Source organism: Anoplopoma fimbria, chromosome 11, assembly GCF_027596085.1.
Source record: "Anoplopoma fimbria isolate UVic2021 breed Golden Eagle Sablefish chromosome 11, Afim_UVic_2022, whole genome shotgun sequence".
NCBI classification, from domain to species: Eukaryota; Metazoa; Chordata; class Actinopteri; order Perciformes; family Anoplopomatidae; genus Anoplopoma; species Anoplopoma fimbria.
Genome location: NC_072459.1, coordinates 23543150 through 23612713, shown reverse-complemented (window position 1 = coordinate 23612713; position 69564 = coordinate 23543150). Strand labels below are relative to the sequence as shown.

At 40.6% G+C, this 69564-nt stretch overlaps 7 protein-coding genes across 17 annotated transcripts in view; 5 read left to right on the top strand and 2 right to left on the bottom strand.

Annotated features, from left to right (window-relative positions):
* zc3h7ba (zinc finger CCCH-type containing 7Ba) overlaps positions 1–4699 on the top strand; it is a 15374-nt gene extending 10675 nt beyond the window's left edge. For 2 of the 4 annotated variants that reach the window (XM_054606735.1, XM_054606737.1), the window contains exons 14-23: positions 785–999; positions 1392–1492; positions 1635–1816; positions 1985–2067; positions 2166–2326; positions 2599–2704; positions 2955–3063; positions 3425–3561; positions 3700–3869; positions 3947–4699. In XM_054606735.1, the coding sequence (XP_054462710.1) occupies positions 785–999; positions 1392–1492; positions 1635–1816; positions 1985–2067; positions 2166–2326; positions 2599–2704; positions 2955–3063; positions 3425–3561; positions 3700–3869; positions 3947–4127 (1445 nt within the window). In that variant the 3' untranslated portion in view covers positions 4128–4699. The remainder of the gene's footprint in view (positions 1–784; positions 1000–1391; positions 1493–1634; positions 1817–1984; positions 2068–2165; positions 2327–2598; positions 2705–2954; positions 3064–3424; positions 3562–3699; positions 3870–3946) is intronic. The other 2 variants (XM_054606738.1, XM_054606736.1) reach the window with 2 other exon arrangements.
* A 95-nt stretch (positions 4700–4794) lies between these two features.
* Positions 4795–15255, top strand: tefb (TEF transcription factor, PAR bZIP family member b). 2 transcript variants are annotated; one of them, XM_054606740.1, is made up of 4 exons: positions 4795–5363; positions 9748–10323; positions 10931–11133; positions 11587–15255. In XM_054606740.1, the coding sequence occupies exons 1-4, from the start codon at positions 5258–5260 to the stop codon at positions 11800–11802; spliced, it is 1101 nt and encodes a 366-aa protein (XP_054462715.1). In that variant the 5' UTR covers positions 4795–5257; the 3' UTR covers positions 11803–15255. The 2 variants fall into 2 exon arrangements, with proteins under 2 accessions (XP_054462715.1, XP_054462714.1); XM_054606739.1 differs by lacking the exon at positions 4795–5363 and adding an exon at positions 8824–9169.
* Positions 15256–16480: 1225 nt separating this feature from the next.
* On the bottom strand, positions 16481–24680 carry LOC129098838 (protein Tob2). 3 transcript variants are annotated; one of them, XM_054607955.1, is made up of 3 exons: positions 24397–24680; positions 21482–21569; positions 16481–21376 (listed from the first exon to the last, which is right to left on the bottom strand). In XM_054607955.1, the coding sequence occupies exon 3, from the start codon at positions 21351–21353 to the stop codon at positions 20157–20159; it is 1197 nt and encodes a 398-aa protein (XP_054463930.1). In that variant the 5' UTR covers positions 21354–21376; positions 21482–21569; positions 24397–24680; the 3' UTR covers positions 16481–20156. The 3 variants fall into 3 exon arrangements, with proteins under 3 accessions (XP_054463930.1, XP_054463929.1, XP_054463928.1); XM_054607954.1 differs by having other exon boundaries at positions 21496–21569; positions 24405–24680; XM_054607953.1 differs by having other exon boundaries at positions 16481–21569.
* Positions 24681–27304: 2624 nt separating this feature from the next.
* Positions 27305–42581, top strand: LOC129098762 (aconitate hydratase, mitochondrial-like). The gene is made up of 18 exons (XM_054607863.1): positions 27305–27376; positions 30462–30604; positions 31097–31355; positions 32089–32181; positions 32396–32554; positions 32701–32851; positions 32968–33072; positions 33162–33253; positions 34233–34338; positions 34726–34883; positions 35040–35113; positions 35844–35955; positions 36146–36328; positions 36616–36711; positions 37149–37340; positions 37599–37731; positions 38679–38800; positions 38918–42581. Exons 1-18 carry the CDS (start codon positions 27305–27307, stop codon positions 39047–39049), a joined length of 2382 nt encoding a protein of 793 aa, XP_054463838.1. The 3' UTR covers positions 39050–42581.
* Positions 42582–43384: 803 nt separating this feature from the next.
* Positions 43385–47504, top strand: polr3h (polymerase (RNA) III (DNA directed) polypeptide H). Its single transcript, XM_054607886.1, has 6 exons — positions 43385–43774; positions 44431–44527; positions 44968–45054; positions 45600–45663; positions 45827–46061; positions 46822–47504. Exons 1-6 carry the CDS (start codon positions 43664–43666, stop codon positions 46870–46872), a joined length of 645 nt encoding a protein of 214 aa, XP_054463861.1. The 5' UTR covers positions 43385–43663; the 3' UTR covers positions 46873–47504.
* Positions 47505–48149: 645 nt separating this feature from the next.
* Positions 48150–53955, top strand: csdc2b (cold shock domain containing C2, RNA binding b). Of its 3 annotated transcripts, none has more exons than XM_054607857.1 (4): positions 48150–48240; positions 50087–50497; positions 51832–51954; positions 52692–53955. In XM_054607857.1, exons 2-4 carry the CDS (start codon positions 50316–50318, stop codon positions 52852–52854), a joined length of 468 nt encoding a protein of 155 aa, XP_054463832.1. In that variant the 5' UTR covers positions 48150–48240; positions 50087–50315; the 3' UTR covers positions 52855–53955. The 3 variants fall into 3 exon arrangements, with proteins under 3 accessions (XP_054463832.1, XP_054463831.1, XP_054463833.1); XM_054607856.1 differs by lacking the exon at positions 48150–48240 and adding an exon at positions 48960–49129; XM_054607858.1 differs by lacking the exon at positions 48150–48240 and adding an exon at positions 49175–49242.
* A 1526-nt stretch (positions 53956–55481) lies between these two features.
* On the bottom strand, positions 55482–66387 carry LOC129098436 (phosphomannomutase 1). 3 transcript variants are annotated; one of them, XR_008531594.1, is made up of 10 exons: positions 66095–66387; positions 63506–63623; positions 61947–62023; positions 61431–61522; positions 61029–61128; positions 60413–60488; positions 57384–57499; positions 56988–57040; positions 56788–56889; positions 56605–56694 (listed from the first exon to the last, which is right to left on the bottom strand). XR_008531594.1 is itself a non-coding variant. In XM_054607441.1 (8 exons), exons 1-8 carry the CDS (start codon positions 66176–66178, stop codon positions 56572–56574), a joined length of 786 nt encoding a protein of 261 aa, XP_054463416.1. In that variant the 5' UTR covers positions 66179–66387; the 3' UTR covers positions 55482–56571. The 3 variants fall into 3 exon arrangements, 1 of the variants encoding a protein (XP_054463416.1); XR_008531593.1 differs by having other exon boundaries at positions 56788–57040; XM_054607441.1 differs by lacking the exons at positions 56788–56889; positions 56988–57040 and having other exon boundaries at positions 55482–56694.
* Between the last annotated feature and the right edge of the window lie 3177 nt (positions 66388–69564).

Sequence of the window (69564 nt, the reverse complement as noted above, 5' to 3'; positions counted from 1 at the left end):
TGGATACTAATGACTTTGGAGAACCTCTAACTTTTCATTTAATGCCACCAGCAGGTCAAAGTTTTTATTTATTCTGTGAAATTTATTAACTTTGTCTCCTACAAAACTAATGATGTTCCCCTCAGCTTTACTTTGTTTTTGACCATATTAACAAATGTTAGCATGCTAGAATGCTAAACTAAGATGGTGAACATGTTAAACATTATACCTGCTAAACATCAGCATGTTAGCATTGTCATTGTGTATTATATTATCATGCTGATTTTAGCATTTAGCTCACAGCAGCATAGAGCTGTATGTGTTTGACTGAGCAGACCACATCATGACATGTTGGGGGTAGTAGCAGTTCAGGGCCCATCCTGTCGTAAATTGAACTATAAATTGCCACTCCCTTTTACCATTAGTTCTCTCTTTTAGTCTTTGCAGAGCTGTTTCCTGACTCTGATATCAGGGGTCAGATCACAATGTCAAATTGTTGTCACCTACACTGTTTTCTTCCTTTAACCAGGTGACCATCTCTTTGAGATTCATCATACTTTGCAGTTGTGTCAGGGAAGGCAGTTTGGATTCATAGGATAAGACTTGGTAGTTTTGGGGAAGGCACCCTATGTGAACAAGGCAACCGTCCTCTCCAACTTGATTGGTCAGAAACGGACCAGACATGGAACTGTTGATGAGGCATGAATTCGGTGGAACGGTTGAAGGGGGAACTTCTTAAAAAGGGTTTATGTCACACATGACCGTAGATGTGACAGAATGACCTTCCTACTTTCTTTCATGTCAGAGCTGCTGAAGTCCGGTGATTTGGGCCTCTGCAAGTACGGGGAGCAATGCACGTTTGCCTACAACCAGCTGGAGATAGACGTTTGGACGGAGGAGCGGAAAGGGACGCTGGACAGAAACCTGCTGTTTGACACATCAGGTTTAAAACTGGACCCCGTCAACAGCATCATCCGCCTTCTGCAGGAAAACAAGGGCATCTTCATATTCCTCTGTCAGGTCGCTGCTCTTATACACTTTTCTAATAATAACAACAATAATAATAATTATTATACAAACATGGTTTCATATCTTGAGTCATGTTTGTTTTACTTAATTACATATACCTATTATTACCAATTTATACCATTTTTTTTCTGTCTTTAACTCTTGTAACTGAGCACAAAATACAGTCCCAGTTGTATTGTGTATTAAAAACACTATGTATTATCACTATCTATGTTTTTAACCTTCATATGCCTATGTGTGTTGAACATTCACACAGTTTTTTATTGTACCATAGTACATGTATTCATTAATATTCATTTATGTTGCGTCAAGACAGTCTTCTCATAATATCCAAATGTACTGTCTTCTTTTGTTCCATCCTTTCCTGTATTTCTTGTCTCTAGGAATGCTATGACGGTAAACCTAGAATCATCAGTAAGCGCAGTAGAGACGATCACACCATCTGCTCTAACCTGAAAGCTCGCCACACGTTCGATGCCAATAAGTGAGCATGTTTACAACAAATGTGCCACTAAGAGTCCTCATCCTCGTTCCCTCGCTCATTTCACTCATATGCCAACTCTTTACTTCTTGTGTCTTTCTCTCCATCTTAAACACAATTGGATTTCTCCGTCTTTGCATGTCAGGTGCTTGGCGTTTGTGGTGCGGACCCACAGCGTGAACTACAAAAAGGTCCGACCGCTGAGCGTCCTGTGCCACTTGGATTTGTGCCGTCAAGCCATCCGGTACGGCTGCCTGAAAGAGGACAGCTGTCATTATGCCCACTCCGTCATAGAGCTCAAAACCTGGAGGGTGCAGAGCGACACAGGTGCAGTCTATCAGACACATATACATATATCTATATATAAAAATAACAAAATCAAGAGAATTAAAATTGTATTTGTCCACTTGAATAGGTATATTCAAACACTGATGAACGCTAGTAATAGTATGTGCTGTTTCTCATAACATTTGCATATGCTTGTGTTATTTTCAGGTATCAGCCCTGATGAGATTGTGAAAGTATCCACAAAATATATTGAAAAGCAGGAGCAAAACTCAAGCAAACAAGGAAATAGAGTAAGAAACCAATTTGATCATTTCGTAGTTAATTTTAGCTGATGAAACTTGAAAAATGAAGAGGAAATGTTGTATCTGTATTGTGATATCATTTTAAGCAGCTGTCTTCCGGAGGTGATGGGAGCAAACCAAGAGGAGGAGGAGTTGGGAAGAGCCCGAACATGAGGATGAAGTTTGCCTGTGCTCAGTGCATGCGGGACGGACTTATCAGTGAACCAGACAAAGCCCTGAAGCACTGCAATGCAAAAGCCAAGCACACGTGAGTAAAAATAATGAGCTCACTTCCTATGCAAGTTTGGAAAAGTGTATTCAATTATTTATCTATTGTATAAATACACCTGAGATTTTATCAGAAATCTTATATATAAATCAGCCAGATATTTTTAAGCCTGCTTGAAAAAAAGATGAAAGGTTGGATGTTGTCAATGTATACACCTGGTAAATCACAGACATTCACAATGATCCATCAGCTTTCCAGCTCCATATCTGTCAATGTCAGCGTCTGTCCTCTTCTTGTGTTGTCACCTTCAGGTGGACTAAAGAGAGATGGGTACTGCTGGTCAAGTCCATGGAGAAAAGTAAATGGGTTCAGGTCCGACCGCTGCCACATGCCAAGAACTTCCCTGTGCAGTATGATGTAGGTGTGCCTCCTCTAGGCTTATGCACTTTAATACAACAAGTTTCAACCAAGGGTAATGATCCATCAAAGACATTCCCACATTGATTAGAAGGGGTATTCCCCAATCTTTCTTGCATTTCCTGTCTTCTGTGTTTATCATATTTTGTATAGCTGGTGCTTTTTAGAAATGAAGTGTGTAAGTTTGCCTGTTTTTGTGGTGTCTGTTGAAAGTTTGTATTGCAATTTAACTTAAGTTCTCTCCTGGCAGATATGCAACCAGATTTTGAAGAAAAGGAAGTGTAACTACTCAGGGAACTGCACCTTTGCTCACAGCCAAGAGGAGAGGGAGATGTGGATGTATATGAAGAATAATGACTGTGAGTTATTAAACTAGTGCTTTCAACAGAGTATGCAACTGATTTAGCATTGCACGAATAGAACATTGTCGGATTCACAGTACAGAAAAAATCTAATATGATGCTGAATCAAAGATATCGTCTTTTTTTATTACACGTGTTCCTCCTCCTTGTCCAAACAGGAACATACATTACCCACAATGCAACTAAATCACTGAGATCTCAGTCAGAGCTGTGTTATGCTAGTAGCCGTTAATTAAAGCTTGAGCTGCTAGCAGAGAGCAGAGGGCTACAGATACAGCCTCGAAATGTTGCTAAAATGGCCAGAAATCTAGATGGAAATCTTTAACTTTATATGACAGATTTGTATTTGTGTATGTAGTGCGGGAAATGCAGCAGATATATGACATGTGGCTGTCATTAACCACCCACAACCGGCAAGCAGATGGAGCCATGCTCACCCAGCCGGTCCCAGAAGAAAAATGTATCGTCATGCCCACTGACTATGCTGAACCAATGGTGGGTACAGTTTGTTTACCAGTGCAGTAAAGTCAAAGACCAGAAACACCTGCACCAAAAAGCAAAAAACATTCACATTGTGTTTCCTGCCAATGCATAAGAAGAAGATGATGATGACTCTTTTTTATTTTTTTTAAGAATGGTTTCCACTGTCGTCTGTGTGGTAAGCACAGTAACGGTGAGCGGCAGTGGCAGCAGCACATCTCCACTGAGAAACACAAGGACCGGGTGTTCAGCTGTGAGGGAGAGGACGAGGCTCTGACGTGGAACTACCGTTTCCCTGGACCATGCATTGAACTCTGCCCCAAGTAAGACCATATCAACTTATAAAGGATATGTCATGTGTTTACAGCTTGGTTTTTTAAAAGATGCTAATGTGTGACAGGTTTGATGGCGGCTGTCCTGACGGTGTGAGCTGCGACTACGCCCACAGCTTAGAGGAGCTGCAGGAGTGGACTGAGAGACGAGATTTCCTGAGACAGAAGCTGAAAAAAGCCAGGGAGGACATGCTCATCATGCCTGACGAGTTTGACTTTGGGAAGTTCAACTTTCTACTTCAGGGCTGAGAATATATATATTTTTCAACATTCTAAGCCATTAACTGCCAAACTAGCCTTTCAGTTTATGAAGAGTTTTCAAATCATGACCAAAATAAAAAAGGTGATGTGATCAGCTGTTTATACAATTTGCCTGCCAAAAGAGGGCTTGACATAATTCATGAAACACATGTATTTGCATTCTCAAACATGCCAAATACTCCTTACTCTAAATATTTAAATTTCCTCTTACTGTTCGGAAAATCAGAGCCACTTTTTGCTGTTAAGCTTAAACATCAGTAGAAAAAGTACTCGTCATTGTGAAGGTAAGGCTCACGTTGATGCCACTTTTAAAAACACAGCAGATACAAAGACACACTGCTCATCACAATATTCATCAAAGATTCATGTTTAATCATACATGCAGCCGTTTAGATTTAGAATTGTTTTGTTCTTTTCCCTTCTGTTTGTGTTCTGTTTTAACAGGTATAATACGAGTATTATTGACATAGCTTTCATTCTACAATTCACTCTGAGAGAGGATGTTCAAGGCCTTGACTGGGCATTAAAATACTCCCAAAAAAAATATTTTTCTTAATAAAAAGTCTTAATAAAAATTGTCAAGTTCACTTCTGACTTGTACTTTAGCAAAGACATATTTGTTTTTGGTGTTATGCTTTGACTTTCTGTAATTTATGTGGAGCATAGGTATATTATTCTGGTTAATAATATTTTCATCACAGACTGATGTTGCTACATTGGTCAGATCATTATCATGAGACTTAATAGTTTTGCTCATAATTTAAATGAAGACTGCTTTCTAGTTAAACCTGTGAACCAGCCACCACCTTATTAGCGCAGTACCCAGGCATGCCACTAGATGGCCACGGAGCCTCCTCTGTGGAACAGGTTTGTTGTTGTGCTCGGGTTAGAGCCCGCCCCTCGCTCTCTCATAGGCTGTGAACTGTGTCTGACGGGCAGGTCTCTGAACGAATCAACATGCTCCGGGGCGGGGGGGCGTGGCTACCTTTGCCAATTATAATACCACTTGTTCGGTCAGACGCTTGCGTCCCCGTGATGTGAGTTACTGCAAAGTTTGAGCGTCTCTTACTCAGTTAAACTCGTCTTTCATACGTAGATACTTTAGCAGGCAGTGCATCATGTCGACAGCCAACCAGACCATCTTTGGAGACGGGAACGACGTCCCTGATCTCCTCAGGTCCTTGGCTGACTATCCGTTTTCCTTCCCTGGCTTTGATGACACCGGTAAGAATATTTTCAGGTGTTGAAAACGGTCAAAGCTTTGCACATGTTATCAAAATGTAAAGTATTGTAAGTGCAATGTGAATGTATTTATAATATTATATTATTGAGTCACCATTTACTCTGTATTTCTGTGACTAAACATAGTGTGGATTTTACCTAATTGTAGCTTATATTTGCTTTAGCTCCAGTGGCCATTCTAGTTCCTAATAAGAAATGTAACTGTTGAGGCTCTAAGTTGTTTTGCTGCTATAAGTACTATAGTAAAATTTACAATTCAAGACTAGAATTTTTACATGTAGTTATTGCCACCATATTTAAATAAAATATCTAATCCTTCTTCCACCATTGATGAGAAAGTATAAGAACTAGTAGACAACTTAAATAATGTTGTGTGAGCGATTGTAAAACTTTAAAACTCTTATTACATTGGGATTAAATATGAACTGTTCCCCTCCCTCATGCATACCTCACTGCTGCTGCAATGAGCAGCTCATCTCATATTGATTACTACTGTTCAGTCATCAGTGTGGTGTAGTGTAGGTAGCAGGTTCTCATGCAGTCACATTACAGCATCCTGCAACTGATGCAACAACACTGAAACAGTCCTCCTTCACGGTTTCATCACATCATTAGTTTATTTGTGCACTTGGTTATTCTTGAATACTTTCTCGCTTTTAAAAATAATATTTTCCAGCCTGTTTATTCAGTAGTTGACAGAGACAGAGAGGTATCACAAGGTGAGCGTGGGGGTGGATGACATGCAACACAATGCCCTCAGCTGCAGTTGAACCTGATACGATCCCATGTCATGGTACTGTAACCACTAAGCCTCAGGAATGCCCCTTTCTTACTTACTTTAAGTGTTTTTCCCCTTCGCTGTTCTGCACGTGTCGAAAAAGCACTCCAGCAGATGGTGAGGACTGTGTATGATCAGACTTCCAAATAAAAGTGAAACTGACCCTTTGTCACACTGAAAAATAACTTTACTTTGCTATTATGCTCTTTTACTATGCTGAAAACATATTCTATCATAAAATTATAAAAATATGTTGCATTCGCTGACTAAATTTGACTAGAAACTCATGGAATGCAAATTAGGGGTCTACAGGGATTTAAATTCAGCATGTAAAAAGACACTTAAGAATGAACTGACATCATATTTTTTGTACTATATTAATTGTTCACATGTGTATCATTGGAACGTAGGCAAACATAATTACAAATAGCATAATTCTTTGAATTTTCATTATCTTGTGCTGCCAGCATTGACACATATTGCTGCCATATTTGCTTCTTGCGCTGACACATTAATGAATAAATAAGGCAGCCATGTGGTGAGTTTTTTCAGTAAATCTCACAACATAATACAACTTCGAGCAGATGCAATTTACCTGCATGTCGAGCCTGATTTCTCTTTCTCTCTTTCTCCTTGTGTATTTCTTGTCTTTAAGCAGAATTATTGGTGCAGATCCATGCTATAATGCAGAAAAATAAGGAATATTCCCTCTTTTTTTGCTACATTTCATAATTTATTTTAATATTTAGACCAAAATTAAGATCAATAAATCAATTATAGGTCTGTAAACAGCACCAGCACACTGATTATTCTTTGTTGAGCACATTGCATTTTTTTTGCCATGCTACATGCTCATACTGTAGTTTGTTTGTAAAAGCCCCTCCTGCTTTGGTGAGGACACTGATAATACTCTCAACCTTTCTTTTTATTCACCTTCTAACAAAATGTTTTTTAGCTTATTTGTCCCAAAACAAAAGCTGGACCACAAGGCCACCTATTTGACCTGCTTCATGGACAGTCAAGGTCACAAAGAACAGTTTATTCTAAGAATTGTTATTCTAGGCTATAAGATGTTTGCATGTTGCCGAAAAACAACTCCTTGGGCCTAAGGCTTTTTTTCAAGAAGCTCTGCAGGATATTTAGCAAGTAACAAGAAATAGCAACTCTGTATCCTGAAATACTCTTAATAATGACTTTTTGCACAAGCACAGGCGAGGTACTACACATCATTAAATGATTGTTTGTGGTTAATGTGCCACACACTAGCGTTGGATGTGGAAGATTGGAGAAAAAAAAAAGAGAAAAAAAGCATAAAAATGTACTTAGTGTACCCAAAATGTTCCCAACATAATAAGCGAATACCATAAAACTACCTACAGCTTATCTAAAGAAATAAACAAACAATGGATACAAAACTAAATATATAAACAAACGAGTTGTGGTGAATTATAATAATAATAATAATAATAATAATAACTTGGAGCTGGCTGGTGAGGAGAGAGTACTCTGTGATAAACGAGTTGTGGTGAATTATAATAATAATAATAACTTGGAGCTGGCTGGTGAGGAGCTGTTCTCTGTGAACTTTAGCTCTTCCAACCCACACGTGGTAAACATCTGAAGCCACGCCCCCTGACAGACTGTACTTTCACGTGAGGACGGTGGGGGGGGCACGTGTTTTGCCACGAGTGTCCTTGGGTTAGACTATGAAGTCTGTGCACGAGCACACTGTGTTCTCTGTAGTAATGATGGAGGTGTGCAGATGTGTCATTTAGTGACACTTTCCATTCAAAAGATATGTTGGCTTGTTACACGAGACTGTATGTTGTTACTGTATGTTGTTATTGTCCCATAGACTGTATGTTGTTATTGTCTGTGTGTTGTTACTGTCCCATAGACTGTATGTTGTTATTGTCCCATAGACTGTATGTTGTTATTGTCCCATAGACTGTATGTTGTTACTGTATGTTGTTATTGTCCCATAGACTGTATGTTGTTACTGTGTGTTGTTATTGTCCCATAGACTGTATGTTGTTATTGTCCCATAGACTGTATGTTGTTATTGTCCCATAGACTGTATGTTGTTATTGTCCCATAGACTGTATGTTGTTACTGTGTGTTGTTATTGTCCCATAGACTGTATGTTGTTACTGTGTGTTGTTATTGTCCCATAGACTGTATGTTGTTATTGTCCCATAGACTGTATGTTGTTACTGTGTGTTGTTATTGTCCCATAGACTGTATGTTGTTACTGTGTGTTGTTATTGTCCCATAGACTGTATGTTGTTATTGTCCCATAGACTGTATGTTGTTATTGTCCCATAGACTGTATGTTGTTACTGTCCCATAGACTGTATGTTGTTACTGTGTGTTGTTATTGTCCTATAGACTGTGTGTTGTTATTGTCCTATAGACTGTTATTGTCCCATAGACTGTATGTTGTTACTGTCCCATAGACTGTATGTTGTTATTGTCCCATAGACTGTATTGTTATTGTCCCATAGACTGTATGTTGTTATTGTCCCATAGACTGTATGTTGTTACTGTCCCATAGACTGTATGTTGTTACTGTCTGTATGTTGTTATTGTCCCATAGACTGTATGTAATAAGGGACTTTACGGTCTTTGTATATAATTGATCTTCATGTGGACTATTTACGGCCAACGAGAAGTCCTTGAACCAAAACACAGACACTGTGTGCATTTACATCCACACATTAACTAACAGCACTGACAGCCAATCACATGCTACTATTCTAGGAGTGGGCGGGGCGCTCTGCTCATGAATATCCAATGAGCGCTCGGTTGTGTTGTTTTGGTGTCCAACGCGTTGGTAGCAGCCTGAACGCAGCATCAGTGTGCTGCCGTCGCCTCCCGGTGAAGCAGGCAGGAACCATGTCTGGTGAAGCGGTGACAGCCGCTACCACGGCCCCGCAGAAGTGCTTTCCTTTTGTTTTAAAGAAGATCATGGACATCCCTCCTCCTAACATCCTGGAGGAAGGCGACGACGGTAAGATGAGGAGGCGGAACAGGAGCGCTTGTTTCTGTCATGTTACCGACACTGTGCGGAGACGTTATTCAGCCATATGCGCCAAAATACTCAATTCTACTTTGATGAGACGATGACCGTCCATCAGTCTGGATGGTGACGGACACGCCGTGTGCTGCTCGCAGCCCGTCTCATCCGAGGCTGCGAGCAGACGAGAAAAGAACACAAAGTTCCAGCTCCTCTCTGCTGCTCTCCCAGCAGCTCCCATCACAGGCTGGGAGAGGACAGAAACACAAACATGTCTGACTGTCATTGAACGCACCGGTCCAGTGTCTTTACCTTCCTTTCTGGTTCCATCTTGGTATCAAGCATCTCACTTTCCAACTTATTGACAGACCTTGTTTTAGTCCCTCTGTTTTGTCAGATGTGACATTATCACTACCACACCCCCTCTCTCTATCTGCTGATTAGCCTTTCTTGTGTGTGCAGCCTACTGAGACTCTCTGAAAGGACCCCTGTTGTCGTTTTGTGTGCACAGGAAAAATATTTCATTTATTTAACCACTGTCTTTTATGTCTGGTCTCTCGTCTATCATGCAGAAATAGAGAAAGAGAAGCTGTGCTCCTCTGAGGATGTGGAGGGGGGCGGGGCCGGAGCAGCCAGTACTGGTGCAGGCTCTAGAGGCGGAGGAGGCGGAGGGGGGGTATCAGCCTCCCTAACCCCAGCCATTTGGGACAAGACCATTCCCTACGATGGGGAGACCTTCCACTTGGAGTACATGGACCTGGATGAGTTCCTCCTGGAGAACGGGATCCCTGTGACCCTGGAGGAGGAGGAGCTGCAGAAGACTTTGGCCTCAGTGGGATTCAAAGGTAAATTTGTCCCTAGGGTTATTCCAACAGCTACTACTACTACTACTACTACTACTTCTACTGCATCTGCCCCTGACCCCGCCTCGGCAACAACCCCGTCTATCTCTGCCACCTCTACGGTCACCTCTGAGCCAGATGAACCAGTGACAGTGACTACGTTACTACCAGCTAAGATAGAGGAAGAAGAAGAGGAAGAAGAAGAAGAAGAAGAAGAAGAAGAAGAAGAAGAAGAAGAAGAAGAGGAAGAAGAGGAGGAATCTTTGTCTGGGGAGGCAACATCAGAAGTGGAAGTGAAGAAGACAGGTGAGACATAGATTTATTATATTATTTTGGATGTGTTTTTTAATATACTGTTCCTATTTATGAGATTTAAGATAACGCATACTGTTTATTGTTATTATTTTCTGTTCCTTTTTAAATCCCCCATTACAAATAGACTGACTACTGGACACTGAAGTATGCTATTTGTTTCAACTGAAGTTGTATAGTTCTAGATGTAGTGTGAACTCTTAGTTGCCCCAGTAGACGCTGTGGTAACTAATATTGCATATGTAAACACACAGACAAAACCTGACCTTTGAGCCCATGCTATAGTATAAATATGTTTGGCAGATGGCCAAAACAACACGAAAAACATGCAGCTCTGTTGAGAATCTTTACATTACCAAAATATCTATAATCAGAATGTATATAACTTATGAGAAGGATAATCAACTCTCACAATCACAATTTGCGTATGAACACAAAGCTCACACAGAAGCCAAAACATGCAGCTGCTGCATTTACATAAAAAATGTAACATCCTTAGGAAAGACATTTCCTTGTGTTGTCTGAGGAGTGTAGTTAGTTCTGTTGAATTGGAGTGGCCTCCCTTGTACCCAAACTTACTCTTGTCCCTCCATACCTGCAGATCGTAACACTCCCTCCCCCATCGATCCAGAAGCCATCGAGGTGGACATTAACTTCCAGCCGGATCCCACAGACCTGGTCCTGTCCAGTGTGCCGGGGGGTGAGCTGTTCAACCCGCGCAAACACAAGTTCTCCGACGAGGAGCTGAAACCGCAGCCTATGATCAAGAAGGCCAAGAAGGTGTTCGTTCCTGATGAGCAGAAGGTAGGCGAATCTAACTGTCTGGATTGGACACCAAAGAAACACAGCTGTTTGTTCCAAAGCTGATAGATAGTGGTCATAAATGACATAGTGGCTGTACAATTAGTATTTATTTTCCAAAAAATCAAACACACACTAGACATTTCTGATTTAACAATAGTAAAGGGAAAAATATTTAAGGTGCTTAAATCCAAAAGAGAGCATATCTAGAGAACTTTTAATTGTAAAAAAAACCTGTTGACATTATTAAAAGCGATGACACAGTGCGGTTGCAGTTGGACTGGGTGTCCAACTGCCACAAACAGAGTGGCGGCTTTAGAGATCAAAGATGGGGGTGGGTGTGTTCACAACACAGATGTTCGTTCGTTTCAAATCCCTTGCCAATGTTGTTTATGTTCATCTCTACCTCTCCCATTCTGTCTTTTTCATTCACTTTCCACATTCTCGTTCCCCCAGGATGACAAATACTGGTGCAGGAGAAAGAAGAACAACGTGGCAGCGAAGCGTTCCCGTGACGCGCGGCGGCTGAAGGAGAACCAGATCACGGTGCGCGCCTCCTTCCTGGAGCGGGAGAACGCGGCGCTGCGCCAGCAAGTGGCAGAGATGCGGAAGGACTGCGGCCGCTGCAAGAACATCCTGTCCCGATACGAGGCGAAGTACGGGTCGCTGTAAGGGAACTCAGATCAAACCCCCCAAAATAAAAGTATCAATGAGACATAAAAGCAGAACTCCCTTCCCCGCAGAATTCAACACAGACACAAACCACCAAGGGAATCTAAATTTGTACTGTTGTCTTTACTGACCTCCAGTCACTGTGTCGAACTCCAGCTGCTGTTTTTCTAACATGATGCTGGAGTTTTTGGATACACACTGGCAGGCAGTGAGGCATGATGGGAGTGGTGGTCACAGGTAGGCCTGTGGAGAGCGCCTGGCTCCTACACTCAAGAGAGGAAGGGGGCGATTGTGGACACTCCCGCGGTCAAACACACATCTGGTCAGTCACGAGACGGCTTCAAGAACGTCAGGAAATATGAAAAGTGCAGACTGGTCTAAAAGAATCACAGGATTTTAACCACCACACAAATCAGTTTTCATCACTGCACAGCACTTCTTCTTCTTAGGGGACCAAAGCATGAGTCAGTTAGAAGTCCTGTATTTAGAAACAGTGCACACTGGCCCCGCCCCTCACATTTCCTTATGTTTGTGTCTGTACTTCCTTTTAAAGTCGTCGAAGGGAGTTGGTTAACTCACGGCAGGGTAGGAGAGGAACTGATGAATGCATGATAAAGGAGCAGGAGACACATTCACAGTGGTACTTCTAGCCCCAGAGAAAGGAAGACAAAGACCTCAGGTCGGCAGAGGAGAGAAGGACGAGAGTCGGTTAGCGGTGAGGTTCGGTCGCGGTTCTTCCGTCTTGTAACCCTCATACACGCCTCTGCGCGCACACGAAAACCGTTTGTACATATAGCCATCTTCCTGCACCACAGAGATACAGAGTGTATCAGCGTGTTATCCACTTTATCTACAAAAACAGTAAAGATTACAGTGGTGGCAGATATCTTCTTTATTTACCAGCACCATGGGAGACAGAGTAGCTCCTATTAAGGAACAAAACCATGCATGACCTTCAATTTAAAGCTACTATGATCTAGTTTCCTATTCTACTAACCTCAGATCAGCTTCCAGAGCCTCACATAAGATATTTTTTACAGGAGAAGAGACTTTGGTTTTCTTTAGAAGATGATGATATTTTACAAATGAAAACAGAGTTGTAGTTTTTTTCCCCGTAGGTTGCTTTGGAAGGCATATGTCTGATGATCTCCAGGGCCCTCACCGGTGGAGGGGTATGTTAATGCGTAGGGATGTTTATTTTACTGCACATTGCAGGTGGAGGTCGTTAGAAACACTGCCTGCCTGCTTATGGTGTAGTGACGCCTGGATTGATTTAAAAGAAAAAAAAAAGCCAGTCCCGTAGTTGACTGCTTCTAAACCTTGTAAATAAATGATTGTCTCATGGTCTTTATTTCCCAAGGCAGGAATTCTGACTGTGTCTTTACTAACCCAATACTATTCCTCATATTTGCCAAATAGTCAATGAGTGCTGTATTTATTCTGATGGTAATAATGCATCTGTTGATTGTGATGTACAACAATATGTTGGATAAATATTTTCCATTGAGGATCAATTCTTCTTATGAAACCAATGCAGGGAAATCAAAGGGTAAACTGTGCTTTTGGATGTTTGTTTTAAAAACAGATTTATATAGTTTTATGGGATTTTGATCCGCTCTATATACATACAGCATGTGTTTGAACACACAAAGGACAGGGCACACTCTTGTTTACCTCATCCAGCACTTCCTATTTTAAATGGTGAAAAGTTATGCAGGGCTACAAAGTGGTGGTAGTTGAAGCAGAAAGCACATAAAAAGCAGCTTAGTTCCTTTTGACAAAAAAAAATATACTCTGACTTGATAAATTGAGTTATTTTTGCTAAACTGACTCTGTGTCAGAATTAGTAAATAAATGACAGACTTTTATGGGACTCTGTATCTCAAGTGTCTTTGCCTGATGCACATTTTGTCATCGGTTGGCTTGTGCTCATAATCGCCGTAATCTCTGAAAGAAAATAAGTGTGGCAATAATACTCTGTTATGTAATGCTCGTTTTATTACATTGATGATGTTGTAATTGTTCTGATGTTCTAAATAGAAATGCCCCAAAGTCATTTGTGCTTCCAGTTCAGATCCTCTGTAGTCTAGGATCCTAATGCATGAAACCCAGTAAACTTGTCCATTTTGTTTTTCTTGAATATTTAACACCAAGTGTACTTATGTCTGTAAACCATCACTGAAAACTAGACATGTTTTTGGATGGGTAGGTTGATGGTCTCTTGTACAGCTCTGTCAAAAGAAAAAGCATAGCATCTTTGCTATAATGTTATGTGTTTATGACTTAATAGCATAATAGCGCCACCCTTCCTTGTGCAGCCAGTGCTTGACCTTGGGACAAACATCAACTGAAAACAGCATCTTTTGATCACTGTGTGGATTGTTGTCTATTTACTGAAGATTGATCTATTTCTAGATGACACTGGATCAGTTTGTGATTTTGTGTTTTTCTCGATAGATCCTGTGTTTGTTCCAGTTTTCCTGGGAAACATTTCTTAGCAATGTGTTTTATGTTGCAATGACATTGAAACTTGGCTTTGGCTACATAATGCTGTTTATACATCAATGTAGTACTTTTATTTTATTTTTATTTTTTTTACTTAATTAAAATGTACTGCATCGGGCTGACTAAACATACTGGTCAACAGAGTCTTTTAGAAGACAACTCATTCATAGTACTGCACACAGTATGTAGCAATTTCTTCTTTCTTGTTTTGATGCAACGCACCTCATGGAACCGGCTGTAACTCTCAAACCTGCTCATTGTCATTTAGCAGGGTGTAAATTCTCCAGTTCAATACGTGACAAACTGTGCTACAAATATGAAAGGAAGATAATAGCAACAGATCTGCAGCTGTCTGTCCCCACCTACAGACAAAGATAGTAATAGCTGCTGCACTATTAGAACCACTATGCGCCACCTGCAGGCATAAACGTAACGGCAGCATGTTTCACCTTTTATAGGAACTCATTTTTTTAAACCTTATTTTAAAGGTTTGCTAAAAAAGAAAGTAGCGATACAACAGTAAGTATTAAATATTACCAAAGCATATGAAAAACTGCAGTTGTAGTACTTTGCCAGCAGGTGGCACCAGTGTTATAGTGCCATTGCTTTCTTTGCATGTAGGTGGTGCAAATTAGCATCTACATCTGTAGGTCTAAACTGCTACTGTTTCTTTCACTTCTGGAACTGTACGCACTGGGCTTTGTGTGCTGCGCATCAATGACACAACGTCCTTGTTTGCTATTCAAAGTAGCTACAATACTCTATAAAAAACAATATTTTAAAGTCTATAGCGATTTTTAAAGTTTTGATTGTTTTGTGATGTTTTGCTTTATTTTTCTTCTTTTTATATAAACATGTTTCTGTTAGGTGTTTTTGTATTGTCCTTAACATGTGTTTGCAGTACCATGTTCTAACTGTATCATGCAATTGAAATAAATTGGCATTTTAATGACATGTGGGCTCTTTGCGTGACCTTGCCAACTAGCTGCAGCGGCTCTAATTGGAGACAGACTGGTGCTGTGAGACAAAGAAACCATAGACAACAAAAGAAGGGGAGGACAGAAGGAGACGTCTTCCTCATCCTCACTCATCCTTCATGCACACGTTCACGTGCAACATCATCCATATGCAGGTCATGTACACACACAAAATCGTGATTGTGTTTTTCTACGCCTTGCTTGTTTTTTCACTGTCCCCTTCATCGCCTCTGTCCCGTTGCTCATCAGTATTCCAGAGGAGTCGGAGACGTTGCATAATGATCACATCGACACACTGGGGAGCAGCGTTGCGTAACAGCAGCAGCAGCAGCAGCAGCAGCCTCAAAGACCAGCGGGATGGGTGTGTGAGTTTGGAGAAAAGGAGAGCGAGGAAGCAAGGGAGGGGCTCTGGGAATCGGGAGGAGGGGAAAAGGATCAGGTGATGGGAAGGATGGAGGGGAGAGAGGAGAGGGAGGGAAGAGCAGGGGGTGAAGGAGAATCGGGGGCAAACAAGATGGCAAGGGGATGGACGGAGAATGATGGAGAACAGGGATGCAGTTGAAAACATGTGAGCCGAGGGAGGGAGGGAGGAGGTGGGATGGGAGTGGGCGATGAAGACGCGGAGGAGAGCCTTGCATGTTGATGTATATAAAGAGAGCACAGCCCAGCACGTTCACATGAGGAAGCCAACCTCACAGCAGGCTGTACCCGACAGACACACCAGCGCAGGACAGACAGACGGAGAGAAAGAGCGCTGGATGACGAAATTTAGAGTAATATCTGCTGGGATGGGTCCAGCCGAGGTGGGTGGCGAGCAATCTGGCTCCTCACCATTTGAGGAATCTCATCTTTGAATTATTGATCAAACATCACTTGAGTTTGTTTACTGCAACGAGAGCTCCAGCATTTCGATGCGAGGCTTCAAGCAGGAGCACAGGGATCTACTTTCCATAGTGTTTGATCTGCAATATGTCCAACATGCACTAAGTACGACACACAGAGGTGAGAGGGAGCTCGGTGCATCTGTGACTTGGCTGAAAAAGTATTTCTATGTCTAGTCATATGGCTCTGCACACCCATAAACAAGGAGGATGACACAATCAGCTTCGTTTCCATGCTTCTTTTTGCCAATCTGTTTTTTTTATTTTATTACAAACTTAAAAAAGAATCTGATACAATAAGAAACTGCAGTAGTAACTCCCCATTCCCGGGGGTGGGGGGGGAAGGGGGGCAGCACAGAAAACAGGTCATTGCATTTCAGTAGTGAAAGATTCATTACACATCTACAGGGTGTACAGATCAGGTACAAAATAGGAAAAATAATAAAATACAGGCAGGAAAGAAAGCACTATATTTATACATCTGAACTTTTAATTATATCTATTTTAATCTTAAATGTTAAATTTTACATAGAAAATAAACTTCTTTTATGACAATGAAATATTCCAAAGTGCAAAATAAAACGCACACATCAATATAAGCAAAAGGACATCAGAATACAAAATTCTTGTTTTTCCCCTTCATTGATGTTCAACCCTGATTGTGGAATAGCCTGCGTTTGGAGTCGATTTGCTGCATGTTTAAAACAGTAATGTGTTCTTTTCAAGTGTTAAACAAACCAGCAATTACTCTTAAAAGATGCGAGGGACAAACAGCTTTTACAGTTATCCCTCATATCCATAGAGCTCTCACCTCAAGAGCTTGACTTGTACGCAGATGAAATTTAACACACCTCGTTTGTTCAGAATTATCTGACAAATATAGAAAACACAAAAAAAGCTGTCACTTGGACTTTTTGGACATGCATGAGATTAAAAATCTCTTTAAAAACACACAAAAAGGATGAGCCTCATTTCTTTTACACAGGCCATCTCAACCAGGGTTGACTAACATCAGATCACATTCATTTCCTTCATCCTTCTGAAACTGCCGTAACACTGTCTTCCTAAAGAGGAGATATACTGGATATTTTTTATTTCTTTTTTTAATTCCCGGGTGCAGAGAGGTAGAGACCCCTTGAATCCTTCAGGGTAATTTTAAATTATGGCATTACATTGCACTGGAGAAGGGTGAGCATCTGTGTAAGCAAAGACAGTCTGGGATATGGCTATAGTATCAGGACCAAAGGACCAGGCTGGTGGGGAGAAGAGAACCCACTGAAAAAGAATGGAGGTGGGATATAAATAATATGAGGGAGGTCAAAATATATCTGGTTTTAGCTCCTCTAGTAGCACAGACAAAAACAGGGGAGTTATTCAAAAAACAAAAACAGTAATGGAAAGTTATTCAGGGGAGAAAATAAGCAGGAATATCCACATAAAAAAAGGGGGAATTGGACATTGCACTGAAAAATGAAATCTGAAATGTGGAGATTTTTGGTTTGAATGGACTGCCTCTGGGATTAAGGTTTTCAAAATGCCCTGGGACCACAAGAAAAAAAAAAGTGATATCAGCCATCTTCTCCTACACAAACCCACTGTAAACATTCACATCTTTAGCATCAAATCCAACTTGAAGAACGAATACATTTACCCGTCTTATTAGACAAAATGCTGCACAAGGTACAATACACATTCAATACTTTATTCTGTACATCTTTATTTTTGTGTCAGTTTGCATATATATTCATGTTATTTTCTGGAAAAATAACCTCAGCATGTAAGAAACTAAACAAAGGTTCTGAACATAAGAACTTTGTATATACATATTCCTGGACTTGTCATGTCTTACTCATACAAATGTAAGTGATCCTTTTGCAAAAACAAAAATATAGAAATATTGGAAATAAATTACAAAACATAAAACTATTAATGCATCTTTCCCCTCACAATCATAACATTTAGAGAGATGTGTGCGTCTCCACCCATTCCCCTTGAAAAAAAAAAACTAACTTGCATGCATATGACGAGTTGTCACATTGCACAACCAGCGTGAGCACAAGTCAAGGGTCCTTGGGTCTTCTTGTACAAAAGACATTGACTTGAAAACATTCAAATAAACGTACAAGAATAACTGCACCTCCTCACCAGTGTGATGCACCTGAATACAAATTAAGCTCCTGTTTGAATCTCTAAAGCATTTCATGATAGCTGAATATAATGTGCCATTTCCAAACAGAGGGGCAAAGGAATGGTGTAAGCGCTCTTGTCTGTGGGCGACGCTCAGCCTCGGGAGCCCAGTAATAAAGTGCTGGACAGCTCAAACTGACATCTGAGAGTTACCCTTCCCTGCAGTGACTAACCGACAATCACATGGACACGGCTGGTAAACAAACCATTGTTAGGAACAGCAGACTTCCAGAGATCTGACAAGCTATCCAATAAAGCGACAAAAGCTACGGACCAGTGAAGAACATTCACCTTTGCATCTTTGTTCACATAACGGGGGGGAAAAGAGACAGCGAAACCTGAACTGTATGATTCAGGTTTTTCGTTGTGAACAGCCACAGATCACTGAAGAATCTCAAGAGGAGGGAGAGAATAGTGTGAGCCTTTGGCTTCAATTCCATTTAAGCTCACCAGAAACGTGTTCCGGGTTTTAAAGTGTCGCTATCTCCACTAGTACAGCCTGGTAGCCACAGAGGCAACAGAACCCTCCGGCTGCGTCTCTCTCCCCCATTCGTTTCCTTCAGTCTTCCCTTCTCTCTCTCTCATCTCCCTCTCTCCCCTTCCTGCAGAGGAAAGCCTCTCCTTCATAGTCAAAGTCATGCTAAGCCATTTATCACAATCCCTACTGCTTAACTGCTGCATCCCCGACGCCTCTTCACCTTCACACACACACACACACACACACACACACACACACACACACTGCTGACTGGAATTGTGCATTTGTGCGCATATTTCTGTGTGTCTGTCCATTTGAATACATGTGTGAAACCATAACTTGCATCCCAGTCTGTATGATTGAGGTATCAGCGCATTGCCGTCATCTTAAAATACAGAGATATACTTGTTTTTCCCACATTCACCAAGGTCTCCCTGACCTTCCCCGGCTGCAGTTTCCCCCTGACAGATACAACACATTCTACTACATCACATCGCCTCAACAACCCGATGCTCTCTTTCTGCTCCCTCCACTGCTCTCACTTCATTTAAAATCATGTCATGTACTCATTCCTGCTGACGATAAACTGCCTCCGATATACGCCCGGTGACAACACCAGAGTCAAATTGTGCGTGCGCACGAGTGCCTTTCAAGGGGAACGGGCCCACCGTACAAACAATGAGTGTCTCCATCACGCTGAGCCACAACAAAACAGAGCAGGACTACACATACACACATACACACATATACACACACACACACACACAGAGACAGCAGAGCCCCCCTCTCTGTATTTGTTGCAAGTAGGGCAGAGCAGATTGCAGAGCAAAGTGCTGAGCTTTTCCACAGCCGTCGCTCCCTGCAGGACTTGGCGAGGTCCTTTTTTCACAGCATGACAGTGCAGTGCAAAATGGAGCTATACTAGAGCCGGGTCCATTAAACAACAAGTCCAAAAAAAGAAAAAGAAAAAAAGGTCCCTCACATTAACATTCAATGCAAAAAAATAAAGCGATTGGCAACGACTCAAGGTAGAAGAAACCCCCCCCTCCCCCTCCTACCCACTCCTGTCAAAGCAGACACACAGAACGTGATGAGGAACAGTAACGGACTACAGGGCAGGGTGAGGGGTTGGGGCTAATGGAGGAACAAAACCAATCATGTGAGTTACTCAGTGGACGGGGTATTTTTTTAAATCTTTGTAGTAAAACAAATTATTAACTTGTATTAGTATTAGAACAATTTCTTAGAAAAAAATGAAAAGATCTGGAGCATCATTGTCCAAACCCACCTCCTCCTACAACAATTGTTACCGTAACAAATGAAGGCTTAGTTGGCCAGCACAACGGGCTGGAAGGACTGGCTGGGATATTGCAGGTTGTAGCTTCCTAAACCCTCGACGAATGGCGGCTTCTCCATGTAGGGGATCCCTCCGTTGCTGCCAATGATGCCCACACTCTGGGCAGGGGGAGGGCTGGAGAAGGGGTCAAAGGACGGATGGGTGTTGAGGGGTTGGAACGGGCTAGCAAGAGGCTGCATGGGCTGGGTGTCAGCATCAAAGTAAAGGGGGCCCGGGGATCCTGGGTAGACGAACTCTTTGGCGTTGGGGGAGAGCTGGCTGGCGATGGGACCTACGAGGGAGTGCAAGGAGAGAGACAGGGGCTTGTGCTTGAGCAGATCTGGTGCCGAGATGGTGGTGGGAGAGCGGGTGAGCATCCTCTGGGTGGGCGGTATGGCGGCCCCGGAGCTAGCCGCCGACCCGGCCCCGCTGCACTTCTTCATCTTGGTCGAGCCGAATTTGGTGGCGGCGAAGCTGGCGGTGGTGAATGTGATGGGCTGAGGACGGGCCGCGGGAAGAGCGGAGGGCGGCTGCTGAGCGGAGAGGTAGGGCAGCCCGCCGCTGGGAGGAGAAGGGGAGGAGGTGTTTGAGGAGTGGGCGGCGGGGTCGGTGGGCGTGCTTGAGCTGGGGTAACTGAAGAGACCGGGGCAGGACGGGGCCGACAGAGGTGTGGGAGAGTTAGAGAGCGCCGGCATGAGGGTGGGAGACGCCTGGCTTCCAATTGGCACAAACACCTGAGCGTCTGGGTTAAAGCCCAGACTCTTGGCCTCCTCCGCCTCTGCATCACCCTCTCTGATCACCCCCTCGGCCCTCTCGCTGTCACAACCAAGGCCAGGAGGGTCCTCGAGGTAGAGAACCTTCACTGCCCCCTTCTCCCCAATCTGGTAGGATACCTCGTAAGGGTCAATCCACACGCTGAGCTCTGCGGGAACGTTTGCACGCACTTCCTCCGTGTCCAGTCCGCTTCTCTTTGCCGCCAACTCCACCACGGGGTCCCTCGGTGCTCCCAGGTGAATGCAGCGGAAGGCGGAGCCCCTGAGAGGTGCTTCAGGGTACCAGTGACCCTCGAAACGAGACATCAGTATCCTCTCCAGTTCCTCGCCAAACAGGTCAGCTCGACGCCGAGGCAGCTTGTTGTACAGGTAGGACACGATGAAGTTCAGGGCGACCTTCACCTCCAGATGCATGGCCGCACCAGGTCAGCACTGTCCTGGGAGCAAAGTGATCAAGATTACGCTGAAAGTGAGGCAATGCAACTGTGACAAGGAGTTTTCCCTCTGGTTTATTGTAAAGTGTATGATTCTTTTAGTGTCACCATGGTAAAGGCACCTTGAAGGCAGGGGCAGCAGGTTGCAAGCCGTCTTTTGTCCTCACAAATATGCACCAATGTTGTCAGGTCCCAACTGTCGAGAAGAAAACAGAAGAAAGCTGTCATTTCACATGGAAAGAACCAGAGGAAGATTTAAGGAGAGATCAAGGGAAATAGATCACAAACAAAGGGGGAAGGACACCGTTATCCAGCTGTAGTCAACGAATCACGTTTATATTTTATGGACACGAAAGCAGAGCAAACAGACCTTCTCAGTAACTAATTGTAGCTCATCGTGTTAAACATAGAGCTTGCATATTGATGCAATTTTCCAGTAGTTTGAACTGTTGCAATTTTTCAAAAATTTTAAACAAACCAAAAAATACACACAGATTGCATCACAGTAAAGAAACGCTGTTAATCAAGTCACTTTTGGTCATATTAAACTAACAGAAACTTGTGAGATCCTGGTGGAGCAGTTTAGTAAATGTGTCAGTTAATTGGGACGTTTCATTGATTTACATAAGTATTTGAATGGCACACCTAAGCCTCCATATAGGTCATTGCTTCCATGAAAGCAAGGAATATTTACGTCTGCGTGTATGAGACCAGTGGAAGTGTCACGGCTTAATACTCCATGGATTGAGAGATTTCTAAGATGACCTGAAAGGGCAAACATTGATTCAAATTTATAAAAAAAAAAAAAAAAAATTGTTGTGAGATGCCTTTGAAGACCCCATAACTAATTTCAAGGAGCTCACAATAATGCCTTTAGGAATAAAGTTAAACATTTTTTCTAAGACAGCATAGAAAAAATACAGCATATTTGTTAGATGTGATGAGGGGAAAATATCAGTTTCTCTGAGGGTATATATATATTGTACCGTTTTGTTTTTTTAAAGAAGTGAGCAATTTAACTTCCATCCCCACTATTCGTATTCATTAACACACAGCATTTATACACGTTTTATATTTTGGTTTCATCGACTGCAGGATCCACTGACGGATGCAACAGATGCTGTGTCGTGGGCTTCATAAATCCTTCATAATCTGAATCCGATCCCATGGAGTGCCTCCTGCTTAATGCTTTAACGCAGTAACACAGGGTCCATTCATCACCATGCAGAGTCACACTGAGTCAACGATTACATGCTGAAAGAACAAAAAAATAAATACAAAAAAACCAAATACTCACAAAGAAAAAAGGTGTAAAATGGCAGGGCAGTTGGTCGACTTCACAAAACACCATTTCCCACCATGCAGTGCGTGAAGTAACCCCCTCCCCTCCCCCCATAGGCACACACACACACACAAACATTTCACTCACATTCAGTTCCCTGCCAGATGGGGCTTCGGCAGCCAAGATTAGGAAGACGCCTCTGATTAAAGACAATTCTAATGTTATTACAGATAAAGCTGCACGGGCTGGATGCAGCGCTGTGGCAGTGACAGTTCAAGACGACATTTACATTTTCCCCATCGCATGAAAAAGGTGACATTGAAGGCAAAGATGGGGGTTGGTTGGAATGGGCTATAAATAGGGCCCTATTTGGCATCATCTATGGTGCAAATTCCTTCCACCACCTGAGTTAAAAATGAGTGGGAGTGACTGAAGAAGAAAAAGGATCTTTGAGCACAGGAGATCCACCGGTCCATCACCTGCAATGGCCATCATCACTAAAAACCTTGTGTGCACACACGGCTAAGCTACCTATAGCAGCATCTCTCTCTCATTATAAAAAGGGAAACAGCAGGATACACAAGATGTCCAATGTCATCCAATGACATTAAAGGAATAGCTCAGTTAATATGTGCAGATGTATTGCTTTGGGAGTGCAATAAATGCTCTAAATCATAAACAACAGCTTGAAACTTTATTTAAAAAAACCCATCCAAATCGTTCATGATCATAAATTATAATTCCCCTCGCTGTGCTCATATTTGTATTCTTCACTTGCAGATTTGGGGCACAGCTCAAAAGAGCTAGATTCATTTTTTAACAGGCCTGTTGTTGCGGGTCAGAGCAACAGCAGGATCCATAGTGCTATTTCTGTTTACATTGACTCATTATCAGAGCTGCACTGTGTGCTGCAAAGTATCCACTGCATGTCAGGTTTTACCCATTAAGCACCACATCTACAGTGAGCTTACAAGTAGCACAAGCTAATGTACACACACACACACACACACACACACACACACACACACACACACACACACACACACACACACACACACACACACACACACACACACATATATATATGAAAGCAAAAGGCCTTTAAGAAATATTATCACTGAGGGTTGAGCATATAGAGGCCTGATTGAATGGAGTGGTCACCACACAAATACAATCTCAATACATCAGCACATGATGTTATTATGATTCTCCTTTTGTTTAATGCACGTCACTAACATTTCCTCACATTAAAACTTCATACAGATTTATACGTTTATAGATCTCTTTGAATTGGGAATATGTTGCTCATCTCCCAGATGCCCCAAAAAAAAATGGAGGTAAATATGCACGACGAGGGTTGAGATTGGGAAAAAATATCATCCAGGTTTGCATTTGTGATGACAAGCTAGGATGATAAAGGAGCAGGTCTACCTGGAGATACTGCCATGTGTCTTCAGCTGACTCTAATGATCGCTGTTAAAAATGAAATAAGGCTAATTAAGTGACCAGTATGACGAGGAGAGCAGAAACAACCCCGTCAAACATTTAAGATGAAAACATGACAGCTGAGCAGACTGAGAGGGTCACGTCAGCTGATACACAAACACAAGCAGAGGCTTCAATCAATGGTGAACCAGTGCAGTCATTCATTTCACCAAGCAGGAGGACACAACACACACAACATGCTGCTGACCACACACACCTATATGCGTGTTTAATACAGAACAACCGTCTCATGGACCTGCTCACCGGCACTGATGCACTGATGCACTGGTACTCCTGCGTTTCTGTTTTTATTCCCTTGTGCTGTCTCGGATTTGAAGGCGGATCTGTGGAGTGGTGGACTCTGTGCTGACCGCTAGATGTTGTTCCCCTTGTTGTTGTTGTTGTTGTTGTTGTTGTTGTTGTTGTTGTTGTTGTTGAATGTCCTGGCTGCTGCCCTAACGTTGAGGTGACCACAGCGTTCCCCAGTTTGTCTTCAGCTGACAGTTTGCATGGAGCGTCCAGAGAAACTTTACTGTTTGACAACCCGGCGTATTTATACACGGTGAGTCGCCCACACGTCCGTGACGGCAGGGACTACTTTCTCCATATTATAGTAGATGCTGCTTTATTATTGCACATAACGGCATTAATGCATTATGTTCCCCTTTCAACAAACCAGTAATGTCATCTCTCTATGATATTATTACACACTAGATCTTTTTAATTTTTTTAAAACAACAACAACAATAATATCAAAAGATAATTATAATTATTCATCTCCCGTCACTTAATAGACTAGATGTTAATTCACAGTCTTCCTCGAAAAACAGCGACGCACAAATTCAGAAAACGAGGCTGTATTTGTCTCCATGTTTACTTTGCGGGCTCTAGTTTATTCGGCGGAAGGATATTTGTAGTTGTCTGCGTTGCTGAACAATTTGCTAAAAATACAAGCGGTGATAGCAACAGAGCCCCTATTGGCTGAGAGGAGGGAGGACACACAGCACTGGCTGCAGCTGCTAAACACACTTCACTTTACCAGGGGCTTGTGGGAAATGATGTTCTTATCACTAAGTGTTGTGTGGCAATGAGAGTGTGTTAGGGTATTTTTAAGTAAGCTTAATATTGCACACTTAAAGTTCATTTAAGCTTTTGAAAGAAAGACCCTGAAGGGCTTCATACAGCCTGACATTGCTGTAGCAGGAAGATTTGGCAAGTATTTTGTCAACCGGTTTTAATTACCAGCATGAAAGAAATCCTGACATACAGCACCAACAAACCAAAAAAAAGTTGTTAAAATTGAGTATAAGGAGCTGTTAGGTTGCAAATGTTAGAAATTGGTTCTAGGATTTTAACAAAGTCAAGTTGGGCGTTGTTGTCAGCTGGTGTAGAGGGAGTACAGTGGGATAAGATAAACAGAAATGAAACTGTGACTTTTGATTTGAGATTTGAACATGGACAGGTTGGTGCAGTCTCAGATGTGTTTTGGGAGTGAGTTCCAGAAAGAGGGGGCAGCTTTGGAGATTGCTCTTAAATTCTAACTATACTTACATTTGGTCCCATTCTTGCATCATTTAATTGCCTCTATTTCCATTTCATAGTTATATATAACTCAAAACTTGATGTGTTAGTCCTTAACTGAAAAGTATTTTGTATTATGTATTATAGGGAGAGAATAAGATAGGGTTGAAAATGACACATCAGTGGAACAGAGGTACCAAAGTGAAAAATGCCCAAATATATATTTACATTGGCTCACTTCAGTGTTTTTATGCGATTAGTGTCTAATATTGCATTAAACTATGAAACAATACTCATTATATTGGTATCATAATATATGTGATATCATGCTATTTATTATATTATATTATGAATATAGTGTAGTTCTAGTGGTGGAAGAAGTATAAAAACTTTTACTTAAGAAACAATGCAATACTACACTATAAAAATATTCCACGTTGGTCCTGCATTCATGTACTTAAGCCGAAGTAAAAAAAGTATTAGCAGTAACAAAAATGTATCCAAAAGTATCCAAATTTGATGTGCTTGTTAGTAGAAGGCCCCTTTCAGAATGTTGTATCATTGGATTTTCATTATTGATACATCACTGTGTAAGCAACATTTGAATGTTGTGTCATAAGCTATAGTTTTAGTTATGTCTTGGCTGCTTTGTATCTATGCCTAGCCAACACTTTATATAACGTTGGTAATTAAATTTTGCAGTGCATAATATGTCAGATGATCATAAAATTGTAGGCCTTTGTCAATTCTAGAAAACTGAAAGTCAAAGAAACGTTGTGGGGTTAAATTACTAAATGTTCCTCTGAAATTAATTTGAGTAGGGGTATAAAGTAACACATCATTCAAAAACCTAGTTTTGCCTAGTTGCCTTTTTGTCTGCCTAGTCTATGGTGTTAATGTCTCATCAATATGTTTATGGAATAATATCAACACATTATTACTATTAATATTACTACTACTACTACTACTACTACTAAGAGTAATAATACTCATAATAATAACAATTATTATCATCATAAGAATAATAAAAAATAACAAATCGTTTCCTTTTAGTATAGCATGGTGGGTAAGCTCAATACAGTAACATTCAAACATAAAGACATCAACATCAGAGACAAGCATTAGACACATGACTGACACAACAGACATTAATAACATATTATACATGTTCTATCTTTATTTTGTTGTATAGTATGTGTATTTATTGTCTGTGTAGTTGTATAGTATGTGTATTTATTGTCTGTGTAGTTGTATAGTATGTGTATTTATTGTCTGTGTAGTTGTATAGTATGTGTATTTATTGTCTGTGTAGTTGTATAGTATGTGTATTTATTGTCTGTGTAGTTGTATAGTATGTGTATTTATTGTCTGTGTAGTTGTATAGTATGTGTATTTATTGTCTGTGTAGTTGTATAGTATGTGTATTTATTGTACAACACTTGTATTCCCCCCATGGGGATCAATAAAGGAATATAATAATAATATTACCTCAAGGTAAAACATGTTTTAATATATTAATAATGATATTAACAATATTCTATTTCAATATGAGAAACATTGGCTTTATAATATTCATATTTCTTAATGTATATATTATTTGACCCAATGACAACATAACGGTCTCCTTAAGCCGGTGACGTCACATGAGGGCGACACTCTCATCTTTGTCAGCGAACAAAATGGCGTCTTACTGCTTAACTGTCACTAGACTGCGGGTAAGAAAACGTTATTATACCCTCTCAGAGTTTGTAAATGCCTTGCTGTAGAGTTCATGTGTGACCACAGAATGCGTTGTGTCGCGTAGTGAAGCCGGCGGTGCTTAAATGTGACGGAGGACAGGTAAAGCAGAGGAGAACGGTCAGGTCACCGCGTCCTCGGCGTCCTCATGTAGCGACGCGTTGTAACGGTTTAAACTATGCCGTCTGACGTTACAGCGACCACTACTGTGACGGGTAATTGTTAATAGCAGTGTCAAGTTCATTCAGCGTCCATTTTATAGTGTCTACTAACGGCCCCGGTGACGTGGTGTTCGCAAGGTGATCGCAAGGTTACGGAGGTTCCTTAATGCGCACTTCACTGACAGGACTGCACAGCGGCGTGTTTCTGGCTTGTGTTGGGGGACGTTAGTGTTTTAATCAGATAGTAGATGCTTATGATATGGCACAGGGCCTTCTGTAGCGCATATGCCATCTATTGTTTCATTAATACATATCCTATTGAATAATAAGGGAGGAAAAACGCACCGTGAACATGAGAATATACATTACATTACATTACATTACATTACAGTCATTTAGCAGACGCTTTTATCCAAAGCGACTTACAATAAGTGTATTCAACATATGTATTCAAGAGAACTACTAGTCACCAGAAGTCATCAGTGCATCTCCTTTCTTAAACAAGCATCTTAAAGCATAAAAGAGCAAACTAATAGAATACAATAAGTGAAACAAACTAATAGAATACAATAAGTGAATACAATAAGTGCAACAAACTAATAGAATACAATAAGTGCAACAAACTAATAAGAATACAATAAGAATACAATAAGTGCAACAAACTAATAGGAATACAATAACAAACTAATAGGAAATGCAACAAAAGAATACAATAAGTGCAACAAACTAATATGAATACAATAAGTGCAACAAACTAATAGGAATACAATAAGTGCAACAAACTAATAGGAATACAATAAGTGCAACAAACAAACTGCAACAAATAATAAGAATACAATAAGTGCAACAAACTAATAAGAATAATACAATAAGTGCAACAAACTAATAGGAATACAATAAGTGCAACAAACTAATAGGAATACAATAAGTGCAACAAACTAATAGGAATACAATAAGTGCTAAGCAGAAGGCTCAGGGTAGTACTTCTTGAGAATATACCTGGTATGTTACTCACAGTACTAGAGATCTGTTGTGAAAATAAGACAAAAACGGTTTCCATAGTAGCATGCTTGGGTTGTCTGAGTTTGTGATTTGCCATTGCCTCCTTTAGCCAACTTTATTAGTTAGTTAGTTAATTAGTTAGTGTTTTATTCAGTCATCACACACAATACAATGTATACATATTATAGTATACAATATAACTGAAAAGGCATAGGCAGGAGCAATAAGCTTATATATTCCTATCCTACTTTCCTATAATCAAGCCACCCTCAAGAAAACAAAATATATAAAAAAAGAAAAGAAAAAATATATTTCATTCAGACTTGTAACCCCTTAAAAAATAGTTTTATAAACAGTCCTTTTGAAAACCAAAAAAGAGTTACACATTCTTACATTTATATTAGAATTGTTCCATATTTTAACCCCAAGAATATGAGATTATGAGATGATGCCATTGTCTTTCTTTCCGTTTGAGAAGAATCGATTCACAATGGATAAAAGGCCATAGTCACAGTCTTCAGTCCCACCTTTTAATCACATTCTTAGTTAGTATTTGGATTGCGGTAGATAGCTCATTATTGCAATGATTTGACATTACATAAAAACTATGCATTCAAACCAGTTCCTTATGAACCACTTGCATCTGTTACCGGTTACTGTCAAAATAAGTGGTCCAAAAACTGGACCTGTTGGACTGTATTGTGTCAGTTTGTTATGTGTTGCCATATTGCACTGTCAAAGAGTCGTCTTTCAACTCTTCTGTTTTCAACACATTTGGTTACAGTTTGTTTGACTGGGTGGAGATTCTGCTCATTTAGGCTTATTCTAAGAAAACACTACTCTTTTAATTGCAAAGGACATCCCAAAATGAAATACCTGTAAAAGACCAAACTGACTAGATTTAGTTTTTTTTGTTAATCACTGATCAATGCTGACGACCAAAAGTCAACATTTTCTGGAGCAATGAGAAAGGGCCTCTTTCCTTGCCTGTTACTTCTAGTGCTCATACATAGTAAACATTGTAGTGTATCAGACTGACAGTAACAGCATAGCAGGCGAGTCTACCTCTTGAAATATGATCTCTATAAACTTTCACCCAGTTGTTTCTGAGCACAGTGACTTTCAATTGAATATCAGCAGTGAGGGTCAGATAGTAAGTGAGCATTGCAATGTATCGCCCACGATCACCCATTGGCATGACAGGTTTAATACTAATAATATAGAGTATTATAGCTTAATTTTCTGGGTTTGGCAAAAGACCAACTAATAAAAATTATTCAAAAACTTGAAGCAGTGTACTGTCAGTCGAATAAAGCTTAATATTGCACACTTAAAGTTCATTTAAGCTTTTGAAAGAAAGACCCTGAAGGGCTTCATACAGCCTGACATTGCTGTAGCAGGAAGATTTGGCAAGTATTTTGTCAACCGGTTTTAATTACCAGCATGAAAGAAATCCTGACATACAGCACCAACAAACCAAAAGAAAGTTGTTAAAATTGAGTATAAGGAGCTGTTAGGTTGCAAATGTTAGAAATTGGTTCTAGGATTTTAACAAAGTCAAGTTGGGCGTTGTTGTCAGCTGGTGTAGAGGGAGTACAGTGGGATAAGATAAACAGAAATGAAACTCAGACTTTTGATTTGAGATTTGAACATGGACAGGTTGGTGCAGTCTCAGATGTGTTTTGGGAGTGAGTTCCAGAAAGAGGGGGCAGCTTTGGAGATTGCTCTTAAATTCTAACTATACTTACATTTGGTCCCATTCTTGCATCATTTAATTGCCTCTATTTCCATTTCATAGTTATATATAACTCAAAACTTGATGTGTTAGTCCTTAACTGAAAAGTAAAACATTGTTTATGGCTTCGTTTCTTAAAACTGTCTTCTGTTTCCTCCGGTCTAGCTCGCCCTCGGAACCGGGGCAAGGCGTTTTCATGTCTCTGCAGCCTTCAGCGCCAAGGCCAAGGTGGCCATGAGCCGCTTTGAGCCCAGCTCCAGCATTAACTATGAGACGATGCACAAGAACATCGACATTGTGCGCAGGAGGTCAGCAGTTTCTCTTTCTAGAAATACACATGAACATACAGAGTCATTGTTGATTACAGCTTGGCTCATGAAGAATGGCTGGTGTTTATTACAGCTGCACGGTTAATCTTATTGTTAACCACAGTGTTGACTTGTGAGGGCCCATGGAGCTAAGTTTAAATGTCCTGTTGTTTCTCTCTCACTGAGTTTACCACAAGCTGTAATCCAGGAATAGGAAAAGCCTTTTGGTTGGCTGTTATATGACTATTATATGAACACTATTATATGAACAGTAAACCAAGTGTTTGCTATCCTTATAAGTTTATTTTGTTGTTGAGGCCTTTTTCATGATTCTTGGCAACAGACAAGATAGAAGGACACGGCAAGAACACTTAAAATAAATGTATATAGATATTACAATTATGACTTTTTTAGCCAGACTTATAGTATCTACAATTCATGTCCAGCACAACACAAATTTGACTGCATCTTTCCATTAATCCACGCTACCAGGCTCGGCAGGCCTCTCACTCTGTCGGAGAAGATTGTGTACGGTCACCTGGATGATCCAGTGGGGCAGGAGATTGACCGTGGGCGCACCTATCTGCGCCTGCATCCAGACCGCGTGGCTATGCAGGATGCTACCGCTCAAATGGCAATGCTTCAGTTCATCAGCAGTGGTCTGCCCAGGGTGGCGGTTCCCTCAACCATCCACTGTGATCATCTGATTGAGGCTCAGATCGGAGGGCCTGAGGATCTGCAAAGGGCCAAGGTAAGGACAGATGGATGGAGTATTATACACAGTATATTGTACATATATTTTTATGGTACAGTCATCGGTTGCAAATTGCCAAAAATAATAATTTCAAAAATTCTGGTAAAAATCAAGGTGTACATTTTTCATGGGAATTAACAGGAATTTATGGGAAGAAACAAACAAAAAAAAAAAGTAATGATTTACAATATATGGAAGAAACTCCTCAATTAGCATGCTCAATCAATCTACATCGAACATGGTAACAGCTAGCTAGCAAAAACAAGCAGAGAGAATTATAAACTGTAGTTTGCTTGAGGCTACTTTCTGCTGGTTAACCGAAATATCATAAAGAAATAAAATATCTTCACTCCGGTAATAAAATCCAAACTTACATCATGAAAGCATGTTGTCATTTGATTCAGCCAATGCAGTAGTGTGGGCTGCACATGTGACGGGGGAATGCACTGTGCATGCAGAGGGTTGTAATTTTACTGGCAAACGATCTGTTCATGTGATGGAAAAGTGGCTGAGTGCTGTGCTTGGTTACAATTCATTTTAATTATTATATTTTTAACCAATACATGGCATTAGACCTAGTATGTTCTTTTTTGACGGTTTGATCAAATTGTCTGTTGTATTACAGGGTTCAGGATTAAGAGCTGCAGCTAAATTTATTACGTTATAGTTCCATCAAGGATACTTAAGTACCATATATGAAAATAACTCTTCCACATTACCGTTAATACAGGAAGTAAACGAGGAAGTGTACAACTTTCTTGCCACTGCTGCTGCCAAATATGGAGTAGGCTTCTGGAAACCTGGATCAGGGATCATCCATCAGGTACAGTACACTGATTGTATAATGACGCTATAAATGGCTTTTCTAATACTAGAAAATGTGTTTTGCATCATGTTATTTCTCTTGGATGATTAAAGTGTCCTCCCAGAAAAGGACATTCCCAGAAAAAGAGTCAAATTCAAATAGCAGTCTATCAGCTATTTAGTCCTAAGGGGAAAATGTGTGGCTGACTGCGAACGTCCCTTTATTTGGACAGATCATCCTGGAGAACTATGCCTATCCTGGAGTGATGCTGATTGGTACAGACTCCCACACTCCCAATGGCGGTGGCCTGGGGTCCATCTGTATTGGAGTGGGTGGAGCTGATGCCGTGGATGTCATGGCTGGAATCCCCTGGGAGCTCAAGTGTCCTAAAGTGAGTTCTTAAGAACTGAAATCTTGTCAAGGATTTTTAATTTCATCAGCAGTTTCAACCCTGTGCTCAACACTTAATGTCTCCATGAATTTCTCTATCTGTTTGTTTTGTTTAAGCCTGTATGATCATTTTTATTTTTCCTTTAGGTGATTGGAGTGAAGCTGACAGGATCCTTGTCTGGCTGGACTTCTCCAAAGGATGTCATCCTGAAGGTGGCTGGCATCCTGACTGTGAAGGGAGGAACTGGAGCCATTGTGGAGTATCATGGGCCTGGAGTTGACTCCATTTCCTGCACTGGTAAGGATGAGATACACTTCGAGACCTAATACGCTGGTGGAAGACATTCTCTGTATCTACATCTGACGACTTAACCTAACCTAACATCCATATCTTGTGTGTGACACTCTTTTCAGGAATGGCCACCATCTGTAACATGGGTGCTGAGATTGGAGCCACCACGTCCATTTTCCCCTACAACCACCGCATGAAGACGTACATGGAGAAAACTGGCCGTGGAGGTCAGTCTCCTACTGTTTGTCTCTGTCTGTTTAGTCTTTATTCACGGTGTCTTACCTCTAAATGTTTCTGCTTCTTCATCCCCTCTCAGAGATTTCTGCTGTGGCTGATCAGTTCAAAGATGACTTGGTCCCAGATAATGGCTGTGAATACGACCAGCTCGTAGAGCTTAACCTGAGCGAGGTGAGTCAAAACATTAGTCGTGTAATGTAAGACATTACTGCCAGCATGTCAAAATCCATCCTACATAGTAATTATTTACTGTCGAACTATTAGACATAATAGTGCTGCTTCAGTAGTATACAAAGAAATCGGTATACTTTACAATTTTGCAACGGTCAAAACAGATTTAAGGATGTCCAATGCCAAGATTTGAGATCAAGATTTTCTGGAGCAGCCTTTCAGCACCTCCCACAAATAATTTAATTATTTTCCAGCTGTGAGTAGCTTCTCCACTTACTTTGTGCATTGAATTGTTGGAGAAGAATTAACAGCACACTGTATTTAGTATGAGGCACGTTTGAGTATCATTCATTTAGTCACTTTTCCAGTGTGAATACACTTTCTATAAAACCTTTCTATAATCAGGATGTAGAATGTATTTAAATCCTACCACCATAATACATGTGAGGCTCACTATATTGTCATTGTGACATCAGTCTGTGTGTGAACACAGGAGGTCAGGAGTTACAGTATTATTTATTAGATCATTTGATTATGTTTTGGAGCACCTTGATGCTAGAATATGTATGGTACGTTAAAACAAGCATTTTATTATAGGAACCTGTTAATTAAAACATTGATTAGCTTAATTAATTGCCTTTATACTGACACTGGGAATAAAACCACAAACCAATAAGAATCACTGACCAACCACATTTATGTTTACTGTGGTATGTTTAGCAAAAGCTTTCCTGAGTAGATTCCAAATGCTGTCCACTAAAAAATAAATAAATACAACACCAACTTCTCATTTAGTCAAATACCGTTGCTTTGTCTTGTTTTCGGTATCATGTGGTAACGATGGTGCATTAGGAAGCTTAATTTTGTTAATTAGTGTTCCTCTTTTAAAAGTGTCAAAATCTATATTTCTAGCACACGCAAACATGTCACGCATTATGACTTTGCATCATTAAGGATTGTTTCCCTCCTCCCCTCACAGTTGAAGCCCCACATCAACGGACCGTTCACCCCTGACCTGGCTCACCTCGTGTCTGAGGTCGGAGCTACAGCTAAGAAGAGTGGCTGGCCCCTGGAGGTTAAAGTTGGTCAGTATTTGTGACACAGCTGTATTATCTTACATTTGTCCATGTTTTAATGCTTTGTCTCGAGAAATTTGATATTTCTTTTTTTGTTCCTATGAGTTGTGTTGTTGACCAGATATGATCAGATCACATTACAGCCCTGTCATGCGGTCTTCCAGATTAGCTACCTACTGAATGCAATATAATTCCAATCATTGACAGAATGACTAGAATATGATTATGATAATTAAGATGTGTAATTACAGACTTGCTTGTCTTTTGTGTGTTCTCTCATATAATAAACACATTTACATGACTACTTCCAATCTACCACTGTAACTGTATACATGTTCCCTTTAGTTTTCTTGTTCTCAGTTCTCCACTTACAAACATTGAACTCGTCTCCTGCAGGTCTGATCGGCAGCTGCACCAACTCGAGCTACGAGGACATGGGCAGGGCGGCCTCTCTGGCCAAGCAGGCTCTGGATAAAGGTCTGAAGTGCAAAGCCCAGTTCACAGTCACCCCTGGCTCTGAGCAGATCCGCGCCACTATCGAGAGAGATGGATATGTGAGTCAGAATCTACCCGACATTTAGCGAGTGACCCATATCATTTTGGCAACTTGTTTCTTGTCCTTTTTTTAAACACATAAGACATTTATACAATTGTGTGTGTTTGAAGATGTAGGAGAGGATGTTGTCAAATTCATGTTTTCCCTCTTTTAGGCCAAGATCCTGAGTGATGTTGGTGGACTTGTCCTCGCCAATGCGTGTGGACCCTGCATTGGACAGTGGGACAGGTATGCACAATCATGGCAGTTGATCAGTCTGTTCTGCCAATGCTTTGGTCCGAAATGTTTAAACAACCACTGGCCAGATTGCCACAACATCTTGCAGAAGTATCTCTAGATGTTTATTTCTGATTAACTTTTAGATAAGTATTTCCTCTTTAACCAACACGGACTCACGACTGGATCCCCATTAAATGTACTGTGAATATTTACATGAATACTAGTGTTTCTGGTGACCTTTCCTCTCATACTACCTGTGTGCCATTTTTTAAAAAAAAAGAAAAAAACTTTACACAAACATATCAATCTAAAGAGAGAGTTTCATGCTCAACAGAACTCTTCCAATTTTGTATGTTTGATTAACTTTCTTTAAGGATAAATCCTTGAAGGTCAGAATGACACACATATATATATATATATATATATATATATATATATATATATATATATACAGGTAATCCAAGAGAATGAACCCTTTCATGGCTTTTTCTCTAGTAAGGCTGTAAGAATAGGGAAACCATCAAGAAGTTGTTCATTCCAACACTTTCATATTGTTGCATGTAATGCACACTGCAGCCAGTAGTAGGCCAGTAGACTTTTATTCTGGTAAACTGATATGAAACAGGCGGCTCACTGCACAAAAGTAAAGTCTGAAGAATCAAACGGAAAATTCTTCTAAGTGATGTAGGTTCGACACATTGCATCAGACTAACATGCTCTGTGTTGTTACTTTCTTCAGGAAGGATGTGAAAAAAGGAGAGAAGAATACGATTGTCACGTCCTACAACAGGAACTTCACTGCTAGGAATGACGCTAACCCAGCTACTCATGCTTTTGTCACCTCTCCTGAGGTAAAAAGTGCTAAATGCTGAACACCAAACAAGCTCAGCAATTCATAATGACATGGGCATCAGTAGACGTAGAGTAGTTCATGTATACAGCATAGTTTGGAGGACTTGACCATGAAATTCTTATTTTTTGTTTCCCTTGATGGCTGTGACATTTGCACACCCTAAATGCCTTTTATGTAATTCAATGTAGATTGTCACTGCCATGGCAATCGCTGGGACCCTCGACTTCAACCCAGAAACCGACTACCTGACCGCATCAAATGGAGAGAAGTTCAAGCTGGAAGCCCCCAGCGGTGACGAGCTCCCCTCAAGAGACTTTGACCCGGGCCAGGACACCTACCAGTACCCCCCGGCCGAGGGCAGCTCAGTAATGGTAATTTTGATTTATTTCTTAGATGCGGTATTTGATCCCAACAATCTAATCTCTTTAGTGAGGTGAGCCTCCTCTGTCATAACCCAATAAGAGTTTGAACCAGCAAAAGAAACAGCATGATCAAGGCTTATGTTGATAGAAAAGGTGTAATGTGACAGTTGTCTAGACAGAAAAAAGAATTCTGGTGTATAACTAAAAATCATTTTGATCTGTGAGTTGTCCGCCCCACTATACTAAAATATTCTTGGAAGAACATTAATATCTTACCCTGATTTGATGTTGTTCAGGTGAACGTGAGCCCCTCCAGCAACCGTCTGCAGCTTCTGGAGCCCTTCGACAGGTGGCACGGAAAAGACCTGGAGGACATGAGGATCCTCATCAAGGTGAGCAGTGAAATGGAAGGAAAGTTGTGGTGGATTAGTGCAGATTACAAGACTTTTGTCAAAAATGTCTTTGATCTAAGACTAAAACTTTTAAGTTAGCCCAGAATCGGTGTTGATGCCCTTCAGGACCCGTCAACAAGTTAAAGTAGTTCAGAGACTTAACCTTATCGTGAACAGTCTCAGACACTGGCACAGCTTTCAATGATGCTTGATTTTTGAGTAGCCCAAAAAAAGAGATGGCATACACAGATATATATATACAGAATTTTATTTTGATTAATGTTTCCTTCCTGCTATTTAGTTTGGTACCACATATGTCTAAAAAACTGCCCCAATCTGCCCCTCAGTGACCTCTAACTGGCCGTTGTTTATTGTTTATTGTCAGTAACTTAACTTCCTGTCGTCTGTATCCTCCTCTCTTTCCTCCGCCGCTGTAGGTGAAGGGAAAGTGCACCACTGACCACATCAGTGCTGCCGGGCCCTGGCTGAAATTCCGCGGTCACCTGGACAACATCTCCAACAACATGCTGATTGGTGCAGTCAACATTGACAATGATGGCGTCAACAAGGTCAAGAACCTGCTGACAGGAGATTTCGGAGGTGTGCCTGATGTGGCCCGCCACTACAAGGTGAGTTTGATGGGACGAGTCCTGTTGTCCTGTTATTAGTCTGCGTTAGTTTCAGCTAAGTGTACCTAATAAAATGGCAAATGAGTGTAGATTGTGTAGCATGCTATATTCTAGTGCTGCTAAACAAACAAAAAATCCAGGCTATATTCTCATTTGTGCTGAATATTTTTCTGTTTTTTTCCTTGGGACTTTACTTGTCTTCGCTGTCCTGACAGCACTTAAATGTTTTCTTTGTGTTTGTTTAACTGTATAATCCAGGCCAATGGCGTGAACTGGGTGGTGGTTGGAGATGAGAACTATGGCGAAGGGTCCAGTAGGGAGCACGCTGCCCTGGAGCCACGACACCTTGGTGGACGCGCCATTATCGTCAAGAGCTTTGCCAGAATCCATGGTAAGTTTCAGAGCACAAGGAGAAAAAACATGGAAACATCATCTTCATCACTGAAGTCATGTGCAATTGTATTATGCCTCTTCGGCCAGATGTTTTCGGGGATTTCTGCCGTTCCATTCTCATGAATGCAATATCTCTGGATGGAATTTCAGTAGATCTGGCACCAACATCCTCTTGGACTCAAGGATGAACTTATTAGAAACTGGTGGTCAAAGGTCACAAAACACATTTTTGGCCATAACTGAAGAATTCATTAGGCTAATTTTGACTATTTCACACAGATGTCTAAAATAATTAAATGTTTTGGGAAGACGTGGATGCAAACTGCAACTTGTCTGGTGGGTGGAGTCACACAACCGCGAGGTGGGAATTCTAGTTATCTTTACACCCACACACACGTAGAGGCAACAGGGCAGCAGTATCTTAACCTGTGTGGTTGGGTTCCAGGGCAAGCTGCTGATTATTTAGTCTGGCATGTTTACAGTCGGCCAGAATAAGAAGTGTCTAAGAGAGTCTCTAAGTTATACTTAAGTCCATTAGGGCCAGTTTATTACTGGAGGCTACATGTACGTAAGTGGGGAGATGAAAGCCGGTCTGATCTTAGCAGTGTTGCTTTCATTTGTGTGTAAATAGTTCCTCAGAACCAGAAACGCACTAAATAAATGCTGTTGCGTGTAGTTGATAGTTATTATTTGGTCTTGACGAATAAGATTTCCAATCACATGAATTCTGTGTAAATGGAACAGCTAATTCATCATGAGAACTTTAGCTAATCAATAACAACCAGAGACATGCTCAAAAGCTTTATTCTCTATGACCTTGTATTTCTGTGTAACAGATATACTCCCGACAGACAGGGAGGCCTTCTCTGGTTACCTGATGGCAGTACAGGCAGAGTCAATGTCTTGCCGTTACGTCTCATTTTTCCATCTGTTTTTCCTCCTCAGAGACTAATCTGAAGAAGCAGGGCCTGCTGCCTCTGACTTTTGCTGACCCCAGCGACTACGACAAAATTCGCCCTGATGACAAGATTTCAATCAATGGGCTGAAAACCCTTTCTCCTGGCAAGGTGAGGAATATTCTGCAATATTCTTCAACCTAATGTTTTCTTAACATTAGGTTGAAGATAGACTGGATAAATGATTGACACATGATCTTGTTTTTGCCTCCTGTCTCCCACCTCCAGCCCCTGACGGCAGTGATCAAGCACAGCGATGGCAGCCAGGAGTCCTTGCCTCTAAACCACACCTTCAATGAGACGCAGATCGAGTGGTTCAAGGCCGGCTCCGCTCTCAACAGGATGAAGGAGCTCCAGTAATTATTGGAGATGAGGGAGGTGGGGCCTATAGGGGCCACCGAGGGGCCTTGGCGTGGGATAAGAAGGGGAGAGATGTGGGCCTAGAGAGGGGCTTCGCAAAGAGGAAGAGACAATGTGAACTGTAGATGGTAACCAGACTTGTTGGTGTTAACGTTGGTTTAGGGGACAGCTGTAGTCATGCTCATTTAAAGAAAAAAACACACACACAAGGTCGCTGTACAGATGAAAAGCGCACACACACATACATGAGCACGTACATGCACAGACAGGATTACTGTGAAAGCTCCCCCCGATGACAGGCAGAATTACACAAACACACTCACACTTCACATAACCGAAGCTTAGCAGTGTGTGTTTCTAATAGGCAGCATCGTTTTACTGGCAGCACTTCTCACTTTAACTTAGTCGTTCATTGAGTGATACCCTGCAGCGTTCAGCTGAATATTTCATACAGACGCTCATCTTTCTCTATGAAACATGGCGTTTATTCTCCAAATTTTGTGAAAATACAGCCAAACCTGATTTGTATACATGATTCAGAACCTAAATTAATACATTTATAAAGTTAGATATCACGTTTGTCTCAATAGTTTCCATCCAAACGGCCAAATAAGCTCAATATGTTGTTCAACTCACATGTATGTTCTTTTCCTTCATTTTCTCCAGAACATCTTTCCAACATGCTCTCTATCATTCACTCCACTAGTCATCCTTCATTTTCCTCCTGTTATAAGCTGCTAGAATTGCAACTATTGACATAAAACAAGCGTTTCCTTGCTAATTGTAGTTTGGAGCCACACTGTAAACAATCCACCAGGCACACTTATTTACTGTAAGCAGTATCCTTGAAATCCCATCAGCCCCTGTACTTTCATTGGAGCCCAGTCTGAATCACTGAAACCTTGTGTTTTTTCATGCTGCTGTTGGTGCACTTTTCTTTTTGTGCTTACCCAGACTGCTAAATTTCGGCCAACATGTGAATCTGTGCTCACTGGCCGCTGCTCTTCTATTGGTTGCTTGGTGGTTCTCTGTCTTTTTGCCTGATATAAGACCCCATTGTGTGAAAACTTGAGACTAAGACACCCAACACAACACATACTGCTATTGTGTTCGCGCTAGCCTTGCTATTTATTTGCTTTCCATCTGTGTTTTGTCCTGTGTGTTATGCATGGTTGTTTTTATTGGGTTAACATCGGTCTGTGTTCACATCTGTGTTTCCCTCTTTGCTCAACCTGTCTCTTGTTGATCTCACCAAGCTGGTTCATGTAGTCCAAAAAACAACCTGAAATGTTTGGAGAAATAGGCTGTAATCAAATTTGTGTTGCGAGAAATCGAAGCAACATTTTTTTATGTACATTCTGGTGTAGCATATAGACATACGAAATCTTCTGTGCCCACAGGAAATTGCAGTATAACAGTGACACAAAAAATCAGATGCGATGTCCAGAAAAAGCTTTTCTCTTTGATAGTAGGTCTTTAGTCTCATCGTCGCAATTAAATCCTCTGGCACAAAGCTTCACAGATGTTATGTTGCTGTGGTTTCTCTGTGTTCAAGTTTTTCAGTCCTCACTATCATCGGGAGTTGCCAGCGTGTGAAATTGCCTCGCGTAGCTGCAATGGGAGATTACATGATGTGTTTGTCTTGGCATTGAATGTTTTTTGTCAGGTTGAGGTTCGGTCCTCCATTGCATGAGGAGGCCTGCTGTCTTCTTACACAAACTAACGCACAATCTAGTGTCCAGATGCCTGTACACTAGCACTTTGTAGAGTTAGGAAAGTAGTGTTGGATGTGCTTCGTAACGCTTCCTTTATTCTCTTCAAACACTTTACTCTTCAGCGTTCATCTCTGTTGATACACAAGTTTTCAGACTGTAGATCATTCGTGTTTTAAGTCTTGTCATTATCGATACTTAGTGTGCGCCACTAAAAGAGTCTGGTTATATATTTTTGTGGGCTTAGGGATGTTGAGGTCATTGTTGCTATGTTTTGTGTGGGATTACGCTGTTTAGCTCTATTCATCATCTAGTCTGTAAATCCGTCACTCCTTCATTCTTCAGTCTAGCAAGACATTGTATTAGATTGATATTTAGAGTTACTGAGGTAAATCCCTATGTACAAAAAAAAATAATTTGGACCTGTGTGTAAATGATGTGATATATAGCTGCACTTTGTATAGGGGTGTGTACATAAATGATAAAGTAATTATAAAGATATACATACAATATATATAAAAATAAAGAGAGAGAGAGAGAGAGCAAGTAACGTGCTGTAATCTGCCTGTCTACATGAGAGCTGTTAACGACAACTGGTAACAAAAAGTCATGAAATTGTGTCCCCTCTGTGATTTTCATTAACCTAATGGTTTTACAAACCAGTTTCGGATTATGGGTGAAATTAAAGCACCGATAATGGATTATAGCTGTCGGTTGCTGCTGGGCTTTGACGGTTAAAAAGGACTTGTCATTTCTAGGAAGGCGACTCTCGGTGGCTTTGTGTATATTTCTTAATCCTTTTGTTTTAGTTTTGTTCAAATCATTTTCAGGGAATGAGGTGATTAGAAACGGGAGCAGCCCACCTTTAAATACGTTTTAGACATTAATGAGTCCATGAAGGGGGTAATGTGTTCATAAAGTCAACATTTTGAGAACCATCATGTTTTCATGCCCTCTTAAAAAACAATCACTTCGATGGTTAAACACTCCTCACTGCTGTATCAGATTTACTGCCAAAGATGCCTAATGGAAATACTACATGTTGAGAAGTAATGGTTATCCATAAGTTGTGTTTGAGAAACCCGCCATTATTATATGATCTTTCAAATAAATCCCAGTGTGCATAACGATCTGATTATGTGCAGAGTGTTGTTACCTTCAGAATTCACCAGGATCAATGTTTATTTGTAAATCATCTTAAAAAGTACTGATTCATTTCATCATCATTCGTCCTCCGTCAGCACATTTTAAACAGCCATGTGTGAAGCAGTTTGCTCATTCTGTGATGTAAGATAATGCTTTGTTGTTCACGAGTTTTAAAAGGCACTCCTGTATAGTGACAAATCAAATGATGTTGTTCATGAAGGCATGCCTGTTGTGACATTTTGTACTCAGGTGTGCTCTGTTTGATCAGGCTTCCTCTGATGTGTTTGAAGATAATTTTATGACATGGTTCACTTGCTAAATACAGCAAATAAATATGGAAAATGAACATAGTGATGATTCCCCTCACACTTCTGTTTCAGCATTAAACTTTTTTTAAAGTAGATGTTCCAAAACACCTGCAGCTGTATTGTTTGAGAGATTGAAAATGTCTTGACATGAACTAAATAACCAGTAAATTAATAAAGATAAAGTTGTGAAGTGAATGTATTTGTGGTTTTATTTGCTCAATGAAGTAAATAAAAAGCTAATGTGATTGTCAGTTATTTGTGTTACAGTAGATACAAAGACTTCTAGCAGCTGAGGAAGAATTTGCTTCAATTGTGGTTGCTGCCATCATGTGTTTATTGAGAAATCTTAACAGGCTGCAATCCTCACTGACGTACATTATATCTATCTATTTATATATATATCTATCTATTTATATATATATATATATCTCAACATGAATACTTACATACCTGTTCATATTTCTGTGTGTACATAAAGTATGTGTAATATATAAAAAAATGTAACATTCATCAGCACAATGCCATACCACAATACACCGTATCTACTGTGCATAGTTAACTTAAAAGTGCACATGGAAATATGTGTGCAATGTATGGAAAGATTTGGCTAGATGTAAACTAAGTTTGTGATTTCAGTAATAAAGATCAAAAAAAATAAATGTATTTGTTATTTTCACTGTGTTTAGACCGTAGGAAATATAATACTAGATGTATGTTTCATGTCATTATGGGATGAAAGTGTTTATTTCGTACAGATAACATGTTTCAATGGCAACAGAGAATTCAATATTTATGATAAAGATCACATTCCTTTCAGAAAACAGAAAATAAAGGCAAATGATATATTTTTAAAAGATATTTATATATTTTTTATTAATAAATACATTTGTTTTAGATCTGTAAAAAGTATAGAAACCAAGTAGCACGCTATGGTCATACAAATACAAATAATCACATACAGTATATTAACATAATTATAGACTAAATAATAGAGCTTTAAAATTGTGCATTGTAGCTTTAAGATTTGCGACAAGTCGTAAAAACGCTCTGCCGTAAACAATCACGTGGAGACATCATGGAGGCGCTTTGAGTTTGTTGTAGATTATTATACTTTTAAAGGTGTCTTCAGATAGATTGTGAACAGTTGTCGATATTTTTATTTAAGGCGCTTTGAGTTTGTTGTAGATTATTATACTTTTAAAGGTGTCTTCAGATAGATTGTGAACAGTTGTCGATATTTTTATTTAATCACATCTCTGCGGAAAAAACAGGAAGTGCTGTCCCGAGAGTAGGAGACACCTCGTAGCTCGGTTCAGCTCAGTTCAGCTCAGTTTCTCCTCTCTGTGTGTGTGTGTGTGTGTGTGTGTGTGTGTGTGTGTGTGTGTGTGTGTGTGTGTGTGTGTGTGTGTGTGTGTGTGTGTGTGTGTGTGTGTGTGTGTGTCTGCATCATGTTCGTGCTGGTGGAGATGATCGACACTGTCAGGATCCCTCCGTGGAACTTCCAGAGACAACTCAACGAGGCCATAGCCGAGGAGCTGAACAAGAAACTGGCCAACAAGGTGCGTGTGTGTAACCACAGTTACAAAACTGAAAAAAAACTCTTCACACAAATGCAAAACATTTCAATGTATCCAGTGTGAGATGAGACTGTCAGGAAATAAAGGACTGTAATTAGTTCATCCTACATCCATACAAATGATGATTGAACTGTGCCTCAGTTTAGTTTTTCTATCTTCCACAAAGTGTATTATTGGAGACTTAAAGGGACAGTTCACCCCAAAAATTATAATCAACAATTGTTTTCCTTTTGCCTGTAGTACTGTTTATCAGTCGACATTGGTGTGAGTTGGAGAGTTTTGGAAATGTCAGCCGTAGAGATGTCTGCCTTCTTTGGAATATAATGGATCTATATGGCACCAGTTTAAAAAAAACATTTTAGAAACTCAACAGCAATGTCTCTTTCCAGAAAGCATGACCCAGTTGCTCAAGAGAACCCACAGACCTTGTTGTGAGCAGTAAAGGATTCTGGATAATTCAGAAAAATATTTATGCAAGTTAGCGTTTTGCACTGTCTGACTTTTTATCTGCTTAACTTTACACAAAATACCGTTTGGTTCTTTGTGCTAGGAGTTTAACTTATTGAAAGTCTGCACTTGTGTGGAATATTGTATTTTCAGCAGGTCTGCAATACTCTGACCCCCTTTCATTACCTCAGGTGGTCTACAACGTTGGCCTGTGCATCTGCCTGTACGACGTCATTAAACTGGACGATTCCTATATATTCCCCGGGGACGGAGCCTCACACACCAAAGGTATGATGATGCTCTCTCACCTCTTTATGAACTTAATCATGTCATGTACTGTATTTTTAATACAGCTTTAGATTTGAGACGCATCGCCACATTTTGCAATGTGAGTCCTTCCACCTAGTTTTAATTAGTTTATTATCAATTTAGTAGCTCCGTGCGGCATTTTTAGACCTGCTAAGAGAAAACTCCTGTAGGACATAATAATATAGACCCAGAACACGTCGCTGCTGTTTTTCTTATCCAATAATAAAACACGTTGACAGGCTTGCGGAGTGATGGAGGTTGGTCTGAGGTGTCACAGATAGACCCCCTTACTGCCATTGTTAACACAATGTTAGTTATGGTTAAAGTGATGGTTGATGGACTGTGTATCAGCTGTGAACGACTTCACCGAACTCTTGTCCGCTGAAACGGTTCCCAACTTCCTTTGGTTTTTCTTTCAGTTCATTTCAGGTATGTTGTCTTTCACCCTTTTCTCGATGAAATCCTGCTCGGCAAGATCAAGTACTGCAGTCAAGAGGGAGTTCATGGTAACTTCTGTCTTTCCATCTCAGCATGTTTTGATTAAATCTCCAGAAATGTTTTATCTGATTTAATTCTCAAGACTCAAGGTGACGTATTATCTTGGGTTTTTTTTAACTCGACCTACAGTCCAAAGCCCCAAGATATAACATTTGCAATACTATAAAACAGAGAGGAGCAGCAAATCCTCATATAGGAGTAGCTGGAAAATATCCTGCACTTGTGTTTGAAAAATTACATTAAGGAATAATTGATTGGCAAAATAGTTAGAGACATTTTTTGTGATTGATTCATTGACTAGTTGTTTCTCAATGAAAAATAGATTCAAGTTAATTTGTAATTCGTAATTAGTCAGCTATAGCAGATAACATTGTATATCTGCGCTATTTGATTTATTTTTGACCGATTTTTATTAATTTAGAGGGCTGTAGTTTAAATCTTGACTATTCCACCTAAATAAGTTTTAATAAATCACTGAGAAAAGTTGTTTCAGGATCTGAGAGGTTTTAAGAGAGTCCACTCTCTCTAAGACTGTAACCTTTCTGTTTCACAGTGACGATGGGCTTCTTTGATGACATCCTCATTCCACCAGAGTCTCTTCAGCAGCCCGCAAAATTGTATCCTGTCAGAAAACATTCCTCTAAACGAAGTGCTGTGATTTTTATCTTAAGAACAGTTTTGCCATGTGCATCTCATCACATACTATATAGATTCTCATTTTATAATTGATTGTGACTGTAGTTAAAGTATCAGCTGAGGCGTCCTTAGCTTCAGCCACAGCGATGAAGCAGAGCAAGTTTGGCTCTGGGAATATGAGACGGACGAGGGGGCCCATGACCTCTACATGGACCAAGGGGAGGAGATCCGTTTTCGGGTGACGGATGAAGTCTTTGTGGACACCTCGCCAACGGGCCCGTCTGCTGCAGCGACCGACACGCCGGCACAACCGGGACAGTCGACGGCTCCGCCAGCGGAGGAGAGCGTGGAGAAGAAAGAGGCTCCGTACACTCTGATTGTAAGAACACGCCTCATCACTAACTTACATTTACATCAGCAGGAGACCTGTTCGTGCAAAAACTTCTTAACTGTGTTTCTGATAAAAGCGGTTGTTATTTTGACTGAATCGGACTCTTTGTATTTTAATGTCGGGTTTTTCTCAGTAATGTTAACCAAACTCCATTGTGTCCCAGTTTAAGGGGCACACTTTTTTTAAACAACGATTTCTATTTTTTTATTTTACTACTGTCAAATATCAGTTTCGGGTCTAAAACTTTCAGCATCTTTCAGGCTCTAGTCTCATGTGTGCTGTTGTTTATACTCTGGCAGAGCAGAGTTATAAATACACTAAACACTGTTACACAGCTATTATGATATCTCTGTTCTTTATGGACCCTCCTGTTCTCCATTCCCTCAGGGAATGTGTCAAAGTTGAACACGACTGAACTCTACGTGAAAGCCCTCCATTGATTTAATTCAGTGTCCGCTTGCAAATAAACAGATTTTAGTAATTTAATTTATGTGTCTGTAAATTTCACTGTTACCAATGCTGGGCTGACTTGGCTCTTATACAGGTGTTCATGAAGATTCATGGAGGTACAAGTTGACCGGCCTAAACAGGAGAGTCAGTCTTTATAATGACATGCAGTTCTAAGAATAGGTCTGAATCAATCAAAATGACTGAAAACACCTGTGTGTGAGTGTACCAAAGGTTTTTTGACAAAATCAAACAAAAAGTAGCTTCTCGTCCATCCTGACCCATTGCCCTGTTGTTCCAGGGGACCATCTGTGACCCGGGGCTGGGGCTGCTGTCGTGGTGGAACAGTTAGCGCTGCAGAGGAGGAAGAAGGACATTAAGTGGTTATGAACAGATCGACCACGGTGACTGATCGGAGAGGCGCGGGACGGTCGGCTGGAGACAGAACCCACTAGTTTGGATACAGAAGTGGAGCTCTCTGAACCAAGAAGCTGTCGGTGTAAAGTGACTGATGTGCTCTGCCACATTGAGACTGATTGTGTTGTAGATAATGCCCTGAACATACCAGCTCTGTGTCGACATGTGAAATTGACCCTTTATTTGAAAACAGAATGAGTTGATTGACATTTACGTTCATTTAATGTATTTCACATGAAAATTAACCCTCCAATTCAAAGGAAAACATCAAAAAGTTTATCAATACTTTACTTTGATAGTAGGACATACACAGGTCACAAAATCTGACTTAATGGGTCAAAGTAGGTGCTGTTGAACACTGAACAGCACCTGTCAGGGATGAATAAATGTGGTGCCTCATGATACTTAAGAACTTATGGACACTCTTTAGGTTAAAGATGAGAGAATTAAGGATGAGTGATACTTTTGTTCTTGGAAATTAGAACCACAGGACCATTTATAACACATTTGTCTCATCAAAATTCAAACAAGGGTAACATTGCTACAATAAAAAAAAAATGTTCAAGCTTAAAATATTACTTTCTTTTTTCAAATGTTACCTCAAACATGTTTCCGTCCTGCTTCCTCCCTTTATTTAACAGCCTTAGGGGTCCATGTGACCACTGCATGACCAGCAGATGTTTGTCTCAGTTGTTGTGAACCAGGTCAGACTGTAGAGATGTTATCAACAAACATATGGTTTGCTCCTGGAAGAAATGTAGCCTATACAGAAAGCTTAGCTTAGCTTTACATTTTATTTTTCATCACACACACTTTCCGACATTAGACATTTACAGGATAGTTCTTTTTATTTTTTATTTTGCTGTCATGTGCATGCGATGAAAGATCAAATATACAATCCAGTAAAACACCCTTTATAATGAGTGCAGCACAAGAACAGCTGTGTAAAGAGTGAAAGGTGATTTATTGTTTTATATCATAAAAACAAAGAACACTTCTGGGCACACTGTTCCCTTAACAGATTACACACATGACAATGAATGAAGAAACACACACACACACACACACACACACACACACACACACACACACACACACACACACACACAACACACACACACACACACACACATCACGCCATCGGAATCTCCGCCAGCTGCGCAGACTCAGCAGCAGCTCGTCGTCACATCAGGGTTCTCCGTCGGACTGCACGGATTTAGTGGACTTATTTATTTAATAAGTGGTTATATAATAAAGCCCGACTGAAGACACACGCTCACACACGCTGGTCGTCCTCAATGCAGTGAGTAGCATGTCTGTGGCTGTGTGATGGTGTGTGATGGAGTGTGTCTGTGTGTCTGTGTGTCTGTGTGCTTTGTTGTGGGATCGGGACAATGTATTCTTTGCATGCTTGACGGAATAACCGCTGAATATCATAAAGACAGCTTTTATTATCAGCTATCTTCACCTCTGCTTATGGAGCTCTGGTGTAACATCTCCTCCATGTCTGACTGCTCTGTATCTGGTCATACAGCATCCATGGCCTCTTTCCTCACACCTTTCACACGTTTTTGACACATTGCTGATATCATTGGGGCTGTATCCATTTATTGAAGTGTTTTACTATAGGCTAGTATAAAACGAGGAAAAAGCAAATAGGGAAAAAAAAGGGATTTTAAGAGAAGTGTATTAATTCAACTGAACTCCACAAACTCACACAATGTATATATATATATATATATATATATATATATATATATATATATATATATATATATATATATATATATATATATATATATATATATATGGGACCATGACCCTGTGGTTCACTCTGAGTCCCTCTGTGTGTTTACATCCATTCAGTGTAGTTTCCTCATTTTGAGAGACTACTGCATTGATCGACCTCTCTCTGACGTGTCCCGTGGTGACGCGGTGGTGACGCGGTGCCGTTGTGCAGTTGCTCATTTGGGAACAGGGCGCTGACGTCACGAACGCACCACTGGAGGCGTTCTGCAGCTGTTCTGACGTCACGCTGCGTCACTCACAGGCGTAAAGAAACACGGTGCTTGTTGTCTGTGTTAATGGCGTTTCTGGGGTGAATTCAACCTTCATTGCTGACAGGAGATCAGGCAGCTGCCTCTCATCCTGACCCTGAACACACCACGGTGGGGAGAACCCGGATTAGGAAGGTATTGAAGGACAAGGTCACCTGACTAAACACGATATGTTGCGGATTTTAGTATTAGGGAATGATGAACAACATAGATGGATGGCGCAATAAATCCCCAATTCTCCCAAACTGGTGACTGGACTAAGAGCATACTGTGTATATATATATATATATATATATATATATATATATATATATTAAATATACACTGCAATGATGGTGCTCTGTAATGCACTGAACAGCAGGAATGCTGGTCAAGTAGATAATACAATTATGTCTCCAAATGAATGAATACAATCCTTTGGGCAGCTTCAGCTAGGAGCCCTGTAGTGTAGGAATCCTGGGGGATTGCAGTGAAATGCAGTTTGTTGGGAAACATTCAAAGGTTCCAGGTGAAATTTGGGGCTGGTTTTAAAACTCCACCAATTTTACATCCCTTACATGTCATGAAAGCTCAGTTTGTGGAAGTGTAATGTTTTCAGTGGATGTTTCTTGTCATCATAGGATGTGTAGGATCTACCATTTTTTAAAACTTAATATGTACTAAAAGTCTGTTATAGCTTGGCCTCTGCTGCATTGATTTTGATCATTTGTATTAAAATATATCCTTGGCAAGTACCCAAACGTTAGGATACAAGATAATTACTGGAGTGCCCCTTTAATATTAGCCTGCTCTTGATTTAAAGGACCTGAGACTTGACTGAGGAGACGTCACGCAACATATATTTTCCTCTTGGCAGGATTTTTATCTAATAACCCAAATTTGACATTTAATGGTAAAACAATATATTACCTAGACATGAGGGAAGAACAGTTGCATCTCACAGGTTCCTTATTTGTATGTTGTTTCTGACTTGAACAGGCTAATTATTGGCTGGATGATCCCTTTCGTCTCCCCTTTGCCCCATCAGGTCGAAAGCCACATGACAACCCTCTGATCCTCACCCATTCTCTCCCTGTCTCTTTCTCTTCACAGCCTGTCCCCCTGATAGACTTGAAGTGACAGCCCTGACCTGGATAACGGCTGTGCCTCTTGTCCCGCACTGAGGCAGGCTTCTCCAAGCAGAAGGACTCACAGATACACCAGCGGACAGACGCCTGTGTCAGCAGCCCATCAGCAGCCTGCGGCTTGAATAGTAGCAGCGGCGTCCAACACTGCATCCACACCGTCCTCCCTCATCTTCCTCGTCCCTGTCACTTCTGACATGGCAGACCCCAGCCTCACATCGCCGTCTAGGACCCCGCTGCGCTCCCCCAACACCTCTCTCAGCCTCTCCTTCCCCTTCCTGAGGGAGGGGAGTCGGGTATGGGAGTCGGGGAGAGAGCAGTCGCTGCCTCGGGATTTGCCCAGCCCGTTGCCAACCAAACGCAACCGCACATACTCAGCGTGAGTATGATTAGTTTATTTACCAATGTGGTGGAAAGAAAACATTTCATAAACACAAACACCATTTCATTTAAACTTTACTACATTTCACAGAACATACTTCTTTTTAATCCAGTTAATTTACTAAAGCTTTTAGTCCCTGTAGCCAGCAAACCAAAACTAATAATGGGTTCGAAGCACTTAATGCTAATGTACAATTAGCCCGTTCTCATAGGGCATCAATGAACGACGGTTTGTCACGCCCCTCGACGTCTTATACTGACGCACAAGGTACCTTATAGCGTTTGTAAGAGACTTACCAGGCTTTCAAGTAACAAATCCCTGTATATGCTCAGGTTTAATACCTGAGTGTGAAATAAATAAAACCCACACAGGGCTAGAGGGGGTTGAGGTTGCGCATGGATCAAGCAAGCACAGGACTTACAACCTGGAGACTGGTGTTCATGTCCCAAAGTTAGTGATGTATGTGACATGTGTTCCCTACTTATGTTCCGTTGTTTATGTTTTTCTTTGTTCATGAAGTTATTTTGAGCCCAACCATAATGTTTGTCCTGCACTAAACCTAAGTTTAAGTGCAACCAATCATTCCTTTTTTGTTTGAATTCCCAACGTTACCCCCTGTTACCGCAACCATGCGCTTGGCTACCCTATGTGCTAGAAAGTCGCGCCAAGGGGGCTGATAAAACAGTCAGTATGTGACAAGTCGGAATGAGAAGGCGTTGCTACAGTATAACCTATAACTCACTATAAAGAGTGCCCTTTTAGAACTTGATACACATCACTTAAGTAACATTTTTAATGAAGTACTTGTACTTGTGAGGGAGTATTTTTGAACTGGTATTGTCACATTTAGTTACATAAAGGATCTTCCTATTTCCACCACTCTTAACTTGTGTTCAACCAAACTGAAGAAAAAATTGATTAATCATCAGCCATTTTTCTAGCAGAAAGAAAATACTGATTTCAGCTTCACTAATGTGAAAGATGCTTGTTTTTAAATGTGAATCTGACAGGTTGCTGTATTGTGGCTGTTTGGCAGACTGTGATTGGTACTAAAGAAAGATTAAATACTATACTGTTTACAAAGATTAGTATTACGCAGATCAATGTTCTCATCTCTGCGTGTTGTCACGTAATGAGGCAGCGTGTAGGAGTTGTTTTGATCAGCGCTTCATCTTCCTTTTAACCTTCTTTATGAATCCTCCTCCAAGTCCACACACTCCTAAACTGCCCCTTCTCGTCTTACTGAAACAATAACAACAATGAATTGTACTGAGATGAGTCATTTTATGCTTAATGTAAGAACTTTATTGTTTTCCTCTCTTTGGCTGCAGTACGGTACGCGCTCAATCAGGTCCCGTGTTTAAGGGCGTGTGTAAAAACTTCTCCAGGTCACAAGGTCACGGCTTCCTCCGACCCTCCCACGGTGGCGAAGACATCTTTGTTCACATCTCAGAGTAAGTGGCAATAACACACTTTTAAAAAGACATAATTATACAGATTTCACAGCTGTCACCTCTAAAATGCACAGCAGACAAACACACCATGCACAGCTGACTCACAAACTGCAGCGTCAACTCATTGGACTGCAAGAACTCAGCAAACAGCACTGTTTATGTGTGTACCAACCAACCCTCCTCTGTGACACCTACAGTTTGTGGACATGAACAGAGAGTACAGCAGTCATTAGTTCTTTTAGTCCAGCTTTTTATTCAGCACAAGCTGTGTGCCAAATGTTAGTAGAGCCTTAGTAAAAGCACATAAAAAAAAATTCTCCCAATAGAGTATACAGTATGATCGATGATCCATACTATTATTTTTCTTTTATTGATCCCCATGGGGGAAATTCGGGTGTTGCATACAATCTTACGGCAAAACAGCTGCATCCTGGGTCTGAAAGTCCAACATTTATCTTGTCTCAAATTTCCTCATTTTCAGAGCTGAATCTGGAAGGAGGAAACAGCTAGAATTGCTCTGTCCTCAGTTCAAAATGATGCCTACTAGCACTAAGGCTTTAGTTATTTACATTATTATTTTTGTTGAGCTGGCAAATATGAGCTAGGCAATGTGACTTCCTCGTTGAAAGCATGTTTATATTTTGTCTGTATCCCCTTGTACATCTATATACCAAGACAGTATGAAGCTAAACTCATTTTTACTCATAGCTCATCGCCCTACTTTTTCTCTATTTCAGCATCGAGGGGGAGTATGTCCCAGTAGAGGGCGACGAGGTCACGTACAAAGTGAGCCGGGTCCCGCCCAAGAACCTGAAGGTGCAGGCAGTGGAGGTGAAGATCATACATCTCAACCCAGGGACGAAACACGAGACCTGGTCTGGCCAGATCATCAGCTCGTAGACCTGAACACCGGGCCTGGTTGGTCGCACAGGGCAGGGCTGGGAGGGGGAGGATGGACCTGTCGTATGACTGATAACTTACAATCTGTGCTAAAATCCTTTCTTTAAAAACATGTTTTATCTACACAGCAAAGTGCCCATGATAATTCATGTGTCGTTGGTATCCACTCGCAGAGCTGAGGCCCCATTCAAAGCTGTCCCCTGCACTGATGAATTTGCTGTGTATGTAAGACTGACTATTTATTCACTGTTAGGAAAAATACACTTTTATTTAATTTATTTTCATTTTTGTCATGACAGCAGTTATAAAAGTCAGATTTAAGATGGTAGGGTAAAGTGATCGGCGAAGGATCAAGCCTGAAAAAAGGCTTTTGGGCCCCAAGATGAGCTGTGTAAAGTAGGAAAAACTGGTAAAGCTGTGGACATAACTGTGTTGCAGATCTGCAAACTGTGTCATGACAGCTGAGTGTATGTGCAAGGAAGAGATCGATGCAGGACAGAAGGCTGAGTTCAGTTTTACTTCCCTTCTTTGCCGCTGTTATGCACTTGTTTACTTCAGCAGCGTTTCCAAGATCACATGTGTGGGTCAGATTATAACAGCCTACACAGTTCAGACTTTGGACAGATGAGAAGTAACTGTGAATTCAAGAACAGAATAACGGACGTAAAAGCACGTAGTTAAGATAATTGAAGTTGAAGTGAGTTTTGAAGGATTGTGTGGTTGAGTGAACGGAAGTTGAAATGGCAGGTTGACCATCCTTACAGCAGTAAATCACCGCTACCCAAATTAAATCAACCCAATGAAGAAAATCCCTAAATATGAATAGTTCTATGTTTGCACCCTAGACAGGACGTCTCATGAGATCCTTTTGGGATTAAGGTCACCAGTTTAGAAACATGGCTATATAGGGCAAAAAAAGGGGAACTTTTATTTTGAAATAGAGAGGGTAATATGCTGAAGTGATAGTGAGTTCAAAGTTAGGAATTCAGTTTGTATTCAACAGAAAAAGGAGGGAGACCAGGAGTAAAACAGGCATATCACATTAAACCAAGCATGGATATTTCAAAAGTATGAAAAAAAATACATATCTTACTGTGAATGGCAAGCGATTGCAAGTATTTTCCTGGAAAATGCATATTCTTGGTTGTGTGTCTTGTTTGTGGTTATTTATTTTAATTATTTATTTGATGATTTAATCAGATTTGTGTGTGTCTTCAGATTGCAAGCTCTATATTTTGGGTAAGTACAGTCAAAGCTTGCACTTAAGAGTTTTGAACTTCCACAATGAAAACTGCCAGAAAAAAACAGCTCCAGACCTCATGTCAGGTTTTTCCAAATTTGTTGTGTTGTTTGAAAATTTCTGTTTTGAAAACTTCTAGGGCAGATATTGCTGATAAAAAAACAAAAAACAATTTGTAAATCTCTTTTTCTATTATCAGAAAAACATGTATCTCTGTGTGGTTTATTAAGCGTAGTCAGTGTTATGGTGAACTACATGACTTCATAGTTGGTGCCAAAAGAGATCATCATCAACGTTGTTTGTAGTTATTCAGGATTAGCTCAGTGTACTGTGTGTACTTTTCTATATGTCTGTTCAATAGAGTCCCAATGCATCCTGTCTGTCTGCCAGTGTCACTGCCTGAACTTGTTCAACATTACTTTTGGTTTATTTAAGGGCACTTTCTTTTGTTAACGAGCCATGGTGGTGGTGATCCCTATGATTACTTCTACTGAGCCTTGAAAGAACATTAAAGCATTTTATGATTCACACGTCTGGTGGAAGATGTGTTTCTTTATTTGCATGTGGGAGGGAGACTGAGGGAGGAAGAGGAAGAGTGGTATGAACCTTGGTCAACATGCGAGTCTATAATGAAGAGATCAAAGGTTTGATTTTGAGCACAGACAACACGTCCTGTCAAAGTGTTCCCAAACTGATCAGTATGACAGTGATTGCTATTTCATTACATTTTATTCAATCTATTTTGGGACAGAAATGGGGGTGATGTTTCAGGTCTGGAACCAGCTAAGCTCACCCACTGTCACGTCAACTTCTGTCTTTTTTGTGAAAAAAGAAATACAAAAAATAAGTTGTGCCTCATACAATGACATATTTATCATGTCTCTTCCTGCGTCTTCTCTATTCCTAGCGACACATCATAATTATTAACTTAAGGAAGAACATTTGAAGCATTTGAGTGCCTGTATCTATAACATATTTAGTATAATACATTTTCCCACTTTTCTGCATTCATCGCTACCCCCTTTTATTCTGTGTATTATTACTGGGCCCAGAACGGTCTGCCAAAACTAAATGTCAGACACTGCTGACTTAGATTCCAAGAGACATTGATGATTGATAAAGGGAATACATAATTCATTAGTGTACAAAAACAGCTACAAGTTGAACCGATTTTATCTTTAAAGCATATGTTTAGGTGCAATTTGAAAGTTTCTGGTGTCTCCTAGTGGAAAAATGTAAAAAGACACTGAGGCAGAAAAATGTATTCTGAATTATCTGCAGCCTTCTTGATGAATAAAGTTTAAGATTTTGTGACTGAGATATATGTAAAAGGAGAACATTTGAGGTCTACAGGATAAAGAACCACAGTTGAGAGTTGAGGTCGGTGACATGATATCAAAAAAGTTTTATCAAAATGAATTGAGCCAAATTCCTTTTTTATCCATAAATGACTGAAAAACGACATGACCGATCTTTTTTAATCAGTTAGTGACACATTAAAAGCTCATCTCTGCTGTGAATAAAAGTCTTGTCGACATGATCCTTATAGTATTTGTTGTTGAAGGAGTGTTTACAGTCAGACACAGAACTGCAGCTGATATCAATCAAAAGCTTTATATTTAAAACAATGATCCATTAAGGAGGCATTTTTCTTCTGAACCATGACAGAACATTGACTCGTCATTTGAAAATCAAAGTGTCACTGTTCACCATTTTAAAAGGTCCCTAAAAAACAATTTAAGCATCTGTTAAAAACTGCATGAATCTGAAAAAGATTAGCAATAAGCATCAATACATACAATCACCCAGCGTGCAGCTCGTCAAAATATTTTACAAAAAAAGCTGTCATATCAACTGACAAGTTTGCAGAGTGACTTGGTCACAGTAGCTTAATTCCCTGGTTAAAATGAATTCATTGAGCTCAGTTTTTAAATAGAAATCTGACACATTTTCAAAACAGACACTTGATATTTTAGGGATTACACAGTAAATAAACAACATATCACCTCCAGCGAAGAGAGCTGAAGAGAAATTAAAATACCTGGAATGATTCATATATCATCAACTGTAGAGGAGGAAAGACCCACATCATCTCATTTTCAACGTGGACTCACAAAAATCACTGTCTTTCTCTTTCACTTTTGTCACCTCTTTTAGCAGTGTTCAACAAGATTATACCAACAAAGGGTATCAAAATATGCCAACATTAGTGCAAAACATCATTTTATACTCTTAGTTAATTCAGAAGTAATCATTTCAAACACATCTGTGTTAAAAATCTCTCTGCGTTTTTTGGCTAATTTCATGTCACATGCTACACATCACAGTGCTGTTACACTGGCCCAGTACACTGGCCCAGTACTTAAAACTTCACATCACTTTTGATGTACTTCACATACATCAAAATGTAACACTTCCTCAGTTTCTGTACCTTTAAAACAAAAAAAGGCGGGGGGGAGAGAGAACGTTCCGGGATATCAGGGCTCATGTGGTGGAGCATTGAAGAAAAGCTCCCGACAGAACCTGGCCGTGTCCTCCGGAGAGTAGACGGTGAAGCCGATGGTCCGTGGGTCGTTGAAAATCTCATAGTCGTTTCCTCCCTGAAAAGAGAATCAAAAAAGATTACAAACACATCTTAACATGATTTCAGCCAAAGCTCTCCTCATCTATAATCATAACGTTTGACCTCTAACCTCTGAGCCTGGACAAACAGTTTGATCTGAGCAAACACACAAGTCATGGCCTCACTGTAGTCGTGTCTCCAGCACCACACCTAAAGCTGTTTCTGCACAAATCTGAGATGCCGACAGAGCAAAACTATGAGTTTACCATTTAAACAGAAATCTGTATTAAAAGAATCAGTTGAATCTTTTTGTTCTGCGCAAAACTTTACCCCCCTGTAGTTCGGACAGTCAACTTATCTTTGGGATGTATTTATGGTTAGCTCTGCAATAAAGAAGTAGAATACAACGAAATCTTGAAATTGCAAGATCTCGTAATTAAGAGAAATATTAAAGCTGCTGTTATTGTAGACATCAGTGAGAATGTGTGCAGCCAGTTTGCTAAATATTTGTAGAAAGAATTCCCAGAGGAGTGGAGGCTGTTATTAGTAGCAGATTATTGCTAATGATTTTAGAATGGAGATACTCAACAATCTATGTAATCTTTGGTTGTCCACATACTTTTGACCATGCAGTGTATAAAGTATGTAATTAGTAAACAGTGTCAGTATCTGTATCCACATCACTCCACCCAGCCCTCCTATAAATATTTCCCAGAATTAACTTACATCTGACGTCTCGTTGCCAAAGAAATAGATGGCGTCCAGGCCTTCGCTGTCCAGCAGCTCTAAACACAATCTCTTGTCCCAGCCCTCTGGAAAGACGTCAAAGCTGATGAGACCACCTAAAAATACATGTTCAACAGAACATTATTAATAATTTTGTCATATACATTGGAATCCTTGAATAAACGACTTTAAAAATACGATGCATTTTAAAGAGGGAAATTAAACATTCTGATATAAGTTAACACACATTTGCCAATTCTTTCAGGAAAGAGCAGACCAAGAAGTGTTCATGTCGCGTTTACAAGACAATTCATATGAACCGGTACACTCAATATGTTGGTGAATACTTTCCCTTTCGCATTCTTCCACCTATTTACACTCAACAACCCCTGCTCTGCAGAACAATCGTTGTTTGCTGACTGATGGAGGCTTTTGGAGCCCCTTTATCCAGCAGGGACAGTCCTGTTTGTTTTAACAGTTGGCAGAGAGAGACACACTGCAGTCAGGAAAAAAAGGATTTGCCACAAATAAACTGACACCCAATGTGTGTACATCATTTGACCAAACAATGCCATTGTTCAAGGAATCCAGTGACTACAGTGGCAGGCGTGATTGCGTCTGCAGCTCACAGATAAGGTCATAGATTGCAACGTGTGTTTTGCAACATGTTCTTTACAAATACCAGCTTTGGCTTTCATTACAGCCTGTTGTTCATCACCTTTTAAAGGTCACAGAAAAAGCTCTATTGTTGCTCATCTGGGAGTAGAATGACCTTAAACAGAAACTTCCCTTTCAATCTTCCCTTCCCCCTTTAAACACTTTTCACTGCCTTGTCTCAGTTTAAGAGATTAAAGAGTCACTAACAAAGGCAACAGCTGAGGAGCATCCAGCCAATCAGAGGGCTGTTTCACTCACACACCCTCCACATGCCTCCATCCAAGACACCTTCAACCCCACACAATAAACACCTCAGTGGTTCAACCACCTCTGTGACAACCCATCCCCGGCCTGGTTCGTCTGCTTTTTTCATTCCTGAGCATAAACAAAGTAGGGCTGCTAAGTTGCTGACAATGCATAGATGTGCATGTTATCCCTTTCAACCACTCTGCTAAACCCCCAAAACCTTAATTAATTACACAACCTGCCTTTTTAATAACGGGTTACTCAGCCTGTTGGTTCATCTTACACAAAAATGCATAAAAAATGTAAAAGTGTCAGAGAATATATTGACAGGAATAGAATACTACTTTAAAAAGCAATATGTGGAAATGATTAATTGAAGGCTGTTAATATTCAATATTCTTCGAAGGGTTTTCTTCTCTTGAACTACATCTCCTCTTCTGTGATTGCTAATATTTAATAAGTAAAGAATAAATGCATTCTGTACTCTCAGTGCAGATTGGATAGAAATAGTTTATACAACACCTATTGCAGAGATCCGCAGTATCAGCTACCAAGGGCAGCCGCGCAGAAGCAGAAAGACACCGAGGAAGGCAAACAACTGAATCTCAAACTCTGTTTCAACAATCAGCATTTTTCCTCTGTGTCAGAGTCAACAAGGTGAACAGTAAAACATCTGCCAATGGGGATCATGTTGCAAAATGAACAACAACTGGCTCTCTACATCAGCAACCTGAGTGGTAAACAATATCATCCATCTGGACAAAGTCAAACCTACTTGAAGAAAAGGATCAGGTGCTGGAAATACTATTTGACAACACCGTGGATGACAGAATTACAATTAAAAGCCTGTGCTTTGACTTATAATAATAATCAGATAATCAGATCAGATACTGTATAGACATATCTCCCCAGCTAGACTTATCCCTAATGTTAACCTGTTAATATCTTTAGCATCCATACTGGTCCCCTGACTTTGGCTTTATATTTATTTTGCATTTGCACCTTTTACATTTGCACCCAACCCATTTTGTATTGCAACATCAGGATGATCAGGATGATATGTTGTTTTTATCTTAAAAACTTCAGGTAACATGATAGATATACGTTGAACTCTGTGGACCCAAAAAGCTGACATGAGATAAAGTCACATTTCTCTTTTTAGCTACGTGCCAGGGATCTAGAACGGGAAGAGATTAGTGCAAACAAGCCTGTCTGTCTCCTTTGTTTGTCTGTATTGTGAAAGCCTTCAGGCGTCAACGACTGAGGCTCACACCTCGCAGAGCACGTAAGCAAAAATCCATTACCCGATTAACCTTACTGCTGCTGTGTCGCAACAGATAGAGAGGGAACTGTGGTTTTGTATAATAATTAACAGAGGCCTCTAATGTAAAGCACAAGGTCCTCCATACACCACAACAGACAGACAGATATGCTGTTAAACTAGTTTGTCATTAAACTACACTGTCAACAGGAAAACCGCAAGATCCTGAAAGATCACGCTCCAAGAATACAAACAAAGATGCTGTTGCTTAATCAGAGAGCATGCATGTTAAAACTATAGTAGATAAAGGTACGGTCCAAACATGCTAAACAGAGCTGAGCTTTGTTTAACTCCCATAACTGTATTGCTAATACAAGTCAAATTCTCATGGAACATTGTCATCTGTTGTTTTGATCCCCTAGTTTCCTCTTCAGGAGACATTTTTGAGTGATGTCAGGGTTCAAAAGGTTAAATACAACATGTAGTTTGCAGAAGTGTGGACATTAAGTATTTACTGAGTGCACTGACATTATTCCAATTCTTACAGGAGTACCTTCCAATACAGAGTACTGAGCCAATACTGTGCTCTTTTCATCACAAATCTAAAATCTGTACAAGAGTTTTGAGGCAGCATGGATGCTAACAGACAAATACACACCGGCTCTTTTCTCTCGTACATTTACGGCTCTCCTGTTTTATGCAGATTAGGAGAAGACTCATCTGTCATGTCCTACTTCCTGAATGTAATTTGAGTCCAGAATAAAAATAAGTGGGTTACATATTACAGGATGCATTTTTTTTGCGACAGCACACGCTTGTTAACTTGGTTTTCTGTGAGTGGGCTTTCAGCTTGCCACTCTCTCACCTTTAGTGAACTGTAGTCCCTTTCCAGCAAACTCCTCTTTCAGGGCAGCAACAAATTTCTCCCGGATCTTCTCTATCTGTGGAGAAAGTGACAAAGCAGTAAGACTTGGCCAACCTTGTTACTGAACACAAGCCGTGGATCTGCATTTAACACACTCATAACTATTATCTGCTCTTTTCCTCGGATGTTTCATGTGTGCAATTTGTCATGCACAGGTCATGTTGGTTGGTTCTTATAATCTGAGTATACAGGATTAAGCTGTAAAAATGTTAGCTGGTCGCTGAAGGGTTAAACCACTCCTCTTCTGCTACTAAGTTTAAAGGATAAAGCATCCATATAGCCTGGCTCTGTGAACCATCAATGGACAGCCTGTTAAGCGGTGCTGAAAGCCCAACATTGTTTGACCTCTCTCTGTCTGCTTAATTGAGCACATTTCATTGAACGGAGAGACAGAGAGGCGGTCTGTCACTCACTGTGCCTGATGTGTTCAAATGTACAGCTTGTTTAATTTGGCTACTGTGCATTTTAATTAAGTTATAGTTGGTTTCGATCTCATTGCAAATCAGGCAAATCTTGAACACAGTCACTATTAATGCACTATTGGCAAGTCTTTTACCTTGTCAATTTCAGAGAATTCAATTCGCTCCTCCAGCGAGCAGCTCCGACCAATGGGGGAAATGTTGAGCATCCCATTCCTGAACTCAATGAACGTTCCCCTGCCGGCAAAAAAGGACATGCAACTTGTTAAGAAGACTTAAGTGAGGCAGAAACCTGTATTTGGTTTAAAATAATACCAAGTCTCAAGAAGAAAAATACATGTTAACAAAGGTGTTTTAGCTATATTACTACACAGAGATCACAATGAGGCATGCTTTTTCCTGCTTCAACTCGTCACTGCTGATGAATAAAGAAATACCAGAAATACCAGGAATGCAGGTCAAACGTGTATGTATGAGTCCACTTGGGTGATCAAATAACTAGTGGCCTGACTGTTTCATAAGGTTGGTCAAAGTGTCACCTTTTCTTTGGCAGCTTGATGAGCCCCATGTAGCTGAGGCAGAAGTTGATGAGGTCCTGCAGCAGCTCTTCTCCGATCTGGTTCTGTATCGCCTAACAGGATGAAAATGCACTTCATTCATAAACACATGGCAGGCTCGGCTCTGTCCCATTGTTACGACAGGTGACTTTAACTTATAATTTTATATTTTTTGCCCTGAGGATCATGCTTGACAAGGAATGCAGGAAGAGAGGTCACCTTGGTAGATTCATAGTCGTAAGTGGTCTGACATAAAAAGCTTATTTTTCCTTTTTTTCACCTTCCACTCTTCAGTTATCATTTACTAAACATAACCAGGCTAATTATAGCATTTGTCTTATTTCTTTGTAGGTAAACAAACATGTCATCACATAAAATGTAAAAGATGTACATCATACAATCATTTCGTCCTATGTATTATTCTCAAAATAGATAATGTGTTGAATACTAGCTGATATTGTGTCTTGGCATGAAAAATGGCACTGATTGTTCACTTACATGCTTTGAGAGTAGTTTCCCATCTTTGTATTGCACGGTCCCGTTCTCAGCAAAGACATAGTCAAACTTGTGTATCACTGCAAGAGAGGAGACAGGTGAAACGTATTTAAATGTGCTAATCTGGGGCGTGGGGGCGGCTGTGGCGTAGTGGAGAGCAAGGTAGTTCTCCAATCAGAGGGTCGGTGGTTCGATACCCGGCTTCGGCAGTCGATGTGTCCAAGTTGCTCCTGAAGGCCATCGGTGTGGACTGGATGTTGCATGAATGTTAGTTAGAGTCTGATGGTGGCACCTTGATGGTAGCCTGTCATCAGTGTGTGAATGGGTGAATGATATGTAACATACTACTGACTGTAAGTCGCTTTGGATAAAAGCGTCTGCTAAATGACTGTAATGTAATGTAATGTAATGTAATCTGGCTCTTTAAAACACCCACACTCAACTAAATTTACAGTGGCCTGAATACGGATAAATGGAACAGCCTGCTATATTTACCTGGTAGCAGATTAAAGTGTATGTAACACTGCCTGGAAACGCCAAATTTAATCTCTCTGACCTTCCCATTCACTTTAACCTGTAACTGCCCTGCAAACAACACTCTCCACTAAAAGTCTTTAACTTTGCCTGATTAAAAACTGCTTTGATCACTTTACCTTCAATAATACAGCAGTCCCATGCAAAACAGCACAATCCTGTATAATGAAGGCATTTAGAAGATAATTATATAATAACTGCTGGATTGTTTGTGACAAATAACAATAAAATATTCCTCTAACTGGGTTAAATATGTAATAAAAGTGTTATTGGAATTAACTGTGTCATGTTTTGACATGTCTTCACATTATACTGCAGCAACAACAACATTTGCTGCAAATATGTGCATCACAAAGTATAAAAAGGATTCACCTTTAAGCACACTTGGCAAGGTTATGAAACCACATGGCTCACATTTGGCACAACAGCTGAATATCAGCTGTACCTTAATATTTACTGAGACAAGTTTTCATCCCGCCCATGCAGCCAATTTGTTGACTCAGCTGGGAAGTTGTTGGAGCTGCAGTGTGAGAGCCAGTGTGCCAGTGTGTGGGGGGGTCATATATTAATAAAGTAAACCAAACCGAAACCACTGGAGTTTCACATGAGTTGGGATGGCAGAAATTGCGCAGGCGACTAGGTTAAATCTGTTCATTTTTTAAACTATGACTCCCAAAGTGCTGTTACGAAATATTTTTGAGACAATCATGATGAGCTGAAATACAACAGTTAGTCATCAAGAGACAGTTGTTAGCCAGGCCTCCCACAGACAAAGGAAAAAAAGGGTGATCAGGCTTATGCTATCATGTGTCTGTTAGAATGAGGTTGTGTTACTGTCTATAAATATGCATAATTGCCTAAATCCCATGTTATTCTCAGTGTCAATCTTCTCAGCTCCACTCTCTGTGGACTGGTGTCCAATTAAGCAGAAGTTGCACTAAAGAGTGTCAGGTCATGCAGTGTGATTAAGTGATACAGCATGCACTGAGTGAACCGTCTGTGGTAAGGACAGGAAAAGCACTGCTCACCATCATCCCCCTCCCCGAGCTGCTCAGCTATCTTGGAGTAGTCCGACCCTCCCACGATGCCGATCTTGACTTTCCTCCGAAGAGTCTGGAAAAACTCATCCAGCTGTGGGTCGATTTTCTGCAGATTACAGGAAAATGCACTGCACATTGTAACTTTGTGTTAAATGGTAGAACTCCCTCTCAAACACGCACACACACACACATGCATGAACCATTATTAAAAAGACAAATCTGTGTTATTGAAGCATCATTACATTGAACAGAGAACAACGGACAACGCTGCAGAATTTGCCTTTGTGGTGTTATAATTTGGCACAGATTTCCAATTATTCCAGCATATGGAAGAAAAGCTCTCAGCTGCTCACAAGGGAGACCGCATTATGTAACACACACACACACACACACACACACACACACACACACACACACACACACACACACACACACACACACACACACACACACACACACACACACACACACACACACACACACCAATTACCTTAGATGAACCCAAGCATTCAATGAAAACAGTTTCAATAATTTACTAAATGACAAAACACAACAAAAACTAGGTTCAGGAAAAATGGCATTTATGTCTGTTTTCCTTTAGAGAATCGACAGTATCTTCATAAATAAACTATCATCTAATCCCATGTGAGCTGACAGCTTCAGGGCAGTTTCGATGTCTGTTTTGTCAGAACTTAAACAGGCCACCAGAGACCAACGGACCTATACATTACAGACTACAGGCCACACAACCTCCATGTTCAGCAGCACTGTGGGAGGGAAACAGTGTCGGCGAGGCTGGGCTTTGTGCTTAAACATATAAAAGCAGTGTGAGAGGAGCATATGAGGTTAGGAGCAGTGTGAGAGGAGCATATGAGGTTAGGAGCAGTGTGAGAGGAGCATATGAGGTTAGGAGCATGAGAGGAGCATATGAGGTTAGGAGCAGTGTAGGAGAGGAGCATATGAGGTTAGGAGCAGTGTGAGAGGAGCATATGAGGTTAGGAGCATGAGAGGCATTGAGGTTAGGAGCAGTGTGAGAGGAGCATATGAGGTTAGGAGCAGTGTGAGAGGAGCATATGAGGTTAGGAGCAGTGTGAGAGGAGCATATGAGGTTAGGAGCAGTGTGAGAGGAGCATGAGGTTAGGAGAGGTGAGAGGAGCATAGGAGCAGTGTGAGAGGAGCATATGAGGTTAGGAGCAGTGTGAGAGGAGCATATGAGGTTAGGAGCAGTGTGAGAGGAGCATAAGAGGTTAGGAGCAGTGTGAGAGGAGCATATGAGGTTAGGAGCAGTGTGAGAGGAGCATATGAGGTTAGGAGCAGTGTATGAGGTTAGGAGCAGTGTGAGAGGAGCATATGAGGTTAGGAGCAGTGTGAGAGGAGCATATGAGGTTAGGAGCAGTGTGAGAGGAGCATATGAGGTTAGGAGCAGTGTGAGCAGTGTGAGAGGAGCATATGAGGTTAGGAGCAGTGTGAGAGGAGCATATGAGGTTAGGAGCAGTGTGAGAGGAGCATATGAGGTTAGGAGCAGTGTGAGAGGAGCATATGAGGTTAGGAGCAGTGTGAGAGGAGCATATGAGGTTAGGAGCAGTGTGAGAGGAGCATATGAGGTTAGGAGCAGTGTGAGAGGAGCATATGAGGTTAGGAGCAGTGTGAGAGGAGCATATGAGGTTAGGAGCAGTGTGAGAGGAGCATAAGAGGTTAGGAGCAGTGTGAGAGGAGCATATGAGGTTAGGAGCAGTGTGAGAGGAGCATATGAGGTTAGGAGCAGTGTGAGAGGAGCATATGAGGTTAGGAGCAGTGTGAGAGGAGCATATGAGCAGTTAGGAGCATATGAGGTTAGGAGCAGTGTGAGAGGAGCATATGAGGTTAGGAGCAGTGTGAGAGGAGCATATGAGGTTAGGAGCAGTGTGAGAGGAGCATATGAGGTTAGGAGGTTAGGAGCAGTTAGGAGAGAGGAGCATATGAGGTTAGGAGCAGTGTGAGAGGAGCATATGAGGTTAGGAGCAGTGTGAGAGGAGCATATGAGGTTAGGAGCAGTGTGAGAGGAGCATATGAGGTTAGGAGCAGTGTGAGAGGAGCATATGAGGTTAGGAGCAGTGTGAGAGGAGCATATGAGGTTAGGAGCAGTGTGAGAGGAGCATGAGGTTAGGAGGTTAGGAGCATAAGAGGTTAGGAGCAGTGTGAGAGGAGCATATGAGGTTAGGAGCAGTGTGAGAGGAGTGAGGTTAGGAGCAGTGTGAGGAGGAGCAGTGTGAGAGGAGCATATGAGGTTAGGAGCAGTGTGAGAGGAGCATATGAGGTTAGGAGCAGTGTGAGAGGAGCATATGAGGTTAGGAGCAGTGTGAGAGGAGCATATGAGGTTAGGAGCAGTGTGAGAGGAGCATATGAGGTTAGGAGCACAACGTGTGCTCTCACAAACTGTCTCACACCCTTAAAGTAATCCAGAGGCAAATGAAGAAGAGCGAGAGGAGCAGCAGCTGCAGAGAAGCTGTTATGAAAGCTGTTATGAAAGCTGTTATGAAAGCATGTAATAACCAATGTAAACAATAAATCATATCAAAACCACATCGACCTGCTCACCTCTCTGGGAGCTGTCAGAGTCCCGTCCACGTCGAACAGGCAGAGGACGGTTCGGTCGGACGGGAAACCGTTTGATTTCTCCATTTATTCTCTTCTCTTCAGTTCCGAGTTTCGTGTCACAGGTCACGTAATAACACACATTGACGTGATGGAGAGAAAGAATCAAAGTATCCAGCAGCGAAATATAAAGATAAATAGAATAGAGTTTGAGTTTTTAAAGAAGGTTAATGTAATATTATTCTTATTCTCCTCCAGCCTCGTCTTCGTGTCTACAGTCCTGCTGTCACGGTTCGGCTCGGATCAGCTGATTGAAAGTGTCTTGTTTCTTTTGCAACACTCTGGGCTACACACCCGGCAGCCAATCACAGCCAGGCTGGCTTGACGTAAACAAGTGGGCGGGGCGGTGCAGTCAGGAGCCAGCTGACCTTTGACCTGTAATAGAAGGAGTGGAAGTGATGGATGAAGAACAGAAACAGAGCAGGAAAAGTAGAGTAATACCTTATTTATCAATGAAGAAAAACCAGAGGGAATTCATTATAATGAATAAAAACCATGCATGAGAATAAGGGAGGTAAAATATAATAATATTGATAAACAGACATATATATGAGTCTGTTTATCAATATTATTATATATTAGTCAGGGGATTAAGAAAATATTGATGTATTTCAGCATAGTTTGTTTTCTGACACTATTTTTATTTATCTAAAACACAATTTAATTTTTAATTGATAGTTTACATGCCAAGATTTGTGGCAGACAGTGGCTCAGATTGCACAACAGGTAGTGCTATTATGTTGGATGTTACAGGGACTTCGAAAATGGAAAATGCAGATCCCACTGTTATGATTGCATTACTCAGATTGTATGCATATGCTGGGTTGTTATTTATTCTATGAGATTCCTGAATTTAGATTTAAGCAATATATCGCTTTGCTTACGTTAAATCACAACATATTGAATTATAACCCCTGTATCATGTTTACGTATGGTATTAGGTTTGTTTGTTTGTTTATAACATTGGGTTTTATATATTTAATCCATTACAGTCCCAAATTAATCAAACCAGTCACAATAATTCCTCATGTTGCTTCATCCTTTAGATACAACTTTCTAAGTCTTTCCCTGCTGAGACTTCCCTTCATTCCAGTTTTTAAGAATTAAGAGTTACAGATATTTAGAATTTAAAGTTTTACTTCTGGTGTACAATGAGACTTCAACTGACACAATGCTTTTGGGTACTAATATCAATACTGATGCTTACTTTGAGGGTAAACAGGATGACATAGGAACACCCTTCACTAACAGATGAAAAATAGTGTTAAGTGACACGTGTAAAGTACATACAGCTGTGATGATCATAGAGATATTATTCAGCGGTGGAAGACACATGTGAGTTTATCTCAAATGTTTAGATAAGGTCCTACTTGTTCTGCTGCGCCAAACTAGCCCAACAACATATTGCTTCATTGTGCTGCATCAAAGGTGGAGTCAGTAAGCTATTCTGGGAAAAGCTTGTTGATTTTGAATTTAACACCCAAACAAAGAAATAGAAAAAAAGATTGACTCTCCCTTTCCCTGTGGCTGTTTGGCTGGAATAGTGTAACCATTTGCAGAGCCAGGGCACACTCACTAAGAATGGACAGGTATCGGACCAAGAGGAGACATCTGATGAACTTGATTAGATTAGATCACATGACATGACGTAACATTATGTAAAATTAGTCTAAATTTGAAAAAAACTATTTTGATTAGATTGAATTATCGAATTTTAGATTAGATAGATTAAATTAAATTATGGTAGATTAAATTGCAAAAACACAACAAAAACACAATAGTCCTTTCAGAAACAACTCATAGCATTGCAGACAGTTCAGAGTCTGACAGTTGACTTACAGGTGTGCCAACGATAAACCAACAGTCAGTGACGCACTGCGGTGCAGAGCTTGTGCCTTTTTGAAACAGGTCATAAAACAGACTCACCCAAACAAATGTTATGTGGCATTTGGTATTAAATGATACCTAATCTGTATTTATAGAAAGAACTCTCTCAAATTATTCCATCAAGTCAAAACCATGCTATTTTTTGAGCATGAGGAAAATGGTCATTGTGAAATTTCCTTGCATATCTTTTGTATACTTATATTGGTGTTTTATGAAGCCATGGGATATTGAAACTTTTTTGGTGTATAGCACTTAATTAATTAGTTAATCCAATACATAACTGTTAACTGCAGCGCCTCATCTCCATTGAACCAATACATCCACAAGAGGGCAGAATGGCAGCGAGCCAGAGTTGTACCACTAAAGAGTGGTATTGTTCTCGCAGAAAGACTCATTGAATTACTCTCTATCAGGCAATTACCCCAACACAGAATTCCAAGTTAAATACTGACATTTCTCACCGTACAAATGCACATGAAGTTCTTGGTAATAAGGAAGACTTTATTGCTATGTCCTCAACATCATTATGTTGACAAAACTTCACAAAACTAAAGAATTTAAGATTGAATTCTTGAATAACATATGACACCGTTTGAAGAAATCCTTGTCAAGGGCAGTTTTGCAATAGGTGACAGGCTTAATACTGGCACCATAAATCACTTGTATGTTTTATCTTTTCCGCATTTCACAACAATCATAAATCAACGTTGCATGGCTTTGCGTTTCAGAATAAGTGATAGTGTCAGAACACAAACCAATTTGTCCCCTTTTTTGGTTTGGTACATAAATATATGTTATGTATCTTTGCATATAAGGTAACATTATATGTTTGTATGCGTTTTCACTGTACTGATGGACCATTTGGCATTTATGTCTGAGTTTCAGAGTTCCCTTTAGTGTGGCGAAAGTCAAAAAATGTGGTGTCAATAAGATCAGTGAGTTATTTATGTGCCTGATTTATTAGTAAGATGCCAATTGATATGGTTAAATTGTATGAGGAAAGAGGCAGCAGAGGGCAATTATTGACTAATCATAAACAGACTAATCATTAGCCACTGAACTAATGAACATGCCTCTTTATCTAACTTTGACCACAATCCCCCATGTTTCCTAAGCAGGCGGGGTCCTATAGTTTTAACCTTTATTCAAGGGTTAAGACTGGCTTTAAAAAAAGTATTATGGTCAAAAAATCCCATGAATTCTCAAGTTAATCTGTCTCTCAATTCTTGATTTACTTAACCTGTCCCTTTGCCCCAGGCTCATTTGTTCCTAATGAAGATATCAATCTTGAAAGTGATAGTTTACCCCCAAACCAAAAATACACCTGTGGTGCTGTTTATCTAGATTGTTTTGGTGTGATTTGCTGAATTTTGAAGATATTATCTTAAGTGAAGACTGCCTTTTCTAGAAAAGAATGGTGCTATGTGGCACTAAACATTAAAAACAACAATATCTCTTTCAAGAAATCATAACCTGGTTACTCAAGATAATCCACTGACCTTGTTGTGAGCAGTTTAATGTAGGAA

Bases quoted from the DNA above. Each gene is read 5' to 3' on its own strand.
- LOC129098436 (XM_054607441.1), bottom strand. From the start codon at position 66,178: ATGGAGAAATCAAACGGTTTCCCGTCCGACCGAACCGTCCTCTGCCTG. The intron at 60,489-61,028 runs GTAAAAGACTTG...CTTTCTCCACAG, and splicing joins AATTCTCTGAAATTGACAAG to ATAGAGAAGATCCGGGAGAA. The intron at 57,500-60,412 runs GTGAGAGAGTGG...ATGTATTTTTAG, and splicing joins GGGACTACAGTTCACTAAAG to GTGGTCTCATCAGCTTTGAC.
- LOC129098762 (XM_054607863.1), top strand. From the start codon at position 27,305: ATGAGGGCGACACTCTCATCTTTGTCAGCGAACAAAATGGCGTCTTAC. The intron at 35,114-35,843 runs GTATGCACAATC...TACTTTCTTCAG, and splicing joins TGCATTGGACAGTGGGACAG to GAAGGATGTGAAAAAAGGAG. The intron at 37,341-37,598 runs GTGAGTTTGATG...TGTATAATCCAG, and splicing joins ATGTGGCCCGCCACTACAAG to GCCAATGGCGTGAACTGGGT.
- LOC129098838 (XM_054607953.1), bottom strand. From the start codon at position 21,353: ATGCATCTGGAGGTGAAGGTCGCCCTGAACTTCATCGTGTCCTACCTG.
- tefb (XM_054606739.1), top strand. From the start codon at position 8,953: ATGAGCGCTCGGTTGTGTTGTTTTGGTGTCCAACGCGTTGGTAGCAGC. The intron at 9,170-9,747 runs GTAAGATGAGGA...TCTATCATGCAG, and splicing joins CCTGGAGGAAGGCGACGACG to AAATAGAGAAAGAGAAGCTG. The intron at 11,134-11,586 runs GTAGGCGAATCT...TCGTTCCCCCAG, and splicing joins TCGTTCCTGATGAGCAGAAG to GATGACAAATACTGGTGCAG.
- polr3h (XM_054607886.1), top strand. From the start codon at position 43,664: ATGTTCGTGCTGGTGGAGATGATCGACACTGTCAGGATCCCTCCGTGG. The intron at 44,528-44,967 runs GTATGATGATGC...TTTTTCTTTCAG, and splicing joins CGGAGCCTCACACACCAAAG to TTCATTTCAGGTATGTTGTC. The intron at 45,664-45,826 runs GTATCCTGTCAG...CTTCAGCCACAG, and splicing joins CTTCAGCAGCCCGCAAAATT to CGATGAAGCAGAGCAAGTTT.
- csdc2b (XM_054607857.1), top strand. From the start codon at position 50,316: ATGGCAGACCCCAGCCTCACATCGCCGTCTAGGACCCCGCTGCGCTCC. The intron at 50,498-51,831 runs GTGAGTATGATT...CTTTGGCTGCAG, and splicing joins CGCAACCGCACATACTCAGC to TACGGTACGCGCTCAATCAG. The intron at 51,955-52,691 runs GTAAGTGGCAAT...TCTCTATTTCAG, and splicing joins ATCTTTGTTCACATCTCAGA to CATCGAGGGGGAGTATGTCC.